Here is a 60,948-nt window from a genome sequence, read left to right as displayed (position 1 = left end):
TACCTATACTGCATGCAAAAGGAAAAACCGTGGCATGTGGAATGAAGTGCTAGAGACTGCAATGCATGCTCATATTCACACCTACGGGCATACTGAACCTGAACAGCATGAGGAGCCAAGGAGGAGGTAACAGCCAACGATACGTTAAACCAAAAAGCAAGTAAGTAGATATTAAGCAGCCTTTATAACCTAAAGAAATAAGTAAGTTTCCATTTTTGTTCATTTTCTGCATATCTCTCCATTTTGTAGTTTTCTAATCTATATTTATGTTTCATGACTTTGTGATCACATGAACACTGCTGTTTGCTCCCCCAAAAATCAATTTCCAAATCATCTTTAAGAACCATGACATAGAGACTGGCTGGGCGGCTGCCTAGACGTCGTTGAAGCATTACTGCAGTAATTGTGGTGATCGCTGGAGTTTCATGTCTCTATAATAATGACTTACAATGTATATATTTGACTTGTTGAAAGATCAAACACAGAAACATATTCACAGACATTTTATTTTTGATTGAAATTACTTCACATCATAGTTGTTATTTTTCCTGTCGTAGATCTTTTGTATTTTTATTACAACAGCCACAGAGCAGCAGCAGCAGCAATAATAATAATAATAACCCAGCAGGAGAAGCAGATCAATGCAGAGAAAGACTGAAAAAGAGAGAGAAACATGATGGGCACATCTTTTCCTGCTGCCATAACAGATTTTACAACAAGGACTTATGGGAAATTTCAGTCTGTCAGATTTGTCAGGCTTTGCCACATCTGACCCTGTTCCTTCTGTAACAACTGTTAGGACACAGCGCTGCTGTACACAACATGGTAGAAACTCTATACAGTTTGTGTAGAATAAAAAACACCAGAGAGGAACCAGGATTGGAACTGAAAGCGACGCACAATGAGCTCCACAGGATATGGAGACATGACGGAATAGATGAGGCATTTCTATTCAATCATACATGTTCTACAGTTAAAAAAAAACAACAACAACAAAAGACAAAACTTCCATTATAATCTCGACATGCTGGCCTTCAGGCTGGACAAGTGGCAGATCATCTTGGCCTAAAAAACTGTGGGATGTGATCAGTTCCCCGATGACTGCCCACGTTTTAGGAATACTTTGACATTTTTAGTTTGACTTATGCTCAACAGATTTCATGCCATGTTAGATGAGGGGATTCATACCTGATCCATGTCTGAACATTAAATATGAAGCTACAGCCAGCAGCCAATTAGCTTAATTAATGTAATTAGCTTAGTTTAGTTTAGGGGAAATACAATAAAGTGTAAAAATAAAAAAAAAAAACCCCATTGTGGTTTATATGCAGTATTCCTTGGCTGAGCGCAGTGACTACCTGGACTCTGTGAGATTGCCAGGTGAAACTGTTTCCACCGTTGTATGCCATACAAACCAGATATATTAGGGGAATAAGTGACTTTTGCTGGCAGGACTATTTTGTTTCCTTTGAATAGAGACAGGCGAGCTGATTCCCCAGGGTTATAACCTAAGCTCAGCTAACCGGACGCTGACCGTAGCTTCATGTTAAATGACATTCACTGACATGACATTTACTATATACCAATCTTTTTTCTATTTTCCAAATGTCAAACTATCCTTTAAAACATTCAGACAATAGGGATAAAACAAAAGTACGGTTAAGTTACACTGAATGATTAGATCGCGAATATGTGGAACCAACAACTTAAAATGGTAAAACAGCGTGGTCCAGCTCTAATATGAATTCAAAGAAAATTCTTGAGGAAACAAGAGATATTTGCATTTGGTGATATGAAAATGGCCAAACCTGATTAGAACTGCTTAAATCTCAGCTAGGGACAGCTTCCGTCCCACAGTAACAGTACTGGTATTGGCTTTTTAGAAAATCAATGTCAATGTGCCTTGATTAAGGCTCATGGGTAGAACCATGGCAACAATAAATTAGAAAATAGTTGGATGGGATCTCTCCATTTCAGTCCTTAACCTCAGTAAGATAGTGATCAGACCCTTTATCATATTTCAAACCTTTTATAAAACAGAATTACAAAATAAGAATACCAGATTATGCAGCAACATATACATGCCAAAAAAAAACTAAACAACAAACAAAAATTGATTAAAGTGATCAAGTCAAAGACATTGGAAACTTTAAAGATATCATCAAAACATTATTTGATAGACTACAGTGCACTTTGTGTGAAAAAAGCAACCACACACATTAATATGAAGGCAACACCAGCCTCCCGACGAAGGGATGCCGAGAAAAATACAGAAAAGGATGAGGAAGAAAAACAGGGGGGGAAGTATTCAAAAATGGTTTAAAGAGAAGAAGGGAGAAGATGATAGACTATATACACTCATATATACATCATACAGGATATGAAAGAGAGCACAAGGTCCTAAAGCCATACCAAAAAATGGCCGTACACATACAGGCCAAACAGAAAACTGTCATGGCACCCAATAAATAGGAAACAAAGTATCTCATAGCGGACGGCATCCTGTCCTCTGCTGCAGCTTCTGCTTTAATTCAGCAACCATCCAGAGCATTCTGAAGGTTGACATGAATAAATAAAATGGATGGATGCAGTCAGAGCGAGGCTGACTGGAAAAAGGGTGTGAAATTTGACTTGTGTTTTTTAGGGCCACTGACACGAGATAAATCGATCCAAATCCGCATCTAGACAGAGGAAAAGGAGATTCTGACAGACTCGCAGTGTGTCAGGGGCAGTCACCACATTGTATGAAATGCTGCCACAATAAACAGGCAACATTTTGAGGGAATGTAGATGGGCAAATATGGCCGAAAGGTGCCTTTTCCAATCTTTTGTCCCTTATAGCCCACTGTGACAGAATATGTACAATAACTTTGTCCCATCCTCTGATGAGAATTATCATCCATACCACCTAAAAATGTCACCCATGTATTATGGTGTAATATAAATACAGCATAACAATTCCAAACAGGTGGTGTGACAGAGAAAAAGAGAACACGAGTTCAGAGATATGAACCCAAACAGTGTCAGTGTCTCTCCACAGGCACGTCACGACAGGTTCCACTTGAAACACCAATCAGTACTAAACCCACGCTCATGCTGGCCTGATTAAACGAGTGCACAAAACAAAAACTAAATTTGATGAAGACGTTTGGCAAGTGTCCTTTCTTCTTTTCTCATCTCAAACAGAACCAAAAAAAATAGCAGAAGATATGAAAATATACAACTCTCAGCTGGTGATGGGTCTTGTGTGCAGGTCCACTTTACAATTACTGTCCATTTCACAGGTCTACATTACCACCATGGCATGGTGCACAGAGATCCATGTATGGGCACCCTCTTGGTTGGCTTTTTATGTTATATGTTGCAAAAAAAAAAAAAAAGGGCCTGTGCACTTCATAACTGTCAGGACAAACTCCAGGAGAGACACACTAAAGGAGGTTTGAAAGAAACAACTTATAAATATTAGGCAGTCCCAGACCACCTGGCTACTGCTACACAACTGTCCTATTAGATAGAAATGGGAGATCATCAGTATGTACACTGAAAACAAATGAAAAAGGAACAAATGTTGCCATTGCTGTTAAACTTTCCCGCAGACCTCCCAAAATGGTTCTGAAATGTCATCACTGGGGTTATCTTCATATTTATGTTTTATATAGAAACACACGATATATGAAAGCACAGATGTCTGGAAAAATATGTTCATTCAAGTTGATAAAAACCTTTTTTTTCTCTTTTTTGTGTATGAACGTGTTGTGAATGAGGAATAGGCACAGTCTTGCAACTCTTCTTTTCTCGGAGGTAGCACCTCGTTTTCCCAGTGAAAGACTTGAAGAGACCGAAATTTGAACCTGATAACTGATAAGTCAAAGATCGAGTAAGGACTGAAGCGAGTGACAGTTCAACACGTCTGTTTGAAGAGCTACATTGTGAATCAGATCGGAGACGAACTGGAATGTGAGCTGCTGTGTCCAGCCTTCACTGCGCGAGGGCAGGAGAGAGAAAAAGAGAGGAAGGCTCCGAGGGCAGAGGGGCGATTCAGGTTTTTCCTCCTAACACAGACACACAGAGGTGGGGGGGGGGGAATGTCTGGAGAGCTAGATTTAGACTGAACATGAAAACTGAGAGACCATATATTGGCAGGGCAAAGCAAGAGAAAGGGAAAAGGGTCCCTTATGTCACAACATAGCGGGTCTTTGCAAGTCCTATGATCATTTCGGTAAAACAAGGCCCTCGGAACGTTGGAGGCAGAAGTAAGGGGAGCGGCACGGTCTATAAAGATTTCTCATTTAGAAAAAAAGTGATGCTGGCGCTAACTAAACGGTCCCTTCCTCGTGACACTACGGGGGTTTGGTGATGACATCTGAAGCTTCCCTTCTGACATAAATGTGTCAGAGATGTTCTGGTTACATCAGGTGATCCTCAAGCTGGCATGAAGTGAGTGTTCCTAGTCTAACGATGGAGAGGACATCACCACACAATTTTCGTGATATATATCTGAGCCTGTGTGCAGAGTGTGTGCATATGTTTTTGTGTGTGTATCCGGTTATGTGTGAGGGGAGTAAGAGCGAGGTCGATCACCAGGCCTCTGTGTACCTTACATCAACTTCTTTCAGGTTGGGCAGTTTGGCCTGCAGAGAAAACCAAGAGAAGGACAAACGGAAATGTTAGCTTATGTTAGCTGGTGAACATATCACCTATATATCCATGAGGCATTTAGACAGCAAGCAGAAATAGTTCCAATACTGACATGTCCAATACTGATACACCCAGCATGTTTGTGGCTCCCTAACAAATCTAAGACCAACGTCTACCTCTTCTTTTAGCTCTGTTTGGGTCTTGACCACCTCTTGAGAGAATTACCAGGCTTTTTAGCTTCTGAATGCACCACCGTGTTCTCGACTGTTTACTGGTGGGGAAGTAAAGAGCCTTTTTTTACCCCACACAGCCGCCTCCTGCTGCTGGAGATGGGGCTGATGGGAGCAGTAAAGCTGACGGCTATATGAAACCAGAACAATGAGCTGAAAGACTGTAAAGCTGAGAGGATCTATAAGCGACAACTTTCATATTTCACATCAAATCTTTTCTGAATATAAAACCATTGATTAGCGCAGCTGCATTAATCATTCTTTCATGACTGAAGAAGCTATACTGTGCTATTCATAAGCTATTTATGTGGAATTCAATGCTCGCCTGTGGATACATTTCCTATTTCTACATCATTAGGTCATTGGATAATGACCTAATGACTCTAAGTTTCTGAACTGAACTGAATTAGAATTGTACCAAGTGCCTCTAGTTTCCCTGTAATGACGACCAAATTATGCAGATAGTTCTTTTCAGGAAGGCAAGCAACATTAGGACACAGTGATCTGACAGACAGAAAGGGCCTGCTATGTATTTAGGCTTTTAGTGTGAATATTCTTATCGGTTTGTTTTCTTCACTAACTGATGTACCATGTAATGCATCTGACAACATAAGCATGAATGCAGATTTAAAAAAAATATAAATCCAAATTGCACGTTTTTTAAAAACCCAGTTTAGATGGATAGAGTCAACTATGTTCTTTTTTTCAAATCAACATTGTGCAAATGACCCATTTGCCTTGCAGTATTACCTTGAGGTCCTCATATGTGTCGGCTGTGAGCTTGGTGCTGTTCATATTCAGACTGCACAGACTCTTCATGGCTGAAAAAGGCAAAGAATCACAATTAGCCCAGATTCATTTATTCACTTGTTTTCTACTCAGCCATTCTTGAGATTGCTCATTCTCATTAAGCTTAGTTTCTGCACGAGTGCTTTCTACATAACACAGTCATTTGATTAATTTTGTGAGTGCTTTCTTACAACTGAGAGCCAGCAGACCAGCATCAGTGACGGGAGTCTCACACAGGTTCAACACCTGAAGACAGGCCAGATGCTCAGATAACAACCTCAACCCTGCATCCCCAAACTAAGGGAGGAGAAAAGAGAGAAAGGCATGACGTGTGTTAAACATCAGTTGGACCACTGGTGATTACTAGTGTGTGTGTTAGTGCTGTGCTCCTGTGTGTGAGTATACCTGTGTGGACCAGAGGTTGAGCTGTTTGAGTGAAGGCAGCTTGATGAGCTGCTCCGCACAGGCACTGGTGACATTGGTGAAGGCCAGGCTCAAGTTCTCCAAGTTCCCAAAAGAACCTGAACTCAAAAGGCGGGCCAGGTCCGCATCCTGCGGCATGTTTGAGAAAGAATTGTCAAATTTGAATAAGCAGGAGCACATTTTTTAATTCATTGCCAGCTAATTGATAAACTCTGTCTGTGTAGCAGTGACGTGTAATCTCACCGTGGACTTTGAGGGCAGAGTTAGCCGGGTGGGGCCTCCTTTTCTTTGCTGAGGAGAAGACAGAAAAAAAAAGATGGCGTCCAAAGCTTAATGATTTGCAGGTACCCTTTCAGACAGTAGATGGTGTGTGTGAGCAGCTGCATGCATGGCAATGGAACATGTGCACTTTCTACCAAAATACTGTTCACCTAATTTTTTAGATCTAATATTACCGTGTTGACATGATGTCACACATACTATTTCTCAATTTATATCTGAAGGGAAATCAAATCAGGAGCAGGGATAACAGAAGATGTCATGTTTGAATCCATGGGCACTTCAAAATGGCTCTTTCCTGCTTGTTCACTTGCATTTTAGAAAGATATTTTAATTTGAACTGCACAAAATAAAATACAATTTCAATGCAGAAAATAAATACAGAACTGGATCTCCTGGTAGAATAAACCTAATACGTATTTATGCACACACCTTCTTAAGTATTTCTTTATGTGCTATGTGTATGAGCTGTCTCTGTTTGTGGCTGAGTGTATACAGAGTGCACGCTACCCTGAACTACCTCCACATGTAAATGAAGCTCAGTTCTGCAGTATTTCAGACTTGGACTTGACTTTTAGTTCAATTAATGTTCAAAAAGGTTTATTAAGGTCATTTCACTAGTATCACACCTTGGAAATACTAAAGATTAAAGACGTTTTGTGTATATAGACAAAACAGTTAGAGTCCTAATCTTTTAAATCAAAAACTGTTAAGTCTGTTGTCCTAACATATGGATCCATTTACCATTTACTGGAAAAATTACAGAGCAAATCCTGAAATGATTTTATCAAAAATTAGGAAGACTCACAACAGGTACATCACAATCTGGGACTACAAGAGGATTTCACATTTCATATCTGCTAAATATCCTACACCGACAGTTAAGACTAAATACAAAGGTTCCAGGTTCACATCTGCCGGCAGGTTTGCGGTTTGAACTTTGAACCTTTCTGTGTGGAGTTTGCATGTTCTCCCCGTGCTTGTGTGGGCCACGAGGTTTTTTTTCTCCAGCTTCCTCCCACGTTCACCATGCAGGCTAGGTTGATTGGTGACTCAAAATTGCCAATAGGTGTGAATGTGACGTGTCTATGTATTGGCCCAGTGATTGACTGGCGACCCTCCACTTGCCCAATGGCCCTTGTGTGGATGGATGAACAGGGGTCTAAACGCTACGGATCTTTACATGATGTTTTGAGTGTTGATGTGCATTTTTGCAGGTTGGAGCTTACAAAAATCCTGTGACAGAAATCATCTGGTGCACCTGATATGTATCAGTTTTAGACACGTCTGCTTCCCCCTGATCATCAGGCTTTTGATTTTTATGTAAAACCATTTGTACCATGTACAATGAAAACAGTGCTTTCTGTTTATGATCCCATGAATACATGACGTACAACTCCGCTAACAGAACCTTGTGTTTTTTTCTCATCTTATCCAGGGAATGCTTGGTTCTTAACTTCTGAGGCTTTTAACAGTTGCTGTCAGCAGTGTGTTGACTTAAGTCACATGCATCACAGCTCACAAGAATTTGTACATAATGAGAAACTGGTGACTTGATTTGACTGCAGAGGCCTCTAGTCCACTAAGCTGGAACCAACAGTACAGCACCATGTTAAACTCAGTGCACCAACTGAAGTACTCAGTGTGTGTCTGTGTGTGTATGCGTATATTGGAGCAGTCACTCACAAGTTCTTTGAGCTCCCTCTGTCGGTCGCAGAGCTGCTCGTACATGCGAAGGCCCACCTGGGTGCTCTCCAGGGTGGAGATGATCTGCAGCTGGGTGTCTTTGTTCTCGATGATGTTGTACTCCAGCATCAGACACAGGATCTGGGCACACATGTAAAACACGTACATACTGTAAAAGAGCACTACGTTGATTTTATATGTGATGATCGGTTTGCTTCTTATGAGGAGAACTGCTCAGACTGTGAAATCAAATCTGACAAAACAAAAGCCCCACTAATCTCAGAGTGATGTCACCAGAGGTATCTCGCTTTGAGCCTGATGACTACAAATATACATTTATAATAAACCTTTGATGTAGGAAATGTAGAATCTATGGGGCTCTATCTGTGGGGCTTGACCCAGAATCAGAATCAGAATTACTTTAATAATCCCCAGGGGGAAATTTCTTTTTGTTACACAAAGCTCCAAAAGAATAAGAATAAACTTCAAACACAAAAGTAAAAAATATAAATTAAAAATTGTGTATTAAAAATTATCATTACAAATACTATAATAATATTATATATAATAATTATAAATGATATTACAAATAATGATACATGGGACAAGTATTTTGGCCTCTGCTGCTTTAATTTTGTCTCCCTTTGCTGTGCGAAAATGCTACAATACACATTTAAATTCAGTCAGTTTAAACTCTCTTTAATCAGCTGTGTTAATAGAACAAATACTGGAACTGAAGCGGCAACAATTAATAGATTGATCAACCAACAGAAGATTAATCTTCAACTATTTTGAAAGTAAAACTGCTAAACTGGTGTGCAGTCTCTCAAATGGTCACATCTGTTGGTTTTCTAAGCTCTCTGTGATGGTAAACCATCATATTTGCAGTTTGGAGTGGACAAAACAATCATTTTACAGACAAGTGAAGCTCTTGTCTATCGGCCACTATTTTCTGACGTTTTATAGATATGTGAGCACACGAAGCTTCACAGAAAACTACAATACCACTTATCAATGCATCAAGATAACGTAAGAAAATGAGAGACTGAAAGAGAATGTTTGGTGAAACTGGAATTAACAGAAACATGGATCCTACCTCCACCATGGTCTGGTTTCCACGCAGGGCCAGCAACATGCAGGGACCCAGCTTGTTTTCAGCCAGAGAGAGCAGGAACTTCTTGGTTTTATAGCAAGAGCCCATCAAGATGTGAACCTGGAAGAAATGCAGAGGAGGGGAGGTTTCAGTTGTTAGCAAACGCAAGCGCATATTAATTAGCACGCATTCATTGTTCAATTTGACTGTGCGTGTCCATGATCTCACCATACTGGCAAACAGCTCCCCATCATCATCGCAGGCCACACCTCCTGGACTGTAGAGTTGGAACCAGCCGTCTTTACCTGAACGCACACTGAGCAGGCAGGAATGAACCTGGAAAACAAACCAAACGCGGCACACGCGCAGATTTGTTGGTAAATTTCAAGAAAAATCATCCCTAAAAGCATTTGACTCTTCTTTAAGCTCTACCAGGTTGAAGCAGTGGTAAACATGCGCAAACGCACACTCACCTCCTGCCTCGGGTCCTCTGCGAACCTCTGAATAACATATTTCAATTCTCTATTAAGACAAAGAAAGCATTGAGACATAAATGTCAGGTTGTTTACAGACTGGAATCTAACTCAATCAGTGAAGAACAGTTTATGATGACTGAGTTACTTACTTTGTGAATTTGGCATGTGCAAGGGCCCTGGAGAGAGGGAAGACAAAGAGAGATGTGTGATGTTAGAGCCTGAAACACTGCTGAGCGCTGAGAAATATGACAAAACAATCATGTGTCTATCTGGAAAGTTTGATTTAATGCATGCTTTTCTAGCAATGTAACTCAGATGCGATGTTTCTGGAAATCAGTTTAACATATTTTGGAGTTCCCCTTAGTGGTACCTCTTACGGGGACATCAGGCTGATGACACAGTAGCACCACGTTACTCAGTAGATACAATCAACATGCTCAGATAAGTTTCAGAGGGAGTGCGGAGCTCATTATAACATTTTCAGCACATGCAAAGGACAGGAGTGAGTGAACTTCAAGAGACTGTTTGCTGCTTTAGATGATCCCTGTGTATGGAATCAATACAATTATATTAGCATTTGTAAGAGGGTAGCTGTGATGATACGGGCTATAAATCAGGTCAGGTCATAAATGAGAAAAGGACACTTCCATTCTAAACGAATTACAAATTACAAAATGATCAACAATCCTGTCTGTAAATCAGTCGCTTTAAATGATTTCCCTTAAATCCTCACGCTGCTTTCTGTATCAGCTTATTCCTTAAATGAAAAATATGAAGCTTACTTAGTGTGAGGTATTTTTTAGGGCTGTACTAAGACATCATAAGTGAGGTTGCTACATGTGTAGTTCACAATATTACAGATGTTAACCAGTGGCTCAATGTGCCATTCTTAGTATCTATGGAATCTAGATCTAGTAGAGTTTTAAAATACATTTGTAGAGGTTCACACATCCATCAAAAAAAATGATTTGTAATAATTAAGCACAGGGCGAGGAAGGTTCAAGTTAATGCTGTGTGTAATCTATTAAAGGAGCAAGAAACTGAGAAATACATACAATGATATTAATGGCAGGTCTAATTCTTGATTTTTTTAAAAAAAAAGAAATATAAATAGATGAATCACTTTGTAAATTAAAGGAATAGTTTTGACATTTTAGGAGTTGAGATGAGAAGGTCGATGCCACTTTCATGTCTGTATAGTAAATATGAAGCAACAGCCAGAAGCTGGATAAATCAGCTTAGCGTAAGGAAGACTGGAAACAAGGACAAACAGCTAGTGGATTAAGCAAATAAAGTATAACAACTAAGCTAAGCTGACTAACTGTCTCTGCAAACAAATTACTTTCCAAAGAAGTGACATCTATTTGCAAAACAGTCCAAACACTGAGCATACCAGTGTCAGTGTGTGTGTGTGCTTCTGCATTTGTGCACGCGCTGGTGTGACTCATTCTATCCTCAGGTATAGGGTGCTGGGGAGTATTGTTGCTTTTCCTAATGACGCCTGCAGTCAACGGCCAGGCAACAGTGGCGCAGGTGAGCAACAGGTGTGTCACAGTGTTGGAAGAAACAACAAGTCATCCACCAGTCAATGCTAATGAAACTCTGGGTTATCCAGCCAATTACAAATAAGGCTTGGAGCAACTTCTAGCCAATTAAAGTGGGCTCTCTGGAGAGAGAAAAGCTGCCTCTCCAGTTCATGACCCCCAGGAGGCGTGGTGATGTACCTCATCCACGTCACCAGCCGGGCCCCAACAGGACCCTCCTAGAAACATGTACACATCCCCAGAGACGGTCATGTGAGAAACTGGAAGAAAATGAGACAGTAGGGAGATAGAAAGGAGGAGGGCAGAAGGCGTTTTGTGTAGCACTGTAGAGTATATTATTATGGTTATGGCTGCGATGGTATTTAGCAACCAAGAGAGCTCTATTTTGCATTTTACCACAGCATTTACACAATGACAACTTTCCACTGAAACTCAGTATACTACTTCAACTACCGCTGGTACTACTTTTATGGTTTACATGACGACTATTACAACTTTCTAAGATCATTTCCCTCTGCCGGGTAAAAAAATCTTACCCTTTCTGTACACTTTCTATTTTCTTCCATTTGACACATGCACCTACGGTAACGATGTCTTACGTTTCGAGCACTGCACTGAAAGATGGGCGACCTACGCTAAGCACCGTGCCTCAAAACATCCCTTGTCGACACAGATGTTGGAGAGAAGCTGCTGCTGCTCTGCTAATGTGCTACTGTCACTGTAACTCAATGAACAGCCGTGTGTTCGAGGGGAAATCTAAAGGGCAGCTGCGGCCTCAGCGCTGGCCTTTCTGACCAGAGGTGTAGGTTTGGTTTTGTGTTGGTTTGGTTTGGTGATAACATGCCAAACATACATATAATCATATCATTCTTGAACCCTTTCTGCTGCATAATGAGTACTTCTACTTTTAGGTCAACTTTGCTGGTACAAATGTTGCACTTTAACTTTAGTAAGGTTTTGAAATCTGCATTTTCACTTGTAACAGAGTAATAACAAACTGTGGCATTACTGCTTTTACTCTAACACAGGCTCTAAATACTTCTCCCAGCATTGATTGTAAATTGAAAAACACGCAGAAGAGTTAACTTTTTGATACTTGTTTCATTTTTTGGACTCTTTTGCATCCCACACATACAAAACGTGGATACTCACTCTTTAGGGAAGGGGATGGGCTGAAGCAGGCTGGCCAGAGCAGGTCTCCAGTCATCGTAGTCCGACCTGACGGACCCAGACCGTGGTAAAAGAAAAGAAAAGAAAAGAGAGATGAAGAGAGTGAGTGCAACGACGTAAAGAGGAGGGTGTAGCCTGGATGAGTGAGGCTGGAGAACAAAAAGGCAGAGGAGCGGTTGAAACACGAGTATGTTGAGATGACGCACAACTACGGAACCGATTTAAAACAAATGAGAGCCGCATCACCTTACTTTGTTACAAATGCTACAAACGCACACTATCGCTTTTTAGTCCGTCCTGTTAACCGCACCTTCACCCCATCAGAGGGACACGTGGACGTAACTGTTGCTCCACTTTCACACTGTGTAATCAGCACCGGGGCTCATACATTCATTCAGTCAAGGCTCCATTTATACTGATCGGATCATCAGGCATTCACACACTCCCACAACGTCACTTTTAACAAACTAGGTCACGTCCTGGTTAGTTGACATATAATTTCTGTGATGAAACTGGTTTGAAGTTTATAGAAGTTTAGGGTGGCTTCAAGACACAGATAATTGCTTAAATGTATTGGGTAGAAAGTGTTCAACTTGAGAAAGTGTCATCCCTGTTAACGCCGAGTACAGAATTAGCTATTTGCATGTAGTCATCAAGTCAGAGGCCTAGATCTGAATAATTGGTGTATAGTTTTGCACAGAAACTGATGGAAAAGGAGGACTGGTTTCAGCTAATCAACAGAGCTATTAGAGTTATGGTATTGTCTGAGATTTTGGGAATATGTCACGTTTTACCCATATGAGTCATATGAGATGATTAATATGAATGTCATGTCAGAGGTGGGTCCAGGACATGTTAAGCCTAGCTTATCTGGATGGAAGACCTGAACTTCTTATCTGACTCTGGGAGTGCTTTCAACAATGCTGGATTGTTCAGCGGTAGTGCCAGTAGGAGAATGTAAACTCACAGCATCTTGAGAATGAGAGCGAAACAGCCCAGCACTCGGTCTGCCTGTGCTGGCAGCTGGATGGACAGAGTGTTGACGGCCGGGCTGACCATCAGACAGTCGATGAGGTTGGGCTCGCTGTCACCCCCCGACGGCCCGTCCTTCCGCCTGGCGTTGGTGGAGTTGTTGTTTCGCTCCAGCTCCACGAGGATCTCGCTGGAGTTGACCACAGGGGGGGAGGAGAGGGGCAGGGAGGGTGTTGGGGAAGCGATGGGAATGGATGGGGCGGGGTTTGAGGGGGCTGGGGGAGGTGGCTGAGGAGGACTGGGATTGGAGGAGAGGGGGAGGAGGGTTCCGGGAGGTGGCGTAGGAGGCTCGGGGCGCAGGAGGCGGAGTGGCATCGGGGGCTTGCGGTCGTTCTGCTGGCAGCCGTTTCTGATCTCTTTCAGGCTGGGGGAGTTGTCTCGACTGCAGGGAGGGAGACGGGAAATAGGGGGAGAGGTGACTAGACCATATACAAAACCTATACTTGGGACATTAAGGGAGTCAAAGTACAGCAGCTATGTCAATGAAAGCGTAAGCAAGAGGCATAAAGATAATTCCATGAGGGGAAAGAGAACAGAGGTGCGATGTGAGAACCAGGTGTCACAGTGATGGTTATTTAGTGCACTTGAGTTTTGGAAAAATCAGCTAAGAATGTTCCTCTCTGGGGAAAAGGAAGCTAAGGGGATGGTACTAATTAGTTAAGATAGACTATGTCATACATCTGCAGTCAACAAAACGCCCCAATGGAATATATTAGAAAGAAACACAACTATTTACATGTGGAAATATAAAGCATGCATGCTTCATGGGCTGCAATTTTCTTTTAGTTATTGGAAAACTGCTTTTTTTTTTTTTAAATTGTTTCATTCAACTATGAAGGAACACACGGAATTATGTAGGAAACAAAAATGTGTTAAACAAACGAGAATGTTTTATTTTTTGTGCCTTGTCAAGAGTTAACTCGTGGAAGTTCTTGCCTTCTTAAGAAGTTTTAAGTTTGAGACCATCCGTGTGGTGTCAGGGCAGGGTGGGTGCACAGTTCGATACAGTGCACCCAATCGATATTCGATTACTGTTCTAATCCATATAACCAGAAGTAAAAAGAAATGACAGACCATCATTGCTTTATGACATGAAGGTCAGCCAGTCCAGACAGAGGCTACATTTAAATATTATAAGCTAACTACAACTAGGATTTATTGCAGGGCTGTTATATCATATTATATTTGGATTAGAATAAGAATATCCAGTATCAGATGGTATCAGGTAGCTGTAGCTTGTCTAGCAATCCATGCTGCTGGCCTTAAGGCCCAACAGATCTGAACTGCTAAAACTGCAGCAGTCAGATAAAGAAGATGTCCAGACACAAGTGGAAAGGTAAGTGGACAAGCTGAGGGAAAGGCAAAGACTGACAAGATCAAATATGACAGCGGTGAGGCAAACCAAGAGTTTACCAACTACCAAGTGTGTGCATGTGTGGATGTGGATAACTGACCTGTTGATGAACTCTTCATAACAGGAATAAATGGCAGCGAGACACACTGCCACCAGGTTTGGCAGGACACGTGGGTGAGGGCATTGCCCTGTTGGCCCGTGCATGCTGCAATGATACAGGTAAAGGTTAGACCCCATAGTCCTAACTATCAGCAGCATCAGCATCTGTCACCTAATGCTGTTTTAGGTATTTCAGGCTGTACATTTTAATGGTGAGTCTACATGTTTTTCTACTAAGTTTGGGTATGACACTGTTCAAATAAATGAATAAATACAAATACAAATATATAAATCTAAATATAAAGAATGAAATATGACAAAATATCAGCAGGCATCAAAATACACTCAACTCTTCCGCTGTTTACACTTGATCACACGTCTAAATCTAATCTGACAGGGCATTAACAATTTTACATGGCCTTTTCATGTATGCTGCGGTGCAGTTTCTTACCTGTGGACGAACTTCTTGACGACCTCCATCCCAGCATTCAGCTCGTTAAGTGCCAGGATGTACTCCTGAGTGAAGAGACGCAGTCGAGGGCACTTTCCAAAATCCTGCCAAAGGGCAGCAACAAGCACAGAGTTTAATTTAAATGTGTGTATATATATATATAAATACACTACTCACAAAAAGTTAGGGATATTCGACTTTCAGGTGAAATATATGGAAAATGTAAAAAGTGAATGCTACAGTGATATTATATCATGAAAGTAGGACATTTAAGTAGAAGCATGCAATGGTCATTTTATTCATCTTAAACAATTTATTTGAAGAAAATCTAACAACAGTGGTAGGTATACCACAACAAAACATTTTCAGTGTCTCAATAAATTGGGATGTGGCCAAAGGACGTCCACTCCTCTCCTTTCTGTGACTCTTCCAGTCTCTGTATCACTGTTCCAACCTCCTGATGACACTCTGTGACCCTCTAAGCTCAGTGAGCATTTTAGGTTCATCCTGAGATTTCACTTGAAAGCTGAATATCCCTGACTTTTTGTGAGTATATATGTACATATATATACGAAACATGAGAGTTGTCTAGTGTGGACCTTTTACTAAATGGAAACCTAATTACCTAATTGTCCTCCCTACTACTGAATGATCTGAGCATCTCACCATGTTATGTTTGAGGATTCTCTGGACCACAGGAGTGAACACTTCAATCACGACCATGGACCGCGGCCGCTCCCGGCAGTGCTACAACATACGGGGACGAAGAGCAACAGGGAGCACTTTTAAATGCTTGAAACATAAGGCGAACCATATCTTTACTACAGAAACTATGTACGTGTTCAGTGTTTTCTATTTTGAGAGATGTTATAACTATAGTATATGATCTCACCTTACAGAAGAACTCACATAGGTCAGGTGGTGGGTGGTTGTTTTCCAGGAGAGGAGAGATGGCCTGAATATCCACACACACACACACACACACACACACACACACGCGCGCACACATGAATATTTCCATATCCTATCTCTTATTTACCCTGGCTGTGAGCCAACAGTATGGATCTGGGCAGCAGGTGAACCACACACACATAAAAACCTCTCTCACCACACAAACTCTTCTGTTTATGACACATGCCACCGTATGGGCAGCGACAGCAACAATCCAAAACACAGAAATGCTCAAGTGTAACATGAACACACACATGAGGACAATCTACATTTTTCTTCAGTTGAAAGACCAAAACAACAACAAGAGGCCAGACTGGATGTTAGATTACGGATGTTAATTACAGCCAAACATCAAATATCAGTTCACGCTCACCAAAATGATGTTCTCATGATCCTGAGTGCTGAGATTAGAGTTCTGTGAGGAAGAAAGGAAAAGAAAAAGAAGTTTAGGGAAGGACTAAATGGATGACATGTATATGTATATATGCAGAGATCTGCTACCTCAGCCAGCAGGGTGGAGATGATGTGCAGCGGAGCCTGGTGGATGGACTCGTCCTGCAGTGGAGAGGTCAGCGCCATGTCCACTAATGCTCTGATCTCCTTCAAAACCACGTCCCAGCGACTCGGGTTGTTCAGGACCTTGCGGTACTTGTAGATCTTTTTCTGTAAGGAACCCCAATGCAAACGCCCCACAGTGACTACCTAGCGAGCATTTGGAATATCGTTATTTTCCGTAGCTGCTGCCTTCATTATTCTGTAAAACCAGCTCTTCAATACCTCTGACATGTTGCCGTGTCTCTAATGCTTGTTGTGTTGACATGGAAATGTATTATTCAAAGTGACGCAGTGAAAACACACAAGCAGGGAATCTTTGTGGAGAATCATAGCTGGAAAGTCTACGTATGGGCAGCGCTTTCTACGTGACAGCTTTGTGATTATTGCCTGAGAATCAAAGACCAACATTTTTTAAATTATGGGAGGTAACTGTGAGCTCTACCTCGCTGAACTACTTCTGGCATACTTCCTTTTATAGCTTTATTTAGCTCAGTCAGCATAGCGTGGCTCCAGCACTGGCAGGTTTAGAGGTCTGATCCTCAAAAAGGTCTGGAAGGTGCCATAAAATGGCTTATCAGACTGTGACATTTGGAACACAACAAAAACCCTAATTTTGGTGTTTCAACATAATCCTTGTGCAATAAATCAGTGTGTGTGGTAACTCTTAGACTACTAAAGTCTAACTCTAGACAGCTGAACTACAGTACAGTGCTGAGCGTGTCTGTGAGGTAGACAGGCGTCGGTGTGATGCTTTCCTGGAGCGAATGAAAGATCAATTAAGTAACAGTAACCTTACCTTCCACTGCAGCGAGTGAAACCACTGGTCCCTCAAGTAGCTGTTTGCAGCCTGTAGCAACACACAGACACACACACACACAAACATACACACACCCATGCAGAGTGACAAAGGATCTGTTAAAAGTGATCTCAGGTAATAGAAAGCAACGCTGCAAACAAGGATTTCATGGAATTGGCTTGTAGTCAACTACATTGAATGAGGCAAGAAATATTTTTACATCTTTGTAAGAGGTTAAAGTTTCATGTTTTGTAACAATGTAAGTCACCATTAGTTTAAAAGAGTGTTCTAAAATCATTTTCTATAGTCCTACTTACGGCATATTCATCAAATCCAATTTCAAGATACATTATACTTCTTAAAGTCTTGACATTTACAGTTGCAGACATTATCAGCAGGGTTCTGACTGACTAAATGCAGCCTGATTCCTATCATCGGTCAACCAATCAATCAGTTAGTTACTGCGTTCAGTACTCATAAACTCAGTGTAGTGATTTCAGTTTTAAACTGCCCTGTCAGTTTCTGCTGTGAAGATGTAGCATTAGCTACAAGAAAATGTGCAGTTACTGGACACAAAGCACAAACTGAGTGTTGTCACTGCTCACCAAAGAAAAAGTAGACTCAACGGGCATGGGTGGATTTTCACAGGAGAAACATTAAGCTGCACTCAAACATATTTTCATATATTAACACAAATGTAGGTGCTCCGTCTCCGAATGTTTCTAAACTCTGATTAATGTAGTAGTAGTAGTAGTAATACGTGTCACATTTCTGCAGCTGAGACCCACCTGTTACAAACAGAACAGAAGAGCAACAGACAAAATAAAAAAAAATTAAATAAAATAAACTCTTTACAATATACAAGAAGCCTTCCCTGAGCTCCCTCTTGTAGTGCCATGCTAACCTTGTAACATGAAGGTAAGAAACATCTTGGGCTGCGTCCATTCATCCTATGCCAGGCTGACACTTCTATTTTAGATCACAGAGGTACCTGAATGCAGCCAATCTGACCATATTCACATCTCAGGAATTGCTTTCAAAAACATGAAATTATTAAATGTACAGAGTGATTAGCAGTAATTGCCCTCTTACTCTCTAAACACAGCAACTAAAATGGCTTGTGCTTCAAACCAAGATAGATTAGATCATCAGGTTACAACTGACTGACATCTATTGTTGCTCAGTCTTCTTGCTTTCAGGCTTAGACACAGGATCAGGCACTGAAGCGATGCTGTCTTCCCATTTACTGCCTGTTAGCGTGTTCCAATGTTTGTCCAACAGTAAAATAATTGATCGCCAGCAAAATAAAGTGCAGTGACTTTAAGGTCGGACCAGTCAAGGTGCCGAGAGCATTTGGAGGTTTAGAAGTGCGTGCTAGAAGGAACAGTGTGTTCAGTACTGCACGTAGCTTCTTGTTTTCAATGAGATAGAGGACAAAAGATTCATTTGTATGTGCTACTGTGAAGGAGTTTAAATGTTTTGGGATAATATTCTTACAACAGATTAAAATTGTGTCAACTGGTCTCTTCATTTTAGTCTGCTTGAAGTGATGCTCCAGCAAATAAGTCTAAATTCCACCATTTGAGAGAAGGGCACGCACTTACTAAGTAACTACAACTACTACATACACATTTAGAATAAATAAACTGTTGAGCACTTGGTTTGCTATGGCCCAAAGCAGTATGTTGGCAGGTTGGGATTTCAGTGTTCGCTCTGCTTCACGGTTTTCAGGTTGACTTACTATCTTGATCTCTGCCATCTTAATTTTTCCATGACTTAAACAACACACAGCAGGAACCCTAACTGATCCTCTGAATAGGAGCCAGTGGAGCTTTTCCTTCAAAGCACAAACTGGATCTGCCTGCTCCAAACAGCTGGCAGCAGGCATCAGCAAACACAGCTGAGGAGGTGGGTGCACACTGTTGACCCCACCACACACACAATGGGCTGAATTGTATATCAGAGGTAATTGGGCTGGGCAACAGCATGGCAGTGGATGGCTCTGGTTAATGTGGAGATGAATGTTTCCCAAGAATTCAGAATTTCAGTCTCTCAGAGTGCTGCACATGGTGTAAGGTGTCCAATGCAGGTTCTAGTGCTGTCTTGAGTCTAAAACATTACACCCACCAAACTAAGCAGCCCAATCTATATCTTTTTGGTGAAACTGAAAATGAATATCAACCAAAAATCTACTTGTGTAAAAACATCCCAACAGAGCAATCAGGACCAAAGGCCACAGGCCACTGACCAAATAGTGGTCCGTCATCAGGCAATGTTCTACTTTGGCCCCACACATTTGATCTGTTTGTACAAGTGGGTTCAGAAGCTTTTGTGATCCTTATGTACACTGTTGCCCATAAAGTTGGAATAGTTGTTCAATACCCCCAATTTAGTTAAAGCCTGAATCCACGTCTGCAAAGGTTCATTGTGGTTTAAGTTTCACTGTGATGTGTTTGTAAGAGTTTGATCAATAAAGTTGAGAAGATATAAACTTTATTTATCAAGAATAAATCACATTGTCACAATCATTTCACGAGAAGAGGTAAAAAACATTTTATTCCAACTTTATGGGCAATAGTGTAGTAAATACAATAACTTTGCCAGAGTTCCGCATTTGATGAACTGATGTCACTTCCATGAACATTAATGAACCAGATTACACTGGCTGTTTGTTTTTGTGTCCTGCTGCTGCTGTTGCAGTGGTGACACACCAAGGGAATGTTATGACAAGAAACATATGCCATTAATTGGTAACGTTAAACATACATGAAGTTCTATTTTTGTAATTATTGAAATACTGCGTGTCATGTGACAGGGTTCAATCAAACTAATCTGATTGGAGTAATGAACTGTCCGAAACTTGTCAGCATCCTGTCTTGTGCCTATACCTATCGAAACTACATTAATGTCAAGGTAGTTTACCGTTTTGTGAAATTGTCTCTAATTTATTCCAAGCCTGTGTGAGTCCAACTTGTAACCACAGCTGAATGTTTGTGTAAAATGATCTGGTAAAACTTAGTAGATATATAGCCGCTGGCTTATTTGTACTATAACTGCAGCCACATTCATTACCTGCAGCAGGACAGTGCCACCAGGGAAGCTGAGCTGGACGCAGTACTTCGGTGCATTGTCCCATGAGAGGAGCTGCAGGTCCTCTATGGAGCTGTAGGACAATGACGTCTCCATGTAACCAGTGGGCTGGAGAGATGAGAGAAAGCCAGAGGTTATTAGTCAGCCACTGTAACATTTACAGTACATACTGTATAGACAGAGCTAGAGGAGGAAAAGGCATTTATTTTTACTGGCATTCAGCTGGAAAGACAAAAAGAAACATATCCTGGGCTAACCTGCCCTGGGTAAACACAAGGCCAAACAAAGCCTACAAATATAGCAGAATGGCAAACACTGTTACACAGTGCATAGAGTAGTCTTTATCAGCTGTGGTGACATTTGATGTAGCTCCAAGTGAATAGTCATTGAATGCTAAAATATAGTGGAAAATCAATTTAGCAAAAGCCATTAATCACAAAATTACACAAACATCACCTAGAAAGACAATGTTATGTAGCTTTGAGTCAACACAGAAACACACACAGAAAACTTTGCATGATGCCATACACAGTTCTGATCCCGGTCTCACCACCGAAAGAGCTGGAAGCAGATGCAACTGAGTAACAGGCCACAACCTGTTTGCTAGTCTCAAAATGATTACAGAAACGCTGACAAATTACCACAAGTTTCCGGAGTCAGGAACAGAAGAGTCTTTAGAGAGAAGTGGGGGGTGGAGAGAAAAAAAGAGTCGAAGCAGATAAAAATAACAAGGCCGACTGAAAACCACAAAGAAACTGAGCCTGTATATTTTCTAACTCCCAGGAGAAGTCTGAAGAGAGATGTTTAAGGCTACTGTGCGTCTAGAAAAGACGTGCGTCTGTCAGTAAGGCAGAAATACCAGTAAATTAATCACCAGTTGATTTCCCAGACATTAGCGTCACTCTATGACTTAGTACCAATTACTGTTGATGGAGGACTATATTCCACACAAATGGGTCCTGCTGACGTCATCTGCAGTGGCTTTTGCTACACCCTGATTAGGCAGCAATGCTTTCTGGCATTTATCAATTTGAATGTAGGAAATTTCAGCTTAATGCAACTATCAAAATGTTGGCGGACCACAGTATTGTACTGAGGAGTTCTGGGAGCTGAATTCTGTACTTGTGTTCCATTCTATTCTATCAGATATACACAGACTTGATACTTAACGGTCTGATTATCTATTTTCAAGTGTGACACCAAGTAACAGATTATGGCAGCAGGGATTAAAGGAGATGTGTAAACAAGTTAATCAGTGGATCTTAAAGACAGCGTATTTAAAACAGAATGAGTACACTGAGGCATATCATGTTTCAACAGTTTGGTGTCTGCAAACAGACATTTCTTGTGGGAGAAAGATGATGACGCACCAAGTTTCCACCAGGTAAAAAGTAAAATAGAAAAAAACATGTACTGGGTGTCTTGGAGAGATGTGAACAAAGTTTTTGTTGACTTTTCCCTAGCTGAGAAGATGACTAGCTTAGCACAAAGACTAGAAACATGGGGAAACAGCTAGCTTGGCATCTTAAAAATATGACTCTGGTACCTCTAAAAGTAACTAATGAGAATATTGTATCTAATTTGTTTTTATCCGCACACAAACAAGTATTTAAAGATGGCAAATCGTGATTGTGTTGTCTGAATGCTATAACTATTGTCATGAAATCACTTTTGGTGGAATTCTGTCTTGTTTCCTATATGTACAATTATAACCATTGCACCCATTGCAAATTAAGTGTGTTGGCAAAATGTACAAACTTTCAGCTGTGTTCAATGAACAACTCAAACAAGAACAATTGAAATAGCTTGAAACATTATGCCACTTTTAATGACTACTGCAGTCTCAAAATGATTCAACCCCCTCTTGACGAGCATCTTTATCTTTAGAGCACTCTTTTGCTGTTATGACTTGCTGCAAAGGGGATGCACAGCCAGACACCAGGTTCTGACAGTGTTCCTGAGGAATCTGAGCCCATTTCTCAAGGGCAACAGCCCCCAGCTCTCTAATATTTTTTGGTTTGTGTGCTGCAACTGCCTTCTTCAAATCCATCCATCCATCCATTTTCTATACCGCTTATCCGTCAGGGTCGCGGGGGGAGCTGGAGCCTATCCCAGCTGACTTTGGGCGAGAGGCGGGGTACGCCCTGGACTGGTCGCCAGCCAATTGCAGGGCCACATACAGACAGACAACCACTCACTCTCACACTCACACCTACGGGCAATTTTAGAGTTACCAATTTACCTAATGTGCATGTCTTTGGATTGTGGGAGGAAGCCGGAGTACCCGGAGAGAACCCACGTTAGCATGGGGAGAACATGCAAACTCCACACAGAAACACCCTGGGTTCAAACCGGGATTGCTGTGAGGCAACAGTGCTAACCACAGCAACACCATGCTGCCCCCTTCTTCAAATCCCCCCAGAAATTTTCTATAGGATTCAAGTCAGGCGACTGTGACAGCCACTAGTATCTTCCAGGACTTTTTCTGCCAAGCCTTGGTGGACTTTGAGGTTTGCTTGGGATCATTGACCTGTTGGAAGGTCCAATGATGCCCAAGATTCAGCCTCCTCAAAGATATTTTCTCCAAGGATTTCCTGATACTTGATTGAATCCATCTTGCCCTCCAAACGCTGCAGGTTTCCAGAGCCAGAGGAAGCAAATCAGCCCCAGAGCATCACTGAGCCACCGTCATGCTTCACTGTAGGCAGGCTGTTCTTCTCAGCGTATGCCTCCTCCTTCTTCCTCCAGACATACCGCTGATCTATAGACCTGAAAAGTTCCAGTTTTGTTTCATCGCTCCACAGAACAGAACCCAAAAACTTCTGTGACTTATTTATATGGTTTCAAGCATATTAGAGCTGAATTGTCTTGTGCTTTTGGGTCAGTAATGGTGTACGTCTTGGAGTTCAAGCATGGAGGCCCTCAGCATTTAGCATGCGGTTCACTGTAGAAACTGGTTTCAGCTGTTGATAGCTTCCTCTTTCTGCCACATCCAGGTAGTGTAGCCTGTGTTCCTTTAGCTTTGAACTTGTGAACTATGCTCTGCAGTATCTCTAGGAGCATTCAGTGCATTTGCTATCTTTTTGTATCCTTCTCCTTGTTTGTGCAAGACAATGATCACCACTCTTAACTATTTGGAAAATTCTTTTGACTTACTCATATTTCTAACATGCAACCAAACATCAAACATCCCTAGCCAGTCCAGGTATTTGATGTGTTCTATCTCAAGCACCATTCCAAGTTCCATCAGGTGTGCTTGAGACAACACCTGATTTGCAAACGAGTGCTCTTATGAAGGATTCTACTCAGGGCGCTGAAGATTTTGAGACCGCAGTAGTCATTAAAAGTGGCATATTGTGTTGAATTTGGAGAAACCGCCTGTAATAATGAGGAATGGGCTCAGATTCCTCAGGAACGCTGTCAGAACCTGGCGTCTGGCTGTGCATCAGGGTTTCAGCAGGTCATAACAGCAAATGGGTGTCTATTAAGTACTTAAGGTGCTTATCAAGATGGGATTTGAATAATTTAGAGACTGCATTAGTCATTATGTACAAGTGGCATAGTGTGTTGAATCTGAAGAGAACACCTGCAATATTATTTGTGTTGACCTATTTAAATTGTTCTTGTCTGAGCTGTTCTTTGAACACAGGTGAAGGTTTGTACATTTTGCCAACAAACATAATTTGCAATAGGGGTTGAAGAATTTCGATGGGCAGTGTTTTCTTTATCTATGCATTTTTCAACACAGACTTGAAAAGATGGCAACGTCTCCTTTAAGTGTCAAAAAATGAGAGAGCTTTACGCAAAATTCTGAAAGGCTTTCTTGGACAGTCTGAACAAAATGTCTCATCGTATCCGATTTAGAAAATATAAGTTCTTTGGTAAAATATGTTGCTGAAGTCCATGATACCAATGTAAATACAGAGTATCCATCACATAAAAGGTAGACATCCAGATAATTAACTCATTAAAATATAGCCAGTGTCTCAGTAAAACAGGCCTCCACCGCCTCCTTCTTCTTCTGCTGGAAGATTCCAGACAGATGGAAAGGTTGTCTCTGGTCTCCTCCAGCGCACACATCCACGGTCGTGGCTCCACTCAACACAAACACATCTGAGCAGTTACATGGAAGCAGCAGCAAATGCCTGCCCTTGCCTTGGCGTCTCTCTGCAGTGGAGTCGAGCAGACAGGTGGTTCTCTTTATCTGCATCCATCTCACTCTCTACAGAGCAAACAGGCAGCCTCCTCCTCCCTTCCCCCTGCTGCCGAACAAACACACTATTCCTTTATTTACACCTCCATCCACAGCTGATAGAGCGAGCTAGCTCTTCTGTCTCACCCCCCTACACATACACATACACACACACACACACATACACTCACCCTATACAGGATTCTCATTACTGACGTCCATTGCAAATATTGGTTCTGGGCGAGATGTCTCATTTCCTTGGAAGAGCAAACGTAATCTGTCTGTCTGTCTGTCTGTCTGTCGCTCTGTCTTTCTGTCTGCCTGTATGCTGTTGTGTTTTTGATTAAGTTTCACTTGAGTTTTTGCACAAACCACACAACAAGGGGAACTGCAAAATAAAGAGCAGAATATGAAATTGTGGGCTGTAGGAGGAGATAAATGGTGATTTTGAATAGGCAGAGGTAGAGCAGAATGGAGACAAACAGAAGGGGCTTCAATTTTCTGATAACCAGCCGAGGTTACCATAGATACTCCATCCTGCACAAGAACACGTATTGATTGCCTGCCTCCCGCTACCTTCCTCTCTGTGTCTCATCCTATATGACTGTTCTTTCTCTCTTTCTCTTTCCTGTTTCATTGCTCCAAGTCCTCTCCTTTCCTCCTTTTACTCTTTATGTTCTGCTTTTCATCGTGGACGAGGGCTGGAGGAGGCTACAGCTCCTCTTGTCTCATCTCTTCGCTGCTGTGTTGCCATAGAAACAAGGGGATGGAGATGTATGTTTTTGTTTTTTTTTGTTTCCACGAAGAAGCAGACAGGGAGGAATGATGAGAGGAAAAAAAGAAAGGCAGGAAGAAAAATAAAGAAAGCATGGCCTGTGCACTGTGTTCTCAAAAACTCAACACAACAGTGCTGATCATACCACATCACTACAAGAAACAATGTGGGGACATTATTCTGGACACACGAAGCAACTGCATCACTGTTGGGTAAAAAAACTTTTAGCTTCAAAATGTCAACTTTTATAGAGATTTTCATCCTTCAGCTGATGTGAAGTCATTTGACAGTCTTTTTGTATGTTTTACACTATTTACTACAAATTATATTTAGCATCACATATCATTGCAAACCATTTCTCAAAGTGTGAATTGTAACTTGCATGTGTATTCATCAACTTTCCATGCTTCCATTCATTTCATAACAGTGAGAATGAGGCACACAATTACAGTGTGTGTCTTGAAACTTGGCTCTGATGAGCCACACACCTGAATGAACACTTTATCTGCTCTCAGTGTTTCCATTGTTACAGTGTTGTCGCATGTTAAGTAAAAACTGTGAGTCAGTTTGTATATGAATTGACTGACATGAATATTAGTGTGTGTGTTTTAGATATTTTATCGAGCAGAAATGATAGTTCCTGTTTGTCAAACCACAGCTGAACTGTAGTGGAAACAGCAGAGACTCTTATCAGGTGTTTTAAGTCCTGCTGCCTTCCTTGAATAACAGACACAGTATTAGCAATGTTGAGACTGTACTGTGAAATAAGGTGTATTATTTCTTGTTTAATTCAGAGAGGGGTTGAGATTGGACATCAAAGGTGCTTCTTTCTATCTTTTCATTGTTCTTGTTTTCATTTGATTACCCTTTCCTTCTGCCCTTATCTGCTCCTTCCTTTCTTTCTCTCTTAAGAGTTTTTCAATATTCTGTCTTGTCCATCTCTCCTCTCTCTCTCTCTCTCCCTTCCTTCCATCCCTCTTGGTTTCATTAGCTGCAGTCCTTCTTACCATTTCTGTTTTCCTCCAACCCTCTTTTATTACTCTTCTGCTCCATTTTGTCTCTTTCGTTCTCTCTCCCTTCCTCCTCCATCTTTTCTGTTTATCATACTGCAAAATTACAAATCATATTCTAAAAAAAATGAACTCTGGCTGTGATAAACCAGCTGAGTCACAAACGCACAACGTACGTATAAGCACCTGTGCAACAAAGCATGATGTTAGATATGCAGCCTTATCTCCCAAGACAGAGACACTGGACACTGAATGAAGTTTGCTTCACAAGAGACCTCGGCGGTCTTTTAGCCACTGTGTTTGCTTGCATCACACAACGCAACCACAGCCCTCGACCGACCTAGCTACCTACATGAGATTTCTTTCTGTTCCCGTAATCAAGCAAACATTGTCATTTCACATCCTCTGTTCCGTTAGTTTCATATTCACCAATTTGATTAAACAACGGTAGTTCCCAAAAACAACAAATGTGAACAACAGACAGACTAACATAAACATGTCATATGCTCCCTATGTGTAGGGACTGTAGGACTCACACCTTTGAACTCATGTGAAGCCGCTGGACCTGTGTGTGACATCAACTGGCATTCAAGAGTGACTTCCCTGAACAAATAATTGCTCTACTTCTCCATTTGCGAAGGAACAACCAAATTGCTGCTCATAAACTGGCAGGATGAAAACAACAGCGCTGACCGGCAGTGACAGTGCTCTGTGGCTTGATACTGTGACTAGATTCTGTGAAAACACAGTTGCAAGGAACTTCACAAGCCAAAACTCACTCAAATCAAGAAATTAATGACTCCAAATTACCACCACGCCTGCTATCAGGACGTAAGACTGCATGTCCCATGATAAGAAAAACAATGTACCAGTACAGCACCATGAGAAACCAGCTCGGTAGGCTAAGGCTACTGCTTAACAGTTAGTTGGATATATGATTAGTTGACAGTTTTGCAACTGTGCTGTCCAAGCACTTTTTCAAATAACAATTTGATAAAATGTAAGAATTTTATCATTTCCAAGGCCAGATAAACCCACTAGGTGACCCCAGGGTGACATTCGAATGTGGGGCCCCACTGATTTTGGTTAAAAACAATGAATTTAGCAAAAACACACGATGTATATTTGGACACAGGGCTCCTCTTCAAGTAAGGTAAAAACACAAGACATACCTTAAAGGTACCCTCTGGAGATTTGGAGCAATGGTTTCATTCTGCTTCACCGATCAATAGTTGATCAGTTGAAAATATATTTTTTAATTAATTATCACACATTATATGAATCATAAGGGGCCTCTGGTGCTCTTGCAGTATGGAGCCCCTGGACAGTTGCCAGCATTACTTGGTTGCCAATCATATCACTGTACACTGACTGCTTTTGTGTCTTGTGTCTAAAACCAATACAAAGACTTAATTTTAGGCCCTAATAACTTGTGATGGGCAAATTGTAAGTAGCTTACTTAGATCTAAATATAACCCAAACAAAACTATGAATTAAATGTAATTAGATTAAATAAAGAACTTTGCATGTGGAGTTCTGATATCTGCTAAGTTTACAGTAGAAATTAAGCCAAACAAACTGTACTGCTGTAAGCTATGGTTTCTCCCTGTGGTTTTTCCCTGCATTAGCCGGTCAGCATTGTGACACATGGCACACGTGTACAAACACGCAGTTACATTAGAAAAGGAATCTGTGGAGTGAACACGCACAAGGCTAAATACAAGGAAATCTTACAGATGAATCAGATTATCAGATGAAAGAAAAAATACCCGTACAAACCAAGATGTTAAAGCTAGGAGAAGGAGATAAGAGCTGGCTTTACCATCAATTATCATGGGAAATGTCAACTCTCTGTCGAACTAGTGTGACGAGCACGAGGCACTTGTGAAGAACCTGCAAGCACACCTGAGTGCAGGCCAAGGAGGTCTACAAAAGGAAAGTGGAGAGAAAGCTGCAGCACAACAGTACCAGAGAAGTGTGGAGGTGTATGAGGACCATCACTGGCGACATGCAGAACACTCAGGTGATGAGGACAGGGAGTTTAACCAGTTCTACAATAGGTTTGACACGGCAGACAGTGTCTGCCCTGCCCATGCTGACACATCCCCTTCCCACCACTTCAGCAGTAAAAGTAAAATGCTTGTTTCATGATCTTTATCAGTTTCTATCTGTACACATGCTTGCTCTCATCTTTGAAGAAATTCTCACTGTTGATTGTGGTGCAAAATACCAGTACGATGGAAAATTGCTTGCTATGGAAAATATTTTTTCTGCGCTTTTTATCCATATTAATGTTGGCTCTCATGCAGTGGAGTCCACAGCTACTGCTGAGGATGAAAAAAATATAATTATTAGTGTGTGCATATATATATATATATATACAGTATATATGGATAGATAGCTAACCATTTGCTGAGTGTAGATTCACATTTAATAGACACAGCACGTCCAGAGTTAACAAGTAGCCATCATGAACATTATAGTAACACTAGCAAATATGCAGTATCAGCATACTTACAGTATCAGGTGTCGATACATGAGCATGTGTGCCACTTTATGCTCCAATGCTATCATATCAGATGAAACAACTGTGCATAAATCACTAAATCATGCAAACTAGAAGGCAAAGGTCAAACATAAAATGCAACTAAGATTATGCTAGATGTAAATTATAACCAAGGTTTGACGACTTTATGTTCAACTTTCCCATACACTGGAGATGTTTCTTAGTGTTGCAGAGTAGAGTGTTGTGTATGACTTCCCACTGCCCAGGCTACATGTGGCTGAAAACAGTTACAAATGTGACCGTTGGAGGCCTGCAGTCCTCCACTCCCTTTCAAGAGTTTGCTCCTTGTATACTCTCTTGTTTGGTTTCGCTGTTTTCCTTCACCATATCACTCACTGGCACACATAGCAAGGTAGAATGAAGGGAATATCTTCTATCTATTCTACATATCATGAATCAATATGGCAGAGATCACTCCTATAATTCAAATCTTCGCCTAATGGCTGCATCGTTCAAACAAAAACTGAGAGGATCCAGTATTTGAATATGCACATATGCACATGTACTGCAGCCTGCCCAGTCTTTCACCACTTCTCTTGTGCTGCTTCTGCTTTGAGGAGCAGCGTGATGTACTGTATGATCATCTGATCTGAATGTATATTTTGCTGACGACATTCTCTAGTTCTGCTTCCGCAAAGAAACATACTCTCTTCATTGTTCTGAGGAGCTTTGCCATAAACAAATCCTGTTCCACTATCTTTATCCACAAATTGCAGACTCCACACAATAAACTTAACTTACTAGGATAATCCAATTTACAGTTTAGTTTTTAGTCTTGCAGTTCAAGACTATAGGTTTGATTCCATGAGTGTAAAGACAACAAAGTTAGCAGGTAGCACATAAATAAATCAATCATCCATCCATCCATTATCTTCTGCTTATCCAGGGGTGGGTCGCAGTGGTAACAGGTCAAGCAATGCACTCCAGACGGAGTTTTGGGTCTCCCTCCCAGTGGGATGCACCCTGTAAACCTCCGAAGGGAGGCGCCCAGGAGGCATCCTGACCAGTTGCCCGAACCACCTCCATTCGCTCCTTTCGATGTGAAGGAGCAGCGGCTCTACACAGAGCCCCTCCTGGATGCCTGCCCTCCTCACCCTATCTCTAAGGCTGAGCCCAGACACCCTAAACTCATTTTGGCTGCTTGCATCCACAATCTCGTTCTTTCGGTCATCACCCAGAGCTCATGACCATAGATGAGGGCTGGAACGTAGATCGGCTGGTAAATCGAGAGCTTCGCCTTCCGTCGCAGCTCCCTCTTCACCACAACAGATAGGTATAGCGCCTGCATTACTGATGCCGCATCAATCCATTTGTCCATCTCACGCTCCATTTTACCCTCACTTGTGAACAAGACCCCGAGATACTTAAATTTCCCCACTTGGGGCAGCAACTAACTCCCAACCCAGAGGGGGAAATCCACCGTGTTCTGGCAGAGAACCATGGCTAAGAGGTGCTGACTCTCATCCCGACCACTTCACACTCTACAAACCAACCAAGCGCATGCTGAAGGTCACGGTCTGAGGACACCAACAGAACCACATTGTCTGCAAAAAGTGGAGATGCAATTCTGAGGTCTCCATGGCGGACACTCTCCTCACCTTGGCTGCGCCTGGAAATCCTGCCGATGAATATCTCAAACAGGATCATGACAAGGGGCAGCCTTGGCGGAGTCCAACACCCACTGAGAACGTGCTTGACTTTGTGCAGAGTATGCGGACACAGCTCTCACTTTAGTTATACAGGGACTGGTTGGCTCGTAGCAATGAACACGGTACCCCATACTCCCCCATAGGATTTGCCAAGGGACACAGTCATAGGCCTTCTCCAAGTCCACAAAGCTCATGTAGATTGGGTGGGCGAACTCCCATGACCCCTCCAACAACCCCACAAGGGTAAAGAACGTGTCCACTATTCCAAGACCAGGCCAGAATCCATATTGTTCCTCTTGAATCCGAGGTTTGACAATTGGGCAGAGCCTCCTTTCCAGCACCCTAGAGTAAACTTTCCCGGGGAGGCTGAGCAGTGTGATACCCCGATAATTGGAGCACACCATCCGGTTAGAAAATGGGGACCACCACCCCGGTTTACCAATCCACAGGTACTGTCACCGACCTCCACCGACCTGAAGAGGCGTGTCAACCAAGACGGTGTCCAGAGCCTTCAGCATCACAGGGCAAATCTCATCGTCTTGCCACCACAGAGCTTCTTAACTACCTTGGAAACCTCTGCCAGGGATATGCTTGAGGCTTCCCCCAAGTCCACAGAGGACGTGTTGATCAAGTTCAGGAGTTCCTCGAAGTGCTCTTTCCACCACTCAATGATATCCTCAGTCTGGGTCAGCAGTTCTTTTTCCTGGCTGAACACAGCCTGAGCCAAGCCCTGCTTTCCCTCCCTGAGCCAACAAACAGTTTGCCAGAACTTCCTTGATGCCACCCGAAAGTCATTCTGCATAGCCTCCCCGAACTCCTCCCACACCAATCCAATCTGCTGCTTCAGGAGCCAACCAGGCCTGAAAAGCCTCCTTCTTCAGCTTGATGACTTCCCTCCCTGCGACCAGCACCGATGACGTGCTGGCCACAGCTCCTAGCAGCTGCATCTGCAATAGAGGCTTTAAACATGGCCCACTCGGATTTCATGTCCCCAACCTCCCCCGGGATATACGAGACATTCTTCTGATCAATCAATCTTTATTTATAAAGCACCAATTCATACCAAATGTTATCTCAAGATGCTTTCCATAAAGAGCAGGTCTAGACCAAACTCTTAAATTAATAGGAAGACCCAGCAATTCAAGAATTCAAAATTAAGGAATTAAGAATCCTCACATGAGCAAGCATGAGGCATTAGGCAGGTTTAAAGCTCCTTTGTGCAGTTGAGCTGGGTGGATGACAACACTGTTCCATCTCCTATGGGAATAAAAAAAGTGCTTTAGGTTGTTCCTTCCATGTGTGGTAAAGTTTAAATTTTCTCACATACCACTGGGCATTTTTTCAGTCTTGTTGGGCGCCGCCAGCAAATGAATTGAGGTTCAGTTTACAAAGACTTGCATCTTGAATCTGTACATGAGATCATGGCCTTAGTTATGTGTTATGTGAGTTATATGTTACAACAATTGCAGTTCAATCAGTTTAGCAGTTTAGCAAGTTTAGACTTTAGACTTTAGACTTTAGACTTTTCTTTATTTGATCCCCCATAGGGGGAAATTCTCATGTTATAGCAGCAACAATAGTACAGGGAGAGTGAAAAGAAGCAATAGTAAAAGAAAAAATAGCAATATCAAAATAACATGTGCATGTATGACAACTACACCCTTTTTGTTGCTTGGGCAGAGACTGACACCTACGTGGTTCATGTATGTTTAAGTGGTGCACTGGTTTTATGGAGACAATGAATAGGAATTTGTCACATAGACAACACAACATTGTCATGTTCACATGTCTGTTATGTAAGACATGTACACCAGAGCACAGCATTGGCCTCAAAAGTGTGTCACATACTAGTTTACCAACATCACCTAAAATTAATGTTCAAGTCCAGTGTTTAGTACATTATGACCATACAGACTCACTGTAAGTTAAAATAGATGCCTTTTTAGTCCCTTTTCTATTTAATATGGAAATCAAAAAAACATTGTATAAGCACCATCTCACTGTCTTAAATTTAGTGGTTTGTATAGAAACATAGTACTTATTACTTTCATGTATGCATGCTTAACTTTTACATTTTAAGATGGTAAAAGACAACAGTTAATCAAACTTTAAACATACTACTCTAGTCTACTCTAGTCACAAACTGTCTGCATCTCACAATGTCGCATTAGTTGGGAGGAGTTTTCCATCTAATCACTGACAAATAAGCACATTGGTGGTATACATCAGGGAAGACCAATCAAGTGGACATTTAACATTAAAATATCGGACGATAGAGAGCTACTACTGTATTTACTATTACATTTTCCTGGATTGAAAAAATGGAAAATCTTTGGAGAATTCGGAGTATCTCTTGGTGTCCCTAGAGGATGCTACGCAAATCCAAGTACATAACGCTGTATAGGGTTTGGTGCTAAAACAGGGTATGAGGTAGAAAAGCCGGAGAAACTGTTGACTATGGACAAAGTTGCTATTGTTGCTAAACTGGTGCTAATGCACCTTACAAGCACTGCTGTAGGCCATTTTCTGTGTTTATCCCTGTGTTAGTATTTCATCTACACTGCTTTTTTTGTGGCTTTTTATGCGCCTGTGGCTCAGTGATAGTGGGTCACTTACTAATCAGAAGATCGGCGGTTCAATCCTGGCTATTCATGTCTGCATGTCAAAGTATCGCGAGTATTCTTGCAAGATGCAAAACCCCAAATTGCCCCCGAAACTGCTTCAGAATGTGTGAATGGTTAGTCTCCTTTGCACAGTAAGCCCCTGCCATTAGTGTGTGAATGAGTAGTCAAAAAAAGGCTAGAAAGATGCTATACAAGCATAGTTTATGACATTTATGTCTACATGAATGGCATGTCATAACTCTAGCCTCTGTATTTAAATATTCTTTGCTAATTCAACATCCAGAACATCTTCAGTGAAAAACAAAAAGTGGCACTAAGGATCACACTAACATTAACTAGAGAAAGCGCCATCATTAAAATAGACGGGTGATGTGGCTTTTTATATAACCTTTGGACACGTCAGAATACATAGATGACCAGATGACACTCAAGCTTCCCGGACTGATTTCAAAAAGGATCCCATCTCTCGCCTTGCTACAAATAATGAGCCCCTCACACTCATGACACAACCACATTCCTTTCATCTAAAGACTTTAGTGAGTGAGACGCAACACAGGAAGTGTTTGCTTGCACTAGCACTCTTCTTATGCAAATGTGATGTAGGTTAGGTTTCTGACCACAGCCATGGCAGGCAGGTCTGTCAAAAGGAAAGAAAAGTGAGTCACAACTTCATCTGTTGCTGTGAGATCTCTCTCTCACACACACACATCTACATTGACTTGTACATACTGAAATATACACTTATTTTTGAGAATGAAGCATAAAATCTGTTGGTTTCTAAACTAAATTCATGTGATTTTTGTTACAGAAACTAATGAAACCGTCTTGGCAGCCACGCTCACTTTCACAAAGCTCGTCTCACATAATCGTCTCAATTATTTGCTGTGCGTGGGGATGTTGTTGGACACACAGAGTCAGAGCTCTTTGCTTCCTTGTTGGAAGTCATCTCTCTGTGAGAGCGCAGAGCAAATGGGTCATCACTGTTCTCCTGCCCACATCATCGTCCTGCTCGACACCATGCACAACAACTCCACTCAGGAAATGCACATTCGTGCTTCAGCCAGAATAAAAGCCTCTAGCTCATATTTCAACTATTATAGAGCAAAGAATATGTGACATCAACTCCCAGACACACGATGACCGTACATATGGTGTCACCATCGACACACACACCAATACATGAAACACTCAAGTTGAGAGAATTTCCAGATCAACACCTCGTCCTCAGGACTTGATACAAACCTAGTGGCTTAGCATTAGCATCTTAATTTGTGCCACTGGGGTTTATGCAGATTCAGTTTCCTGTCATAAATACAAAGCAGACTATGACAGACTAAGGACAGCTTAATTTACACCATTTTCAACACTTAACACATTCATTTGATGGCAAAAGTGCATTGTTACCTGACAGAATGAGATTTATTTCTATTAGTTTCTGACAGTTTTACGGGATCATTTATGACAGCCCGTCCCTGACTCTCTGTGACAGTCTGTGACAGTCTGTGACTGTCTGTTAGCATTTGGCTCTTTGAAGAGGAACAATAAAGCACTTACTATTAGAATGTGAGATCCTTGTAAAGATGCTGCTTGAGAAGGAATACAGGCATGAAAGATCAAAAGTTGAATTTGCAGAATGTTTTTGAAGGTAAACTTCCCATACACACATTCATCATCTGACCAGATTTACCTATTTACAAGCTTGTTCTGGAGCTTCTACGCACAAGATTCACCAGCAAAATGCAGTAAATCGACCTTTTTTTGGTTAAACCGCTGTCTCCACAGTCACGATTAAACTTTCATGAACAGACAAACACCAGACAAAACGTCAATATTGCACAAAATTCTGCTAAATCCAGTTTTCATCTGTGCAAAGCAACAACGGGTGCATTAAAGTTGGGAAAAGTTAAACAGTATAGTTAAGGTATGGTTAGGGTTAGACAACTGAAACACTTTTGTTCAGATTGTGGCAACATTAAATAAAAAAAATCAAACATAAATTGCAGATCTCCTCCTCCACAAATTCTACCTTTACGAAGCTTGTAATGTTTTTCTCACTGTTAGAATTATTTCAACACTACTACTACTAGTATTAGTAGCATTTTGAGTTTGTTTTGCATTAAATAGATCCCTTTATTTTCAGAGTGACAAGAGATCCCTGGGAACGGGCAACACAGCAACACCACAGTAAGGAGTGTTTCAGGGGAAAAAAATGCAAGACAGAAATATGACTTGCCTAATTCCTGCTCAACAGACATGATTTTCTGGTTGTCACTGAGGGCTACTGTTGACCAAAGTTCGAAGGCTGCCCTCGTTTCCCACACAAACCACAATCAATAAAGAGTCAGTGATATATAATGTTGTTATCACTCAACCTAGAGTCCAACTCGGGCTGTAACAACTGCGGAGCAATGTGGCGCTCCGTGTCTTACCCAGGGACACTTCAACATGAGCAGGAACCAGAACTGAACTGATTGGTGGATGAGCCACAGCAGTCAGTCAGTGCCGTGTGTGTGTGTGTGTGTGTGTGTGTGTGTGTTGCTGGAACACGACTACGCCCGTCACACTTTTACACCATTGTGCCTGATTGTGATTATTTCATACTACAAAATCATTACAGTCCACAATCAAGGGAATTCTAGTCTGATGATTAGAAAAGTCACATAAAAAGACTTGGATGGAGAGCAACAAATACCTCAGTGATACATTAACTGTTAGTTTGTGTTTTGGGGTTAAATACACAAGTACTTCCCATTGCTGTATCCAATTACAAAGCATAATTTGATTGGGTCATCCAATAATACATGGCAAGCAGCTGCCTCTGTGGTGTGACAAGGCTGATCCACCTTACACGGTGAAGCCGTGAGGGTCCTTGACTAAGAAAACAACAACAATTTTTTTTCTCATACATTTATCGCTTTAATCCAAGTTTTTTTCCCCCTGTAAATTAACGACATTCATAATTCTTTTTTTATTTGAAAATGATCCCCCTCCTCTGGCCGAATAATTTGTTTTGTATTTACCTACAGTGTCCTTATTACACTGTCATACATTAGGCCTAATCTAATGAGCAGGTTTTATTGCGTGGTATCTTGGCTTTAGTTGTGATGCCAAAAAGGCAGCGGTAGAATTGAGCCTGTAACTTCGGGCGAGGATTCAGCCATCAGGCAGTTTAATAATAAACCTGTTGAATACGCTAATGTAAAGCCAATGACCCGCTGGAGACAAATGCTATGAATGAGGTTTTTAACACGCCAGTGACGGAATATACTGGTGCGGCCTCATGAGCCTCTGTTGTGTTACACTGTTTATTTGGTCACCAGGAGGATGCTTCTATATCAGCTATATCTATATCAGATAATGCTTCATTCAAGTGTTACCTTCCCAAACATATTTCATAGACACATTTATTCATTATAAATACCATCATTAGCTTGTATCATCGTGTCACATCCGCAACAAGCTAAGCAATCAGTGTTAAAATAAGAATAAGGCCAAACTGTGACCTCCGATCAGTGATCGGCATGAAAGACCAATTTAAACCAGATCTTTTCGATGCTGAGAAAAATCGTCTCTCATCTCATCTCATCTCATTTTCTATACCGCTTATCCGTCAGGGTCGCGGGGGGAGCTGGAGCCTATCCCAGCTGACTTTGGGCGAGAGGCGGGGTACACCCTGGACTGGTCGCCAGCCAATCGCAGGGCCACATACAGACAGACAACCACTCACTCTCACACTCACACCTACGGGCAATTTAGAGTTACCAATGAACCTAATGTGCATGTCTTTGAACCCGGGACCTTCTTGCTGTGAGGCAGCAGTGCTGACCACAGCACCACCATGCTGCATCATTCCATAACTTAAATATAAATATTCTTATATTCTTGCTTGAAATGAATTACTGAGATTTATAGTGTCGGAAATCAAGTTCAAGTGGGTTTATTCTGAAATACATCAAGTCTTTTCTGCAAGAACAGTTTCCAAGACACCGCATACAGTGGTAAGTAAGCTTTTCAGCGCACTCTACTAGCGTGGGTGTGATAGGCAGACATCCAAAAAGCCTCTAACAAGGTGTGTTGATAAAACAATGGGCCTGGCTTTATGGAAAATGTCAGCCGTGTTGATAATAACAGAAGGGGAAATAGAGGCTTTTGTTATTTTGGCGTTATTCTGCTGAATTACATTGGATTGCCAAAGACCCGACTCTTGTAATGGTTAATAATTACACGGTGTCTATGATTCCTTCAGCTGGGGTGTTCAAATTACCATTGTATAGAAAATAATGACTGGTTCCTTTGTCTTTGCCACTCCATGGGGAGTTCACATATCCATGTATAGTATACAGTATGATGGCCTGACGGCTGCTGCATCATCAACACATCAATGATCTTATATCTCTATATTCCCAGCACTAATAACACCAATATTATTAAAGGTGGCGCCATATTATTACATCCCATGAATGATGCTCAACTGGTCCCGTGAAGGATTTTATATCCAGGGACTATTATGAGAAGTTTTTTAGTTATTAATGATTTAAATCCAGAACTTAAAGTCGCTAAAAGCATCCTGGGAACACACGATGAGCCCACAGGACACGCGCAAGGAGCCTCATGTGTTGGTGTGAGAACCGGAGAGCTGGGGGCCACTGGGGGCCACAGGTACAGGCTACACTGCGCTGCACGCGGAAGTGATGGGGATGAGTGGATGTGGATGTGGTCGCGGAGGAAGAGGAGGAGGAGGAGGAGGTGGTGGTGGTGGCGGGTTTACAGGCCATAGCAACAGTGCTGCCAATATTATCAGCAGAACGGGCCGTGAAAGCAGTGACACGCTGCCTTCTGGTAAACTGCGTCAATAACTGACTGCGCCTAATCTGGGTGCTCTGCTGCGTCTAGACAAGAGAAGACAAACACCAAAGCTGCCTGTGGAATGTGAAACGCAGCATATTCTATAGTCTCACACACACACACACACACACACACACACACACACACACACACACACACACACAGGAAGCTGCAGACTAACTCACGGTGGCCGAGGTGAGGCTGCTGTCTGTGAGCGTGAGGTGGTGCGGCTCCCATCTCCGCAGGAACTTAGAGGTGAGGATCTTGCTGAGGAAGGTGCGGGGGTGTTTGACCACGCACACCTGGATGTCCCCCTCGTGGAGCAGCTTGTATCGCATCCCGCTGCTGCTGCAGTTGTGCAGGGACCTCTTGCAGGGCCCCGCGCCAAGCTTGGTGTTATTATTACCCTCGGACATCTCCCCCAGCAGAGGCTTGTTCTCCTCGCACTGATAGAACTGGTTGTTGTGCAGCTCGTTGCCCCCACCGCCGCTGTTGAAATCCATAGTTCAGTAATCCAACAGTTTATTGTTTCCGAATGTTGCTCGGGCTGGGGGGAGTGGGGGGGTGGACGCGTGGCAACGATACAAGACTCTTACATGTATATATATATATATATATATATATTTGTATATATATATATATATATATATATAAACCAGAAATGGATAAGGTCGTTCAGCTCGAGCTGGAAGGGGGGTGGGGGTGAGGGGGGGCAACCTACCACCGCTATAACACGACCTCAGTTCCAGGAGACGCGGCCGAGACACCCCAGACAGTCTCTTATGGCAGGAGATCCGGATGGCGGAAGGTTTTTATGATACAGTGCAAATAATCCACCATTTTACTCCCCGCACACAATGCCCCATGAATTGTCTCCACGGTGCGCGTCTCGCTTCTCCCCCCCCGCCCCCCCCTCGCAACATCAACGAGCTACTCAATATGTTAGGGCCATGGCCTTATCCATTCCGCCTGCCCCGGTGCCAAAGAGAATAATCCACGGCGAGCAACGCGGAGGAATAATGGCCGAACACAGCAGACATCCAATGGCGGCGACTCTCGGCTGCTCCGCGGGGCTCTGCGGTCATTACAGGCTCCCTCGCACGGTTTCCTTCTCTTCGGTCTTTTCCCCTGTCTCGGTGTAAAGGAGCCAGCGACTCTCCGACAGCGCTCAGCCCATTGGTCCCTCCGCGTTCATGTGATACGGGACTGACGTCAATGGGGAGGCGAGCGGATGAGCCGTGTGTCTTTTGCGCTTGAATGTCTGCCGAGGGCGCACCCCCCCCCCCCCCCCCCCTCTCCCCTCTCCTCCCTCCCCTCCTCCCCCGCCCCCACCCGGAGGAGGGCTCACAGACTAGATGTGAATCCACGTCTTTTTTCCTTTCGCTGGAAAATGATGCAGCTCGACATCAGAGCAGGAAGAAGTTCCCCACAGTTCACTGTGAGCTTGTGAGAGTGGCTCTAAAAAAACTAGTCAGCGTCATGCAAAAAAGTATTGGCATCACAATATATGTTGAGTTTCCAAAGTAAAACGGCCTGTTTCACAACCATGTGATGCTAATGAGGCTCCAGCTTTATACTAATAATAAATATATTATATTATTAATCTGACTAGTACCTAAAGTTATAAAATAAATGTGATGGGAAGTTTGCTTTTGAAATGTGGTGGACTGGAGGTATACAGAAGAACGTTGAAATACTCAAAGTACAAATATTTCAGATCTGTTTTCAAGTGCAGCACAGTACAGTTTTGAGCTGTACCTCAGTAGATGCCCCCCCCCCCACAGCCTCTAGGTGGCCACCAGCTATCTAAAGCCAGACTGGTCTGGATGATGAACCCCATCAGATGGAGTTTGGTCTGAGGTCCAGAGAGAAGCACATCTCGCCTCACCTTAGTGGAAATGTACTTCTGTCTCTTCATGGACACTTCAGGTGGGCGGATGTTGGATGGCACATCCCACTTTGAGAACATCCCTACCAACACTGTAACTTATGAATCAGCCAAATGCTTATGTTTCCATCCACTAAAAAACATCGACATTGAGTTATCTTGCTTTACCATCAGTCAGCATTCTGAGCCACACCTGGTGTAGGTGGAAGGGGGTGGTGACACCTTGGGTGTTATTTCCCACTGATGCGGTGTCAAGTCTGTGGTTATTCTGAAAGCATTCCAGTAACCACCTTCACTGTCAGACCTCCTCATATGACATTTAAGAGTGAGAATGAATCAAAGGCATTTTGAAATAATTACCTGAGTATGAAATAAGAGAAGAGAGTATGAATGCTTATTTCTGTTCTCTACACACAAGATATTTCTATTTCTTTTTATTTGTTATATTGTATACTAGTCTTATGTTATATTATTCTATTTTAGATTGTACATATTTTATATTTTCATATAGAGTTTCCTTTTTTACTAGTGTTTTTGTGCCTTAAGTGTTGGTTGTCTTGTGGTGGCTGTTTGTTGTCTGTGGGGTGTCTGTCTGTACTGTGAAGGATCAATAAAGGAACTATTCTATTCTATTCTATTCTATTTTAAAAATGAATTCAAACAAAACTGTCCGAGTGGGGAAAATCAGGAAAAATGTACTGAACTATTCAAACGCTCTTGGACATGACCCCTGTGGCAGAGGTTTGCCCAACAAGTAGGGCAAATATTGCTACATAGATTTTTAATATTTTAAATGCACTTGTGGGGTGGTGTCAGTGACCTAAGATGGGTATATAAAAGCCTAGACATGTGGAAAATAGCCATTTGCACCCCTCACATATGATGTACCAGTGCAGTTCAGGTCAAACGTGGCTAATATTTTATACACGTAGGAGACGATGTCATCTGTCGAACGCAGGTCGAAAAAAACTCCTGCTTGATTTGACACTCCTGGAAGAATGAGCCCAAGAGAGCGACGCTGCAGAAACACAGGAGAGTGTTAGGGCTGCACTGAATGTCAATGACTGGGAGCAAAAACCTCACAACTTCCCATCTCAAGGGAGCCATCTCACAATAACAACTACTTCAGCGTCACCTCTAAGGCTTCCACAGGCCTATGTTCCCGCTGGGACATCCCACAGTTCTCTTAAAGTCACTTTTTTTTCCCGTTCCACCCACAATCCCCCATCAGCTGACTCCTTCCTGCCACAACACCGCTGGCACTCCAGCCAGTATTGTTCTGGAGACAAGTTACAACACGCTGACCGGACCGCTAGCAGACTGTCTGCTGTTGTGTCAACAGGGGAAAGAAGTCAATGAAGTAAGAATGTAATGTGGCAATAATTGAAATTACTTTATTAAATATCTCATGGAATGAAATCTGTGTTGGAAATCCATAACAAACACTGTTCAGTCAAATTATTAAACGTGTGTACTGAAGATAATACCAACATTTCTCGAGAAAAAACTCTTGACATCTTGTAATAAATTAGATCATTTTAAAATAAAATCATCATCATCATCATCATCGTCATCCAGAACTGAGGACATAAAGCAAGCCTGTGGAACTTGTGGTAAATACAGGAGCAAATCCAGTGGTGAATGCTGAAATGTAGTTTAACAGCAGCATAAGCAGCAAAGACTCAAAAAGCAGTGAAGTAGTATTTTTAAGTGTGTTCACATTAGCCTCCACCAAGAGGCTGGTCGCACCTTAACACGTACATGTGTATTAAACTGAGCAAGACTATGTTTTATGAATTACTTTTCATTTGTAAGAAGATTGTGTCGCGTTTTCTTTCACTCTCAAAGTGGAAAAGCCCCCGGAGCAGCACGATGAACGACACGTAGAGACCAAAAGAAAACGGGTCTCTTCTCTGTCGTGTCCAGAGAGCAACGTTCATTCACACGACTGATTCCCGCACTGACTGTTAATTACATGAACAATAAGAGATCAGTCGTAACTCTCGGCGCTGATCAGTTTTACAGGAACTCAGTGCCATGTCAGTGACCTCTTCCCCACCCCACATCAGTCACAGGACCCAGATTAGCTGGATTCTGCTCACTTTAACTGAATCACCCCCCATCCTGATCAATGCTACATGATCCTGTTTTGTTAATCCCCCGTCTAGACTCCTTGACCAATACACACCAATGTATTGTGCTCATACAGATAAACCCAACTAGACACATTTTCCATGTTCACATGTAGGAATTACACTTTGAGAACTGTAAACGGTCTGTACTTGTATGTATAGTGCCTTTATACTACATCCACGTTCACCCATGTGCTCACACAGGAGGACTCTAAGTGGGAGGAGACTATTCTTTCACAAACATTCACACACACCACACACACCAAGGATTGAGCAAGGATTGATAGATGACCTGCCCTACCTTTCAGCATGCATTCATTACAGCCAGGAATTTTGCAGGAACACAGCTTGATGTGGGGCCACAGTATTTTCAATCCTTACTTCCGGAAAGAACTTCTGACGATTTCATTTTGGTTTGAAAACTTTCTTGAAACCTATTTTGGATATTCACGGTACCACCTTCACATGCAGATTTTACTAGTTTAAAAAAAAGCATCAAAATCTCAGTGTAATAGACCAACTACTTTAACCTTTTGGACAATTCTCTTGACTTACTCATATTTCTAACATGCAATCACACGTCACTGTGAACAATCCCCCAGCCAGCGGGTATGTGATGTGTTCTGTCTCAAGCACACCTGGCGCAACTCAGGTGTGCTTGAGACAACACCTGATTTGCAAATGAGCGCTCTCATGAGGGACTCTGTTCAGGGGGTTGAATCATTTTGAGTGCAGCTGAGCAATGATTGATAAAAGTCTAAGAGTGAGTGTCTGATGGCATACAAACAAATAAAAAGAGAGACAAAGGGGATAAGACATAGAGCTGACCACTTTGGCATTTTAATTCCTTTGACGTAAATGAATGACACTGACGGGCGACATCTTACAAAACTTCCTCATGCATCAGTTACAAAAATACACACTGAAACAGCAGAGTCACTCCCCATCTTTCACAACGTGGCCGATTAAAGCCAGAGCTCTTTGTTCAAGTGCGTCATGAAGCAGAGACGGAGACACAAGGTGTTAACATGTGAGAACAAGCGTTGTCTAGGATACAGAGCAGCTCGAGAAGGAAACATGGTATTTACCATAAAAGATGAGACACTATGGAATGTTCAGTGTCAAAAATAAGGAAGTAGAATATTCACAGTTGAGCCTTCGACTGCAGACTGGCCCTGCTGCTTTCTTTGAGCAGGCTACCACAGGAAATCCTTTTTTCAGTTGGTGTGTCATATCAGTGTGAACATAATGTATGACAACTGTTCCTTTGTATATTTCAACTGAGGTGCGACATAGCGGCAAAGCTGACAAATGTTTCTCTGTCTTTATTTCACATTGTACAAAAAAAAGTAGCATTTTGAGTGTCTGTCAACTGATCAAGAAAACTTACTGATGACTGATAGCAAGACGGCAGCTTTTCTGTTTTTAAATCCTCTAAAAGGCCCAGTGGAGGATGTACTTCCTGTGCCAGCTCAGGAACTTCAAACCCATCTCGGGACCTGCTGATCCAGTTCTAGTCTGCAGTCACCCAGTCTGTTCTCTCTACCTCCTTCACTGTCTGGTTTGAATCGGCCGCCCAGCAGAACAGGAACAGACTACAACAGACTGTCGCGACTGCAGAGAAAAATCAGCGGTGCTAACCTGCCCTCCATCCAGGACTTATACACACCCAGAGTCGGGAAACATCACTTCAGACCCGTCCCACCCTGGACACAACCTGTTCCAACTCCTCCCCTCAGGCAGGTGCTACAGATCACTGCACGCCAAAACAACCAGGCACAGACACAGCCTCTATCCACGACAGAACACTTCAATCTGTTACCGTGTCAGAAACAAACCCGCTACAACTGTAATTACAACGTTCTCTAAAGTATATTCTTTATTTTGGTTAGCACACCATTACTATACTGTATACCCCCATATCCTACCTCCCTCATGGATATAACAGAACCTGTACACAGTAATTCCATATTTATTCCAGCATCTTTGCACTCTGCATCATTGCACTACTGTCTTCTTTACACTCTGTCATAGTTTTCATCATCTATACTTCTATATATTTATGTATCTACATTGCACATGGTTATCTTTTTGCTTCAGTTAAGTGTGTGTTCACTTTGTTCAGCTTTGTTGTTCTTGTCTCCCTTTTTGTCTGTTTACGTCAGCAGCGGAAAAACCAAAGTCCAATTCCTCGTATGTGTTCACATACTTAGAATAAATAACAGCTGATTCTGAAATCAGTTAGAACTTACACAGTTGCCTGGTGGTGGCACTGATGATAAGACCTGCGGCTGGCTGCACTAGCTGTGTTTAAATTCATAGCTTACACTACAACTTAGTAAATACATGTTGCACCATACAAATTACAGTAGTTTCAACATAAAGACGTAACCTCACCCTTTTTTCTAACCTCCTTTCCTGTAACAGACTGCAGTTGCAGTAGGAATTTGGACCCTAAACAACGTGGTGTTTTTAGTATAAAACAAAGAAGCTATGACATATCAGTTAAAGTTAACATTACTTCCTTCACAATTTAAAAAATACTTTGATTGGGCTTTATTGGTCACACCTCAGTCTCAACCGTGCAAGTGTCTCTGATGGGTATGAGGTATAGTGCCTTTCTGTGAGAAAGGCGTGTTATGAGAGGAGCGTTTGTATCCGTGAGCTCCACTCACTGTGTGTGTACTCAGTACGTGCTGCTCCTGAGCCGAGGACGGACAGCGGCAGCTGGAACTCACACAGAACAAATAGGGTCAAGGGATGCCAAAACTGTACTGACTGGAAAGCCAGGTCAGAGGTCGTGAAGGCAGCAACTCAAGAGTGTCTCGTGGAGACGTCTGCTCCTGCACAGGCTAGGTGACCACGGCTTGGTGAGCAATAAAAACGGACTATCAAGTGAAGCGCTTGTGCTCTAATGTGCAAACATTCACTCAATACAATATGTTCTATGTCTTGTACTATTTGGTGCACACATTTTCCAACAGCCTTCATCGACTAATTTAATGAGTGATTTTCTACACTGTCCATTATTCATTTGCTGCATAGGTAGGCCTTTCACAGTTTTTCCCCATTGTTTAAATACCTCCTCAACCAATTCGGCTAAGATACAAGCCCATTTCCTGCTTTGCACTGCTCTACACACTTTGACAAAACACTCACACAGTCTTCATGAATAAAATCTTGTGTTCACATGAAACACACTGCCATTCCAAACGCATAAGTTCAATCTCCTCATATCCATTCTGACTGCTCACATGGGTAAACACACGTTGTACTATTGATCACTTAGCAATCAGAGCTTCAGTAATGAAGGTCATCTCTTCTGTTTTGGAGAACATTAAAAGAAGTTTATGTGACAGTGTATTTGTGTGTTTTATATTTAAGTATAAAAACACAATTTTTTTTTTCCTTTTTTGATTTTACGTTTTGCACATCAGTGTTCAAACGGTTCTTAGAATCTTTATTCTTAATGTAGCGTGTGTCATTTGAACACAGAATACATAATTATCACATCGTGAATAACAATTATTCATAATTATATCATAATTAATGCAGAGTTTCATTCTGCAGGTAATCTGTGGAGCTTGAACTTTTGTGTGTGTTTTGGTGCTATGTGCAGAGTTCGGAGAATGTGAGGTCTGAGAATGAGTGGAAACAATTGAGAAAAATTGGAGAGAACAAGCATGTAGAGCAGAGCAGAGGTTCCCAGTGACAATCCTAGCACTAGAAGCCCCAGGCACTGTGATCTTGTTCTGTCCACAATGAAAGTGACTATTTTAAGTATGTGTACTATTTTGTTATCACATTTACAATAATAACTTCTTGATTCATATTGGGAAATGGCTGAAACGTTGACTGTCAGTGTCAGTGGAGACTTAACCTCCACTGCAGCTGTTGCAGATATCTAGACAGATGATCATGACATCTACGTTTGGTCTGAAAGATGAACTACCTAGTACTAAACAACATTATAGATCCGTTACTGCCCCATTGCCCCCAATGGACAACAGACAGAGTTGTTAGAACCATTAGGGGGCTGTCCATGTTCATGTAACCGGATGTTGTTGTTTTTTTTGCATTTGCTTAAACAGCTCCTGCTGTTTCTTTTCTTGCAATATTCTGCACCGCTCGTCTGTGAGTTGACGTTTTGCTGCTCGTCTTTCTATTAACATGGTAGCACTATGGTTCATAGGCACTGGTTTTAGGATAACACAATCTGTGTGTAATTTGACACAGATAGCGATGAATACTTTATGTGTTTCCCCCCCCCGCCCCGCCATTCTCTATGATTCTAAAGAAATGACACAAAAATTCCACTTCCCACTGAAGATATAGACACAGTTGCACTCAAAATTATTCAACCCCCATTGCAATTTAGGTGTATTAGCAACATTTTCAAACTTTCAGCTGTGTTCAATGAACAACTTAAAGTCAACCTGATGTATGATTGAACACATTTAAAATGTGAATAAGTGGCATTTTCTGGAAAATCAATAATAAAATAACTAGCGAGGAATATCTGCTATTTGGCTGATCCAAATCAAGATACTTCATCACACTGAAGCAAAAAAACTGGTTAACATTTGAAGCGAGACCTGTTCAGGGTGGTTAATCTGGGAATAACAAGACAGAAACATCAAGTCAGTCTTTTCAAACCGGGAAAAAGAAAAAACTGATCTGAGCTGAGCTGAACTGAGCAATAATTCTTCACTGATAGAAGCAAAGATGTTTGCAGTGATGTTTTAAGTTGCCATTTGGGTTGAAAATAGTCCTTACAAAAAAGTTTACTTTCCAGGTCCAAGTTTTGGGATTCTGCCTACAGTGAATCATGGCGGTGGCTCTGTGATGCTCTGGGGCTGATTTGCTTCTTCTAGCACTGGAAACCTGCAGCGTTTGGAGGTCAAGATGGATTCAATCAAGTATCAGGAAATCCTTGGAGAAAACACCAAGTCATCCTTGAAGGAGCTGAATCTTGGGTGTCATTGGACCTTCCAACAGATTAATGACCCAAACCATACCTCAAAGTCCACCAAGGCTTGGCAGAAAAACTCCTGTAAGATACTAGAGTGGCCGTCACAGTCGCCTGACTTGAATCCCACAGAAAATCTCTTGTGTCTGGCTGTGCATCACTTTTGCAGCAGGTCATTACAGTGAAAGGGAGCTCTGCTAGGTACTAAAGATGCTCGTCAGGAAGGGGTTGAATCATTTTCAGATTGCAGTAGTCATTAAAAGTGGCATATTTTGTTGAATTTGGAGAAACCACCGGTAAAATTAGTTGTGTTGAGCTATTTCAATTGTTCTTGTTTGAGTTGTTCATTGTTCATTGTGTTCCAACACAGCTCAAAATTTGGAAATTTTGCTAATACACCTAATTTGCAATGGGGGTTGAATAATTTTGAGTGCGACTGTGTGTGAATGATTTTCAGCCCTTAACCCTCACTGCAGCTGTTGCAAATATCTGGACAAATTGCAATGTTGTCTACATTTGGCCAGAAAGAAATGATACGCCACCAAACAAGGTAATAAATATTTCATATTATGTTCTGGTTCCACATCTAGGTCTTTCTGTGTGGAGTATGTATGTTCTCCATGCTTGCATGGGTTTTCTCCTCCCACAGTTCAATAAACAGTACAATTGGTGACTCTAAATTGGGTATTAGTGTGAGTGTGAATGCTTGTTGCTCTATGTGTTGGCCCTGTGACTGACTAGTAACCAGTCCAGGGTGCACCCTGCCTCTCACCTAAAGTCAGCTGGGACTGGCTCCAGCCCACCCTGCCACCCTGAAGGATAAGCGGTGTAGACAGTGGATGCATGTCATAAAAACTATAATGAATGATAAAAACATGTTTAGATGAACTTTAGTCCCATCAACTTATACAGCAAAAGGGAGTATAAACCCTGAACTGAGTCACAATCCTCAGCATCTAGTGACTATGACACTTTAGTATTCAGAAAATCCCTAAACCCACACCCACAGCGTATAGGAAGTACCAGTTTGCAAAAGTGGAGTGGAGTGGCGCCACTGGCTGGTGTCCTCAAGTTAGACTCTAATGCGGAACATGCCCTGGCTCAGCTGAAGGCGGAACAGTCGACAATTGGCGATGCGCAGGGCAGCACAGGCCGTTTTGGAGAGGTCGCTGGGTAACATAGGCTTAGTGCGATGCCACGTCCCAGTGCTGCGGCGAAACTCCCGGATGTAGTCGAAGCTTGTTCCTGTCCACAGAGGAAGCACAGCAGCGTCAGTATTTGAACGTGTAAGGTTGGTAACTCCACCACAACTCTGTTGTTGTTTGGCATGGCTCTCTTTCACTGACCCGTGTCCAGGTCTCCCACCACATAGATGCTGGCTCCGATGGGCACAGCACCGTACACGAAGGATGAGCTGGTCTGGATGCACAGGTTCTGGTCATCCAGGAACATCCACCTGCACCCGTCATACCACAACAGGTATGAAAAACAAGTACATGTATTGTTATTGACAATATTCTTGATTGATTGCTTGATATTCATATGATAAAAAATGTAAGACAGGGAGATCTGAACATTTTCTTTCCATTTTCAGATAGTACATTTGTTTACAGTTGTAGTCATAGCAATAGTAATATATCCATAGAATCTAATAAAGGCTTAAAAATGACAATTTAAAATGGACTATGAAAAAAGTCCTTGCAGCAGTATTTCCATACTGACCTCCTCATCGTGTCATGGTAGAACTCAGACTTGCAGGTCATCATGTGTCTTTGTTCTGGGTTATCATTCTCTTGGCTTCTAACTCCACCAAACACATAGAGCTCCTGGCCAATGCCACACGCCACTGAACCAAACCTGAGCAGGAAAATAACAGAGCGTTTCAGAAATATGAGCAAGCAATATGGATAAGATCTCGTGTCCTCGTGTGCTGTTTCAATTCAATTTCAATTCAATTCAATTTTATTTGTATAGCCCAATATCACAACAGAGTGTCTCATAGTGCTTTACAAAGTTCACTGAAATAAACAAGTGTAAGCGAACAAACAATCTAATAAAGAGTCCAGCAGTCGATGAGGCCAATGGATCAGTCCGGTGGATCAGTCCGAGGCATCACCTGCCCTTTATGACCCTCCTTCTTCGGGAAGGAAAAACTCAAAAAACCCAGTGGGAAAAGAGAAACCTTCAGGAGCACCACAGTGAAGGAGAGATCCAGCTCCCAAGGACGGACAGGCTGTAGCCTTGGACAGACGCACATCCATTGGCTGGTGGAGAACCACATCAGCGGGGCCAGGACCAGGATCCACAGGAACCAGGGAACCACATCAGCAGAACCAGGACCAGGATCCATAGGAACCAGGGAACCACATCAGCAGAACCAGGACCAGGATCCACAGGAACCAGAGAACCACATCAGCGGGACCGGGTCCAGGACCCACAGGAACCAGAGAACCACATCAGCAGGGCCAGGACCAGGATCCACAGGAACTTACCATGTTAATGTGTATCATGACTGAACACGTTCAAAATGTGGATATGTAACATTTTCTGGAAAATCAATTGTTAAACTAAGGAAGCAAGGAATATCGGTTAATCCAGCCAGTGTTGTTACTGACAAATCAAGATGCTTAACCTTGAAGCAAAAATCCTAATACGACAACACAGTCATTAAACAGTCCTGTTTTGCAACATAGCTCACAATGACCCAAATACAACAGACACTGACACTGGAGCGAAACCTGTTGACACATGGATGATTTCACACTGTATTCATCTTGGTCACCCCTGTGTTGAAATATTACAATTTATGTCTCTTTGGTTAACAGTTGAAGCGAGGGCCGATCTGGGAACAAGAGGATAAAAAGCTTCATTCAGTCTTTTCAAACCAAGAAAAAGACTAAACTGATCTGATCTATAATCAAAGTTATAAAGAAAGAACTTTGCTTCTATCAAGTTGGCATTTGGGTTGGTTCATTCTTACGGGTTCGTAGTATTCATTAGCTTGAATTTAACCTATTTATTTCCTATGGTGTCTATAGGATCCCTAGTCTAGTCAAAAGATATGTAAACCACAAGACTGAATGTGACTGACTATGACCAGGATGACTGACTATGGCGTCATTTGCGGGAGGTCAAACTGAAACTAAAACTGACAGTTCTCGGAGTGCAACAATGACTAAGGAGCCGTGTTTCATTTCCTGTTGTGCAATACAAACAAGAACACAGTTAAAGGTGTTAGAAAATCTGAAATATTTGTGTGTTATTATACAGCACTGTGGGACACAAAATCAAAAAATAACTATAAGTTGGTTGCACGTCAGCTGATCAAATCATAGATCCTCTTTCAATTGTCGTGCAAAGACCACAACAGCTAATGCAATCACAGGTTGTGTTTACCTTCTCTCTTTCAGTGGACAGAGTCCCGTCCAGTGCTGGGTTTTGGGGTCAAAGCATTCAACAGAGTCAAACAGCTTCCCATAGGAGCCCCCTCCAATGGCATAGATCTTCTTGTTCATAGAGGCGTAGCAGCCAACCTGAAAGAGAAGGCGGGAACAGTTGTTCAAGTCACAGCATGCAGGGAGAGGTTTACTGTGGAAAGTGAGTCACTTGGTCTAAATTCTGTTAAATCTGGACGTGGGTTGTAAAGATCTATTGGCTATTTTAGTGACATTGTTGTTAAGTGGGTCTATTACACTGTCCAGAGGAGAGAACTGTCTGGTGTGAGATATTAAAAATGGGCAAGATCCAAATATGGAGACTGGAAAAGACCTCTGTTATGTTGGGCACCTCGAGCCTTCAAGGTCCCCTTTTATTTGACTTTAGAGAAAGGGTTTTGTGAAGCACTGAAATCAAATGACCCATTTGAGAGAAAATACATGTATGTATGTATGAAGAGTTTATGATCGATCATTTATCCCACACATTTGCTCTTTCTATTCTTCTACATTTCTTTATATGAACAATTACTTGCATAATTGTAAAAATAGTCAAAGATTCATCAATAATGAAAAAAAGATCTTAGTTGCAGCCCTTTTATTTAGTTAACACACATACATTATGGAACATTTCAGTCTGAAAGAATATTCACAGGGCTCAAGGTTTGCCCTGCTGCTCCACAAACTTAATCTACCGATAAAGTTATTAACAAAGATGATACTTTAAGCCCACGTGTAGTTCCCATATTTGAAAGCATTCATGCCCTGGAGAGCTGGAATGTATTAAGAGAATTGCTTGGCACTCTGTCAATGGAATTGTGGTATTTATAAGTGACATTTTTGGCTTAAATTTTGGTTCATCCCCTGAGGATTATGTATATCCACCGCAAATCTCACGGCAAACTAGACAATAGTTGTTCCTCTGCTAGCAGAGCAAAATGAAATCCCACAGAAACATCTGATCACAGATGTCATCTCGATACCGCTCGTGGCAAACTGGGAGAAACTGAACACAAAGGGTGTGTTTTACCGCAGCAGTAATCTATATTTTTAATTTTCATTCATAGCAAGCTGTGTGGAGGATTGAATGAATTTCAATGAAGTCAACGTTTTATATACAGCATGGGAGTAATAGGAATCAAATTGGAGTCCCCTGTCATTCGATGCCTGTGCACGGTCGGATATTAGAAAGCAGGCAGCAGAAGCTTATGACTCTTTGATCAACATAATTTAGTCACATTCATATGTTCGACGGAGTCATTACTTCATGCAGGCTGCCACCTCCCCATTAGATACAACAAAGAATAGATCTCTGCAGGCCTAATTACACAACTTAAGTTTGCTGTATGGGCTCATTTCATAAGACAAGTTGGCGTACTTGTTGGAAGCAGTGCAATTAACCATGCATGTCTAATGTGACTCGGATAGATGAAACAAGTCAGACGAAGCAGCAGGATGCAGGTGCACATGAGGAAGAGCTAGTGCAAAACACGGGTCATGTTGGTTACTTCGTCTTCAGTCAGTATTGCACGCCTCTGCTCAAGGAGTCGGGGCCCTGGACATTGCCGTGGTTAGCAGGAAACCGTGAGTGTAACAATTTATGTTGTCAGCTCGTCAAGAATACGTTTATAAGTTAAAGAATTAATAAGACCTCTACTGTGAGACAGGGAATCTTATGCAAGTGCCATTAATGACAGATTGTTGATTAATCATTGGGATACTAACTTCATATAATATTTCCCAGCTCCATAATAGATCTGATATCATTTAGAAATGGAAATTAATTTCTTTAGAATTAAAATTTACAGTTTAGTCCTGTGTTGCTACATTTCTTGTGTCCCAGTCGTCTGCTGCATCACATGTTCTACTAGTCTGTGAGTGTGATATGTGTATGCGTGTCGTTACCTTGCGGATCATGGTCATACTGGTCTGCATGGTCCACGTGCTGAAGTGAGGGTCGAACACTTCAACGGTGATCAGCTCTATTTCTTCATTCTCTCCTCCGAGCACGTAGATCAGACCGTCCAGCTCCACCACACCAAAATTCTGACGAGCCTACGTTCACCCGTGACATGACAGTCAGACCACAGCGCAGTCTGCCACGGTCACCTACACGCAAGCTCCATTTAACGGATCTTTACCAACTGTTCCAAAATGGAAATTACAAACAATGTAACGAGGTTCCAAATATTTGGACTCATATCATCGTCACAAAACCCCTTCAAATCTCAGAATTCCACCATTTTTAGACATTTTAGGTACTGGCTGATGTTATCTAAATCTTGTATTAATATCTATCAAATACTAGCATTATGAATGATGTACTTAAGTATGATTTTACTACATTAGTGTGCCAGTCCTGCCAACTAGGGTCGCACTGAGCCTGTATTGCAGTGCTGCTGACACCTAGTGGTTCTGAAGTCACAGTAAAAGTCAGAGAGCACACATGGCGTAACATGGCTGCAGAAACGTGCTTCATGTGGACTGATGTGAGACTAAACAGTTTATGTACTAATTTATCTACTGACTGTGGAGGGATTACTGTAACTGCTAAAACTCGAGGAGAGATGCAGGGATGGAAAGGAGTCAGTATACCTGCAACATTGGCGGTATGGAGCTCCAAGTGTTGGAGTCAGGGTCATATTTCTCTCCACTGGCCAGGACCGTATTGTGTTCATCTGTTCCACCCATCACAAACAGAAACCCCTCTAACAAGTAGGAAACACAGTGTTATTACTAATGACCTGTCGTTTGCCCTGTTCTCCTAAAGAGGAACTCATCCCTAACGCTGATAAAAGAATCATTCAGTGAAGTAATTCATTGCATGAGTTACAGATGTGTCTTCTGCATCGCTTCAGTTGTGGTGGGTGTATTTCACTGGCCTGAGCCCAGCACTCACCAGCAGCCACCACCCCGTGGCCAAGGCGGGCTACGCTCATTGGCTGCAGCTCAATCCAGGCCTGTCTGTTGGCGTCATAGAGCGGACACATGCAGCGCGTCACACCAGTTGGCTTCCTGCTTCTGTACAGGACAAAAACCATCAGACCAGACAGGATGAGAAAAACCCTGTGATCTGGGTGAACTCTAAGTTAACCTTTTCCTCTGGTTGTGATTACCATTATTTCCTATGTTATCGAGGGCCAAAACTGTCATGCGTGCAATTCCTTCACGCATGACGTCAAATTATAGTTAAGGGCTGGATCAGGCCTTAGACCAGCCCCTAGTTATGCTGCTATAGGCTCAGACTGCCGGGGGACTCCTATGGTGCACTGAGCTCCTCTCTATTCTCTATCCTCCTCTTCCTCTCCATCATTATGTCTCATGTCAGCCTAATGTCTGCCTCTAACTTGCTATCTTCCCCGGAGCCTTTCTGTGCTTTCTCATCTCTCAGGTTTCTATGGATCCTGGTCCTGGTGATGTGGTTCTCTGCTTCATGAATCACGGCTGCGGATCGTCGGCCACTCGTCATGTTTTTCAATAATATCATACTGCTAATCTTTTAGTCACATTCCTATTGTTAGTGCTATAGTCACTGTTTGTGTTGTCTCTGTCTGTCTGTCTGTCTCTCTCTGTCTCTCTCTCTCTCTCTCTCACCTCCACCCAACGCAGACCCCTACAGAAGCCGCCCACATTGAGCCTGGGTCTGTTCCAGGTTTCTTCCTGTTAAAGGGGAGTTCTTCCTCCACTGTTTCCTAATATAATATCTGATGCTGCTCATGTGGGGATTCTTGAATCCTTAATGTTGAGTTCCTGAATCGTTGGGTCTCTCTCTGATTAAAGAGTTTGGTCTAGACCTGCTCTTTATGGAAAGCGTCTTGAGATAACGCTGTTGTGATTTGGCGCTCTATAAATAAAGATTGATCGATTGATTGAAATTACGGCAGAAGAATTAGGATCCCAGTGGGATCTTCTGATAGTTCTGTGTTGAACAACTTCACTCGGTAACTAAAGTGTAAAGGTTTCTCTTTAGGTCACAACTCAACATTCAAGTTCTGCAGTGAACACCAAAGACCTGTGATAAATGAGCCTATGAAAAAATGCTAATTAAGTAAATGAAAAAATAAAGCTTGTGGTGGACATTGACTTACTTGCGATCCTCTCCCCCAGCGATAACTATACACTCAGAATAACCTCGGGGTTTGAAGGCAGCGAGCAGAGCCTCACCCTGCAGCTGACCAGCCCCCAGCACTGGCTGACAGTACTCTCTGATCACCTCCCTCATTAGCGGCTCCCCCATGGCCTGGTGGGATATCACACAGCACACAACAAGGTTAGCTGCTAACTCGGTCAGTCAGGGTTTGTGCTTCAAAAGCAGCGCGCACACACACACACACACACACACACACACACACACACACACACACACACACACACACACACACACACACACACACACACACACACACACACACACACACACACACACACACACACACACACACACACACACACACACACACACACACACACACACACACACACACACACACACACACACAATGTGAAGCTTGTGAGATACTTTCACGACATCCCACATTATTGATAATACTATAAAGCATGCATTTAAATCTGGGGGGCATTTTGTAGTTGCTCTACCTGTTCTCTGATGTAGCTTATGTCCAGGCCCTGCAGCCAAACTGCAGACATCACTTCTTTCATGTGAACCTGCGGGCACAAATGGAATAAGACTCACTTTGTGTTTCCTGAAACAGACACGAGCTTGTAGCACATAGAGCTGAATTAATTCACCTTTTTGGTCACTTGGGGGCACAGGAGCAGGCTAGACACACAACACTGACCTTAAGAGTGTTTATACAGTGAAGACGTTCACTATTTACACATCTGGCAAACATAACATTACATTAGCATTCACTTGGGGGTCGTGTCTCTGCCTGGAAACCTTAGATCCAACAGTCATTCTCCTTTGAGCTGTTTTGCGCTGCAGCAACTCCACAGTTTCCAACAGCACATGTGGCCTTTGAAGCCTGAGGGCAGGTATTGTATAGTCGGAGTTCTAGAGAGTTTTCTCTGTAAACAAGGTTGATGGTTAAAGTTGTGGGGGCAAAAAACAAAAACAAAAAACCACTTAACAGACAAATGGTGCACAGAGCTGAGGAGAGCAGTAAGGTTGGTGATAACACTGTGGGTTCTACATTGTAAGCGCCACCTATGGCATCACTCACAGTCCACTGATCCATTGTAAATATAAAGATATTGATTAGCGTAGCTTTAACAATACAGTGAGTCAAAATGATTCATTCAGTTCTGTTTTTGAAATACCATAAGGCAACAGTATTCATGAGGAGTTCTGCACCACAAAATAAAATAAGCCCCCAGAAAGGAGTCTGATGACACACAACCTACAAAAACCATTGAAATGGACTATTTTAGCTGAAGGGCAGACACCCATTCTTTAGCTTTTTCAGCTTTTTCAGCTTCAGTTTTTCCATTCATTTTCATCCTTATAAAAATCAATACTTAGACTCTTCAAATTTGTTTGAGTTGTCTTATCAATCGCAGTGAACGATTGTATTTCATTATCATTGTGGGGTAAAGCAGTTACCAGCAACTGCATTACAGACTGATTTTCATTCTGTGCAAAAATTAATCTTTGTTTCAATCAATCAATCGATCAATCTTTATTTATAGAGCGCCAATTCACAACAGCATTATCTCAAGACTCTTTCCATAAAGAGCAGGTCTAGACCAAACTCTTTAATTAGAGAGAGACCCAACGAATTCAGGAATTCAACATGAAGGATTCAAGCATCCCCACATGAGCAGCATCAGATATTAGACACAGTGGAGGAAGAACCCCCCTTTAACGGGAAGAAACTTGGAACAGACCCAGGCTATCAAAAGCTTCATACACTATACAGTTTGATAAGGAAGCCTCGAAAGCCCCACATTCCCTTTATTAATTTATTTTTTTTTAAATCAGCAGTTGATCAGTTGAGTAAACAAGTTGACAGTGTGCAGCCTCTCCTAGCTCCACACTGAACCTGAAGTGAGCGTCACCCACCCTGCGATCCTCCGGATCATGTGCCAGCCATCGTACCACAGCCTCCAGCACATGCTTTTCGTTGCCCACGTTCAGCTTCTCCATGGCCAGCACCTCGCACAGGCGGTCTGGAGGCAGCTCCCTGAACTCCTCGGTGAGTGCCACATCACCGAAATGTGTCTGCAGAAACTCTGTGGCGGCATAGTGGACGTGGTGAAGGCAGTAGTGCAGAGAGAAGAGTCGGATGCCAATGCAGTTCTCTGCAGTGATGCAGCTCTCTAAGAACTGGCAACACAGGGACTTGAGGTCAGTTATGAGGAGCAGGTCGGACGCCTGCACCATGTCCTGGATGGTCTCTTCACTCAAAGTGATCTGTGCGTAGGACACACACACACACACACACATAAGGACATACATACATATGCAAACACTGAGACAGAGAGGTAGGTGGCAATCATTCATGCTCTCCACAAAGGCTAAGCATTTTAAAGCCTCCGCACTCACTTCACCACTGAAGATATAATCCAGGATCTGTTTCATGATGGGCATGGAGACTCCCTGCAGCTCGATTCTATAAGGAGACCCATCTTCTTTTGGAGGATTGTAGTTCAGCTTGGTCCTAACACAAAATCATCAACACATGAAAATAAAAAACACCAGACACAGGTGACAAATGCATGGTCGTATCTGGGCTTGTGTACTTGGTGCTGAGGGCTACTGCCTGACTGTCTTACCTGATGTAAGGGCTGGCAGCAGCCAGGATGTTTTTCTGGACAGGAAGCTCCTCTCCATCCACCACCAGCAACGCGTCGTGGAAACTTTGCTCTTGCCAGAAAACTCGAAGGACCCTGAGGAGTTTCTGGGAGTGTTGTGGGTCCGAAACCTTGGAGCCAGGTTCACTTGATCCAGAGTGGGGCATGTCTAGGCTGGACTGGAAACACAGAAATGAACACTGGTCACTCTTTTCAGTTCAGCTTGTACACAAGAAAATCGGTTCTGTCCAAATGTGCTTTCACAGTACTTCCGGAGGCAACCTGTCATCCACAACAACGGGCTGTGGCAGCTGTGTTGGCCAAGTGTCCACGTTAAAAAGCACGTGACACACTGCCAGCATCAGGTAAACCACTGGTAGATCCCACCAAACACCAAGAGGAACATAATACGGCTAATGAATCGTGAACGGACCTTAACATTAACTCTGGTGCTTTAAAGCTAAGCTAGTAGCAAAACAACGGTCGCTGCACACTTCCTGTGCCAAAGACTGTAGCTGTCAGTGTTGTTCACTGGTACACAGGTACCTTGGGGAGGTACAGCCTGGTGGGCCACATCACTGACTAATGAGTAAAGCTGCAAATACACCAACGTGTGCATGAGTCACGCACTGCATGTTTACAATGGGTCAAACTTGTTGTGTCATGCTTTTCATTTTAACAAGTCGTGTTGACTACTAACTCTTTCGGTGTCTTACCTTAAGACTACGAAACGCGTCTGTCTTTTCTACGGGCACAGGGTGAAGCTATCTGCTCATGGAGCGACACGGAACACCCCATGCGAGAATGTTGTAAGTGGTCCTGAACACCTTTATTGTGCTGTATTCAAAGACGCAGGAAATATTGGAAACGCAACATAACATGTTCAAATATATTGTATGGTACACTTACCCGATCAAATACACATAAACGATTAACAAATATATTCACCTAGGAACCATTGAGTGGTAAAGCTTTTATAATAGCCAAGACAGCTCAGTCTTGGTTACTTCTAACATGGTGGGCGAGAACACGCCCTTGAGTAGCACAGACGAGTGAAACGCAGATTTCATCTGGTATTTGAACGCATCACCGGCTAAGGCGGAAAGTGTGTACATGGACAGCGTACCAACACTTTAAGAGCAACCTGTGTGCAAACAGAGTTGTGGATAAATTGTTAGTGCAAAGTACGTTAGTTATAATGCATCAGCAACTTTGTGCAATCTATCTTTGTAAACCAAAACAAATAATGCCTTCATGAAGTTCATTGTCTACGTTTCGAAATGGCTGTAACAAGTGAAAAATAAAAAGGAGCGGTACGGGGCCAATAGAGGAAGCGGAAACCACAGAGAGTACTAGCAAACAGTGTTTCCGGTTGTGAGTTAGACGATTTAGACGAATTCGTATAGTGTTGATAAGCTTTTTAACAATATATATAAGTAAAATAAATAACGAATTTGAAGATCTTACTTTTACCGTGTGTATTCCTGTGCATATGCGCAGCAGTGCAGAGACTAACATTTGCGCTTTTAGTTTGAAGGAAAACTCATCTTCACTTTATCTCCTGTTATCTCTCGGTAGCTTGAAACAACCGTCGCCGCCATAACTTTGGACAAACACACATATTATGAAGCATTGCGCAGGAGCACAGAAGGTAACAGCGCTGTGGCTACGTGTGTCGGCTAGGCTTCTGTTCTGTGTGCTAGCTGTCAAACTGTGCGTGGTGGAGATTTAAGTTAGGTAATGTTTCTTCCGGTGAGTCAACCACAATGTGTCGTGTTGAACCAACAAAGTAGGATTTTATAATGTTACAAGGCCTCACAGCTGATGTGTCTTTCGTTTCTAGCTCCCACGGTGATGTTGTGAGGAAAGAACCACTGAGCATCGTATATGCTTGGCTGGCGGACCTAACTGGAGACACTCGGGGTGAACACCGTCAGCATGCCTCGGCCTGATCGGGGCAGACCGTCCCCGTGGATAGAGAGTGTGATCCTGGGCTATGGCGGCCAGGCAGAGAGCAGCAGGCTGAAGGCACATGTGATCGGGGTGGGTGAGATGTCTCAGACCCAGGCCCTGGGCTCTGAGGGTCCCACAGGACTGCTCTTCCTGTCCGACGGGTTGCTCCAGATCCCTGCCATTCTTACAGCATCAGCCTGGGAGCTTCTACAGGAGCAGGAGGACCGCGAGTGTTTCACTAGTCTGGTCAATTCCACAGTGTGCATTAAGGACTACCGGCTGCAGTTTCACATGGCCCCCGAACAGACTAAATGCAGATTCTTCTTATCAGTTGGGGAGCTGGCCACGACTGCGGCCGGTCCAGTTAAGGACGGCACCCCTTGCTGCACAACGCTGCCCTCCATCCGGCTGAAGATCTGCAAGACGTGGAGGGCCCTGCTGGGTCAGGAGACGCAGGACTCCCAGCAGAGCCAGTGTGGGTTCGACCTATCGGAGCTACTGGGGGAGTGGCAACACGACTGTCTGCAGGCTGTGCTGGAGGATGTAAGGGAGAGGCTGGGGATAGCCGGCAGACACCCTGTGAGCCTGCAACCCTCCACCTCAATGCCTGCCTCATCACCGACCCACTCAGATACATTTACCGCCACGAGCTGGGATGTTGACAGGGTCAGATGCAAGGGAGTGAAATGTTTTACTGCCCCCATAAAGTGTCTTCTCATCTCAGAGGAAGATGCTCGGCAGCTACAAACACCACAGAATGCTGGAAGCAGGTCACCAAGCGGGCTTTGTGCTGCAAAAGCTATTGGTGCTGCAGTCTGCAAACCTCCAGACACCCCTCAGCCCTCCGTTGGTGATGCAGGGAGACAAATAGCCACGGCAGCAGTTACAGTGACAGACGGCGATGCCAGTGAGAACCCACCTCTTCCCGTGGAGGACAGCTTGCTGCATGCAGACGTGATCACAGGGATGGTCGACAGCGACATCAGAACATTGTCCAATCCTTGGGACATTTTTCCTCCACCGTGTGACACATCCTCATCCCCCGATGCATCCCCAGAAGCGAAACCAGCCAGCTCAACACACAATCCCACCGATGCTGAATCCAAGCACGATCGTGCTGCGATCCTAACCAGCGTGCAACATCCTGTCCATGGCTCAAAGGAATCCTGGAAGACATTGGAGCACAGCAAGGAAGAGCACAGCTACCTCCTGCCATACCAAAAACCGCCGCAGTCTACTAGCCTCCCCGTCACTGCCGGTCCTTCAACTTCTGTGAGTCAGGAACCGTTTATCAGGCTGTTGAACCTGCTGCCTGCCACAGATGAAGACTGCACTGACACAGCACAATTAAATCCTTTGGCCTTGGACCAAGAAGGACAGAGTTTGGACAAGGACACGGAGAAGATCGTCGAGCGAAGGTATAGAAAGAGAAAGAGTAGTGAGCCAGCACCAGGAGAGCTCACCACCTTAGCGGATGAGGAAGAGCAGGAAGCTTGGATCAC

At 42.7% G+C, this 60,948-nt stretch overlaps 3 protein-coding genes across 7 annotated transcripts in view; 1 reads left to right on the top strand and 2 right to left on the bottom strand.

Moving 5' to 3' along the window:
* Nucleotides 1-488: 488 nt before the first annotated feature.
* cmip (c-Maf inducing protein) lies at nt 489-38,876 on the bottom strand. The gene is made up of 21 exons (XM_070830262.1): nt 38,503-38,876; nt 20,639-20,764; nt 17,567-17,617; nt 16,717-16,878; nt 16,589-16,630; nt 16,157-16,219; nt 15,931-16,011; nt 15,265-15,368; nt 14,815-14,919; nt 13,296-13,742; nt 12,311-12,376; nt 9,764-9,790; nt 9,612-9,660; nt 9,367-9,474; nt 9,142-9,258; nt 8,046-8,186; nt 6,324-6,371; nt 6,063-6,209; nt 5,849-5,954; nt 5,619-5,689; nt 489-4,631 (listed from the first exon to the last, which is right to left on the bottom strand). Exons 1-21 carry the CDS (start codon nt 38,818-38,820, stop codon nt 4,578-4,580), a joined length of 2,433 nt encoding a protein of 810 aa, XP_070686363.1. The 5' UTR covers nt 38,821-38,876; the 3' UTR covers nt 489-4,577.
* Nucleotides 38,877-47,682: 8,806 nt separating this feature from the next.
* Nucleotides 47,683-58,502, bottom strand: gan (gigaxonin). 3 transcript variants are annotated; one of them, XM_070830586.1, is made up of 13 exons: nt 58,442-58,502; nt 57,476-57,672; nt 57,246-57,360; nt 56,763-57,113; nt 55,337-55,405; nt 54,829-54,980; nt 53,640-53,761; nt 53,336-53,448; nt 52,646-52,795; nt 50,703-50,839; nt 49,029-49,163; nt 48,653-48,762; nt 47,683-48,551 (listed from the first exon to the last, which is right to left on the bottom strand). In XM_070830586.1, the coding sequence occupies exons 2-13, from the start codon at nt 57,658-57,660 to the stop codon at nt 48,379-48,381; spliced, it is 1,812 nt and encodes a 603-aa protein (XP_070686687.1). In that variant the 5' UTR covers nt 57,661-57,672; nt 58,442-58,502; the 3' UTR covers nt 47,683-48,378. The 3 variants fall into 3 exon arrangements, with proteins under 3 accessions (XP_070686687.1, XP_070686684.1, XP_070686686.1); XM_070830583.1 differs by lacking the exon at nt 58,442-58,502 and adding an exon at nt 58,210-58,314; XM_070830585.1 differs by lacking the exon at nt 58,442-58,502 and adding an exon at nt 58,218-58,300 and having other exon boundaries at nt 57,476-57,693.
* Nucleotides 58,503-58,980: 478 nt separating this feature from the next.
* Nucleotides 58,981-60,948, top strand: part of acd (ACD shelterin complex subunit and telomerase recruitment factor) — a 2,401-nt gene continuing 433 nt past the window's right edge. Inside the window, exons 1-2 of one of the 3 annotated variants that reach the window (XM_070831031.1) lie at nt 58,981-59,144; nt 59,337-60,948. The exon at nt 59,337-60,948 is cut by the window's right edge and continues 433 nt beyond it. In XM_070831031.1, coding sequence (XP_070687132.1) covers nt 59,432-60,948 — 1,517 coding nt within the window. In that variant the 5' untranslated portion in view covers nt 58,981-59,144; nt 59,337-59,431. Of the gene's footprint in view, nt 59,246-59,336 lie in introns of all 3 variants that reach the window. The other 2 variants (XM_070831030.1, XM_070831029.1) reach the window with 2 other exon arrangements.

Source organism: Pempheris klunzingeri, chromosome 5 (genome assembly GCF_042242105.1).
Source record: "Pempheris klunzingeri isolate RE-2024b chromosome 5, fPemKlu1.hap1, whole genome shotgun sequence".
Taxonomy (NCBI): Eukaryota; Metazoa; Chordata; class Actinopteri; order Acropomatiformes; family Pempheridae; genus Pempheris; species Pempheris klunzingeri.
This window is presented reverse-complemented; position numbering and strand designations above follow the sequence as displayed.

Bases quoted from the DNA above. Each gene is read 5' to 3' on its own strand.
- cmip (XM_070830262.1), bottom strand. From the start codon at position 38,820: ATGGATTTCAACAGCGGCGGTGGGGGCAACGAGCTGCACAACAACCAG. The intron at 16,631-16,716 runs GTAGCAGATCTC...TCTTCCTCACAG, and splicing joins TCTCCACCCTGCTGGCTGAG to AACTCTAATCTCAGCACTCA. The intron at 6,372-8,045 runs GTGAGTGACTGC...TCTTCTCCTCAG, and splicing joins AGAGGGAGCTCAAAGAACTT to CAAAGAAAAGGAGGCCCCAC.
- gan (XM_070830586.1), bottom strand. From the start codon at position 57,660: ATGCCCCACTCTGGATCAAGTGAACCTGGCTCCAAGGTTTCGGACCCA. The intron at 53,762-54,828 runs GTAAGTCAATGT...TGTCCTGTACAG, and splicing joins GCTGGGGGAGAGGATCGCAA to AAGCAGGAAGCCAACTGGTG. The intron at 53,449-53,639 runs GTGAGTGCTGGG...CCTACTTGTTAG, and splicing joins CCACGGGGTGGTGGCTGCTG to AGGGGTTTCTGTTTGTGATG.